The 72,089-nt window shown below is 25.1% G+C and overlaps 8 protein-coding genes across 10 annotated transcripts; 4 read left to right on the top strand and 4 right to left on the bottom strand.

Moving 5' to 3' along the window:
• Positions 1-18,399: 18,399 nt before the first annotated feature.
• On the bottom strand, positions 18,400-22,412 carry BCIN_17g00070 (hypothetical protein). Of its 3 annotated transcripts, XM_024698257.1 has the most exons (3): positions 20,510-22,412; positions 19,298-20,433; positions 18,400-19,075 (listed from the first exon to the last, which is right to left on the bottom strand). In XM_024698257.1, exons 1-2 carry the CDS (start codon positions 22,104-22,106, stop codon positions 20,375-20,377), a joined length of 1,656 nt encoding a protein of 551 aa, XP_024554075.1. In that variant the 5' UTR covers positions 22,107-22,412; the 3' UTR covers positions 18,400-19,075; positions 19,298-20,374. The 3 variants fall into 3 exon arrangements, with proteins under 3 accessions (XP_024554075.1, XP_024554073.1, XP_024554074.1); XM_024698258.1 differs by having other exon boundaries at positions 19,228-22,412; XM_024698256.1 differs by having other exon boundaries at positions 19,298-22,412.
• A 21,818-nt stretch (positions 22,413-44,230) lies between these two features.
• On the bottom strand, positions 44,231-45,549 carry BCIN_17g00065 (hypothetical protein). Its single transcript, XM_024698255.1, has one exon. It carries the CDS (start codon positions 45,353-45,355, stop codon positions 44,753-44,755), a length of 603 nt encoding a protein of 200 aa, XP_024554072.1. The 5' UTR covers positions 45,356-45,549; the 3' UTR covers positions 44,231-44,752.
• Positions 45,550-45,680: 131 nt separating this feature from the next.
• BCIN_17g00060 (hypothetical protein) lies at positions 45,681-47,849 on the top strand. Its single transcript, XM_024698254.1, has 2 exons — positions 45,681-46,813; positions 46,863-47,849. The coding sequence occupies exons 1-2, from the start codon at positions 45,911-45,913 to the stop codon at positions 47,634-47,636; spliced, it is 1,677 nt and encodes a 558-aa protein (XP_024554071.1). The 5' UTR covers positions 45,681-45,910; the 3' UTR covers positions 47,637-47,849.
• Positions 47,850-52,486: 4,637 nt separating this feature from the next.
• BCIN_17g00050 (hypothetical protein) lies at positions 52,487-55,098 on the bottom strand. Its single transcript, XM_024698253.1, has 2 exons — positions 54,695-55,098; positions 52,487-54,643 (listed from the first exon to the last, which is right to left on the bottom strand). Exons 1-2 carry the CDS (start codon positions 55,013-55,015, stop codon positions 52,700-52,702), a joined length of 2,265 nt encoding a protein of 754 aa, XP_024554070.1. The 5' UTR covers positions 55,016-55,098; the 3' UTR covers positions 52,487-52,699.
• Positions 55,099-56,641: 1,543 nt separating this feature from the next.
• BCIN_17g00040 (hypothetical protein) lies at positions 56,642-58,167 on the top strand. The gene is made up of 3 exons (XM_024698252.1): positions 56,642-57,252; positions 57,317-57,700; positions 57,750-58,167. Exons 1-3 carry the CDS (start codon positions 56,864-56,866, stop codon positions 57,913-57,915), a joined length of 939 nt encoding a protein of 312 aa, XP_024554069.1. The 5' UTR covers positions 56,642-56,863; the 3' UTR covers positions 57,916-58,167.
• Positions 58,168-61,207: 3,040 nt separating this feature from the next.
• Positions 61,208-63,002, top strand: BCIN_17g00030 (hypothetical protein). The gene is made up of 4 exons (XM_024698251.1): positions 61,208-61,602; positions 61,663-62,041; positions 62,106-62,223; positions 62,276-63,002. Exons 1-4 carry the CDS (start codon positions 61,429-61,431, stop codon positions 62,655-62,657), a joined length of 1,053 nt encoding a protein of 350 aa, XP_024554068.1. The 5' UTR covers positions 61,208-61,428; the 3' UTR covers positions 62,658-63,002.
• Positions 63,003-63,149: 147 nt separating this feature from the next.
• BCIN_17g00020 (hypothetical protein) lies at positions 63,150-64,611 on the bottom strand. Its single transcript, XM_001545308.2, has one exon. The coding sequence runs from the start codon at positions 64,429-64,431 to the stop codon at positions 63,349-63,351; it is 1,083 nt and encodes a 360-aa protein (XP_001545358.1). The 5' UTR covers positions 64,432-64,611; the 3' UTR covers positions 63,150-63,348.
• Positions 64,612-65,593: 982 nt separating this feature from the next.
• On the top strand, positions 65,594-67,443 carry BCIN_17g00010 (hypothetical protein). Its single transcript, XM_024698250.1, has 4 exons — positions 65,594-65,902; positions 65,955-66,162; positions 66,281-66,693; positions 66,766-67,443. Exons 1-4 carry the CDS (start codon positions 65,717-65,719, stop codon positions 67,240-67,242), a joined length of 1,284 nt encoding a protein of 427 aa, XP_024554067.1. The 5' UTR covers positions 65,594-65,716; the 3' UTR covers positions 67,243-67,443.
• Positions 67,444-72,089: the final 4,646 nt, after the last annotated feature.

Below are 72,089 nucleotides of genomic sequence, written 5' to 3'. Positions count from 1 at the left end.
ATTAGAGTAAGTGACTATATATAATAAATGAAGTGAATCACTATATTGTAGTGATAAGATAAGAAGAACAACTAGAATAGAATATTCAAACTTCGAGAGTTAATTTAAAAGATGGAAAATTCAATGTCTTTTTCAGATTTACAAAAGAGAAATTATACATACTAGAAACTAGTAGCGCGTGACTTCCAGGTCACGTGTTTCGCTCTTACAATATGAGATGATAGTATTAATATATATGAAATAATAATAGTAATATATATCATCAAATTAAAAGAATGAATTACAAAAGAACCTATAGATATTATAATAGATCAATAATTCTATTGATTTACTATTAAATATAATTAATAAAATAATATAAAAAGCAATAAAAAATACTAGATATAATTTTGTAATTATTGAAAAAATAAATATAATACATATAATTAAAAGTCTTCTATTGATTTAATTATTTTACAAAAAACTATTATTTAATAATATTAAGTGATATATAATAAAAACTAATACTCTATTTCTTTTTCATTTTTAAAACATAGGTAAATTTAAATTTAAATATAATAATATTATTATTATATTATATATAACTCTTTCTATTTGTTGATATTTCTATTATATATTTTTAAAATATAAAAGATAAATTTCTAAAATACAATTTAATATTTTATGATTGATAAAGAATATCTATTTATAAAAACTAAATCATAACAAATATATAAACAATTCGATTATTTATTAATATATCAATTCTATAAAATATCCAAATATTCAAAATATAATAAAAATCTACTTTAGTTCCTTATTATATTTATTATATTTGTTATAGAATTCTCGAATAGAATTGTTAATATCGTTATGAAATGTATTAATTTTTTAAAACAGTTCTAATAGATATAATTATCTTCGAAAATGTTTTTCAATAAAAATCAATAATTTGTTTGATCTGATTGATTGGTTCTATTATTGACTTGTAGGGGTTGTAAATTGCAAAATAGTATTCAAAAGTATTATTATATATTATCATAATTCTTGTATAATATATATTGAAATTATATGTGATAAATATAATAATATATTGAAATAGTTGGATATTCATAATCATATCATTAAATACTATTTAAAAATCTTTAATAAATCTTTTTTCGAATATAAAATTTAAATAAAATAATATTTTATTTTATAAATATATTATATTGATATTTAAGCTTTTTGAAACTCAATATTATTATTTTATACAAACCTTCATATAAATTCAAATAGTTAATAACTTTAATCTAATAATATTTAAAAATTATATTTATAAATATAATAGGAAATACTATATAACATAAACAATGTAATAAAGTAATCTATTAATAACATTTACTGAAAATTAAAATTTAAAAGCTCTATATATTATAATTTTTATATATCTTTAAAAAGTTAATAAATAAATAATTGTCTTATTTTAATTATTAAATATTTTATTTTCTCTATTATAACTATTATTATTATTAAAATAATCTAAATCATTAAAACCATTAAAATTGCTATTATTGAATAAAAGTAATCTAATTTATCTATACAAACTAATTTAACAATATTTAAATTCGAATAATTCCTTTATTAAAATTATTATAAAGAATTCAAATATCTCAATAACTATACTGATTTTAAATATTATAATAATTGTAAATATTATCAGCATTATAAATGCTTATTGATTATTAAATTAATTATGACTATATTTATTAGATTAGATTTAATTAAATTTTTTATAATTTATATTAATTAAAATATTAGTTTATTTTATACATGCAAAAAACTATAGTTTATTCCTTTGATATTCTTTAAATTAATAATATATATATTTAAAATAACCAATACAAAAAAGAACTTTCATAATTACATCTTCAATTTTTATTTTAATATTAATATATATATTATATTAATAAATCCATTTACAAAAACAAACTAATATTCTCTTTTATATGTAATTTAAATACTTTTTTTTTCAAGTAAGCAAAATTATTTTAAATCAGCTCTTATACATCAATATTCATAAATTTATTATTCTTATAATTATTTATTTTATATTAAAAAGAGATATCAATAATCGATTTCCCTATTATATATATACTCTCATTCTATAATTTCAATTACTTTAAAATTTAATAATAATTTAAGTAATATATAATAAAATCTAATATTATTCAGTGATATAATAAGAGCTTTAATCTTTTAATTCTGATAAAACTTATAGTATTCGGTTACTAATAGATTATAATACAACCCCCTCCCCTTTTTAAACTAAATCTTTCATTTTTATAATTTCCAAAAGCTCTATAGCTTTTTCAAATATTAGATTTATAATAGAAATAATTTTGATAAATTTTTTGGCTTTTTTGATTAAAAACTTTATTCGTTTCTAATCTTTTTAATCTTCTTTTTAATATTATATAGTATTTGATAATTAGTATCCCTCTATAATAATCTTTCTATTCTTTTTAAGTTTCTTTTTAACTTTTATTCGAAATTAAAATTCTTTTTTTAATAATTTTTAAAGTATTTCATTTGCTTAATATATTCTAGTTTTAATAATATAAAAAGATAACTATAAAAAGATAACTATAAAAAGATAACTATAGAAAGACAACTACAAAAAGAGCCTTTCTTTCTTTTATTAAATAAAATTTAAATGTTTTGAATAAGTTCTTTTTTTCTTTTCGATTTTTTAAATTTATTCTAATCTTTTAAATTTATGTCTTTATATATTGGCTTTTACTTTTACTATAGTTACAACTTTGAAAAGCTTTATAATAATCTTATAAAAGATAGCTTATTGAAATTCTAATTTAATTTTGAATATTGCTTTTGATATATAATATAGTAAAAGTATATTTATATACTTTAAATAATATAAATAATATATAAGAAATCTTTGAAATAATAATATTAACTGTAAAAGTTCTATTAATAAAATATAAATTTATTTTTCTAAAAATTAATAATATAACATATCTTATATAAGTTCATTCTTAAGTCTTTTTGAATAAGTTTTAATATATACCTTGAATTATATTATTAATATTACTACTATTATATATTATATTATTCAATGTTGTATTATAATTTATTACAAAAGCATTAAAGATTCCGACATTGAAAAATTATAAGCGATGTATAGAATGTCAGAGAGCGATTACCTGATTGAGTATATATAATAGATCTACAATTCCAGAAGCATTCGAAATACTTTACAATTTTATAGATTAGTAGTAAAATGAATCATCCCCGATACAGAATAAGAAAGAAGAATTAATACAATAATTCCTAATTTGTTATATTTCAAAATGAATTTTATATTGGTATAATTAGAATAACTATTTATAATAAGTAAATAATACTTCCATCTACTTTATAATATATAGCAAGATCAAACATATTTATAAGTTAATATATGTTAAAAGTATTTAATAATTATTTATTAATTAAAACTTCGAAATAAACTTGATATTTTTTTATTTATTATCAATTTATATATTTTATAAATTTTGAGATTGTTCTTTATATATATAAGGCTGAAGAAAAAACTATCCTATTAATGTATATAATAATTAATAAGATAATAAACTCTTTTAATCTGTTTTGACTAGTTTTTATTATTCTATTTTTATTATAGGTATTAGTATTCATTATTTACTTTATAGTTCCTTCTATGTTAATCAAAAAGCCTTTTTGTTTTGATATTGTATTTTATGATTATTTTTATTAATTAAATTGAAATAAGAAAAGTATTAGCAAAATTGTTTTAGATTATTAAAATCAATAATAATAGAAAATTATTTGAATTAGATTATAGAAGTAAGCAAATATAATAACATTGTTAATTTTTTTTATATGAATTATAATTAATTAAAATTAATAATTTGTATACACTAAGAATCTTTAATCTTTTTAGTAATTTAGAATTCTTTCCCTATTTAAAGATATTAAATCTCTTTAATATAATTAGAAAAATTTAGGGGGAGGATGGGGTATTCTTGGGGTAATGATGTGGACTTTATTAAAATTTAATAGAATTATTTGATAAAAAAATAATAAATCGATTAATTTGTAATACTACCAATTAATATTAATACGAAAAGGATATAAAATACCTACGAATCATATATATCCTATATATCTAATTGTATTCTATTTAAAGAGCTAGCTACATTTTGAAATCAGTAACTCTTATATAGACTCATTGAAAGAACTAGTCTCTTTTGTATTCGCTTAGAGCTTTAATATAATAACTATATTACAATAGTAATTGAATTGAAGTAATTTAATTCGTTCATATATAAATAGAAAACAAATAGAACACGAGAGGGGGAGGTCCCGATATATTTTAGTATTGAGAAGAAGTCGATAATATACTTTCGAATCTTGAGATGAAAGGAATAAAAGAGTAAAGTTTAAGCAATTAGATATGTACTTAGACTATATTAGAGGTGATCTAATTTATTAATAATTTAAAAAAGTATAAAATATTCTAAATACTTCTAAAATAGTAGATCTATCATATATATCTAATTGAAAATCGCTTTCTAATACTTACTCCCGTTTTATACAAATCTACTTAATATATATTAATTAAAAAGGAACTAGCAATTCTGTAAATATAAAATACTAAAAATTCAATAATTATAACTAAGTATTCATTAAAATTAAATTCAAAATATAACTATCTTCATTTAAATTCAAACAAATAAAAATCTTAAAATAAGGCACTTTTATATTCGAAATATAATATCAAAAATGATTCACTTTGTTTTCAATTTACAAAAGTATAAAGTTTTTCAAATACTTCCGAAATATTGGATATACAATATATACTCAATCAGGTGATCGCTCCCTGACAGGCTGAGTATGTTTCTTTAGGTAGTCAATCTGGCTTTTGGCGCTCACCGAAGCAGCAACCACCGATCTTTGCCCTGAATAGAATCAATAGAAATTTCAGAACAGTATATAATAACTCAGTTGATTATTGATTATTTTTGTAATCTTGAAGGCCCCTCATTGCACGGCACCAATGATGACGTTTCACTAGAGGGGGAACTTCATACAACCTAGGTTAGAGGGGAGGAGTTTTTGCTCAACAAACAGGTTCTCTGGTATCTCTTTTTTCGCAATTGGAAACTAGCATTTGCTGGTGGCAGGAAGAGCTGACAATGCCAGAATACAAGGCATGTTGCGGCATTAATATCACAAAACCAGCGCCATCTGTGAATACTAGCAGAGCTAAAATCAGCGCTCGAAAACTGGCGCTCGATTCGCGGCCTAGCTTCAGCTTTCTTTCAGAAATTTCTATCAAATTTGTGATATAGATAGAGATGTCGATACGAGTCATCGCCAAGGGACTAATATTGCTTGTCGTGCCTTACACCTTGACTTTTATGAACCAAGGTATAGAGTACTCATTCACGAAAGATTTGTTATCAGATTCTGTGATAGGTATGATACTCTATGCTGTTTTCGGCTATGCATTGTCGACGTTGGAGAGGCAAATAGCAAATCATGTGGAACCATAAATGCCCGCCTCGCATGAGCAAGGCTTATCTGTATATGTAAGGGTCTCTACATAACCTAGGAGTAGAGTTACCCCGATGTTTTGCAATTGATATTCCGCGGCTTCTCGTGCATAGGCGCCACAAGCCTTGATCTGAGGAAAAATTAAGCCAAATAAGTTCCACGAGAAAAGGGGAAGAGAGGATGGTATGGTTATTATTTCGTAAAGGGTGAGATGTGGTTGAAAGTTTGTCAGAAGAAGAGAGGAATATGAAAGAGGGGGAAGGGGAAGCCGGGAGGAATGAAACGCGATTGATATTTCATCAGGGAAAGAGTCCCCGGAAATAGAATCGAAACTTATACATTAGTAAAAGGAGCAGGTAGCAACTAGAGAAGAAATGAAGCTTAAGCTTCTCTAAGGGTTGAAGTTGGAGAAGGATAGAAGCTACTGGAGCGGCTGTAGTTTCACGGATATAGATGACAAAGACGGCAAAAAGAAAGAAGATGAGACAACAATTGAGTCAGGGCCACGAAATCGAATCAGATGACTTAGACAAGAAAGAAGAACTGAGAAGGTACAAGAAGTGTAAGCGGGTAACAAAGTCGGCACACCACAAGCAGGCTCTCTAAGTTATGAGATTACAATGGAGGAAAGAAATCTACTTGAAATGAAGGAGAAAATAGACAGCAAATTATGGCAGATTTTGAAGTGCGAGGAGTTGACTGTATGAAAATCATAAAGCTAAGCAAAGCGGAGAGTGCACAGTGTGGATATTTAGCTGATTCATTTCATGTGGAATTTCAAAGGCTTCAAGCACTTTTCCTTCGACCTTGGGACCTTGAATGTTGTGTTGTAGTGACCTAGCTCTAACACATCAGATTCAATCTAAATCGCGAGTTTACAAGTGCACATTCTTGCCCTTCTTGATTGCCTTGCCAGTCATGCTGCCGATAAGGATATCGTCTTCTGAATCTTCCATCACCTCGGGCGCCGTCTCACATTCGCCGACGTTGCCATCCAGTTTCACAAGCACACTACCAGAAGAGTCTTCTCCGCCATTATCTTTACTGCTATTGGATTGATCCAAATCAAAATTCATAGGTAGATTTCTAAGAAAGGATACCTTCGAGTCAATGGATTGCTAAATTCTACTGTACCTTGGATACCAATAATTTGATCGTTATGAAGTCATCGAGAAGGGGCTTGTTCGACTTCAACAGGATCAACATAATTTTCGCGGTCAATATTTACAAGTATTGGGACCCCTTCTTGAGGACAGCAAATAGTTCTTGCTTCGCTTTGGATTCACCGTGGCCTCAATGTCCTTGAAATAGTTCATCACTGGAAGCTGTGATTTCTTGGCATTTTACAAATAGGCCAATTCTTTTCAGATAATTATTGCTTTATAAAGAGCGGAAGGATAGCCAAAAGTCACACCGTCAAGGTACCCAATCAGCTCTGATTGGGTGGTAGGCTGAATGCAATTTGTGTATCTAAAGCCTTATTGGGGTATTTATCACTGTCAAAGTCGGCGAAACATAATGATAACTCTTGCCCAATTGCCGCCATCCGTACAAGTGACAACAATGACCGAAATAAACCCCACGATGGAAGCCTGGAATCTGATATTTGAAAGCCAAGCTGACATTGAAGTCGAAGAAGCGTTTGATCGTGGGATAAGCTTTCGCGACTTTGAAAGCTTCTTTTCTTACGAGTTCACTTACAGGACCGAATTTATGAATAACCCTGGAGTCTCTCGCCTAACTCATTGACGTGATATCATAGAATGGGAATATCTGTTCGGAGATTTCTCGTTTCGAACTGATAGAGCCATCCATTGAGTTGCAGTATCTCAGACTCTTGCACTCGCTTATTTATGAAAATTCAATCGTGTATTCAGAGCTCCTTCGATGAGTGAGTTCCTTCGACCTCTGCCTTTTCTTCTGCCTTATTTCTTGCCCTGCTATTTCTGGGAACTCTTCTCTAACCATGTTATGTGCCTAATTACATATAATATACACGAACAAGAACGAAAGACCTGTGTTTACTTCGAACCAAAGCATATTTGATCTGCCCATGTTCTGGCATTAGTGTAAACAATAGCTGTATAAGCTTCCTGGATGATCTTCTTTTCACTGGTATAGCTTTCAACTACGTGAAAGACGGCCAGGCCAAGTTCAAAAAATCAGAATCTTGAAGAAGTCTTAATTTGGCTTGTAACTTCACTGGGCTTCGGCAGGGATTCTGTTTTTGGAAGAATTTTGGTTTCCAAGAGGAGTGAAACATGGTTACTACATATAAAACTACAATAGATACTGTAGACCATAGCGATTGCGATATAGTTTGTGAGTTTGGAGCGCTTGTAGAGCTTTTGATGATGTGCTCTAACGCTTGCAATTGTCAATGTAAGAATTTAGGCGCCGGCTTATCGCACACTAAGCGAAAACACACCAAAAACCCTCATTTCTTCAATTTTGAATTATATATCATGTCAATTAATTTTTGAATTAGATTAATAAAATCTATTTACATAGTTGATAGTTATTGAGATATTTTTTGGAATAAAGTTATAGGGGTTTCAACCCGGAATTTCTAAAAAAAAGGTTAAAAAATTTATTTATATATATATATATATAAAATATTATACAATAAAATTTGAAAGATTTCGATAATTTAAAATTTAAAATCTTATAATTTTATTAAAATAGAATTTTGAAAAGAATTTTGATCTTATTAAGTAAAGTATTAAAAAATATAATTTATATAAAAAATGATTTTTTCATAGAGATTTTGTTACGAAATAAAATAGTTCATAATAAGCCGAGGGCCAAACTCTTACATTTTAAAGCTTATTATACGATCTTAAAACAGTTTATGAAATTAATTAGAGAGATTTATAATTAATGTTAACTAACTACTATCGATCGAAATGCTTTTTATATTACAATTTATTATTTATATTAATAGCATTATAAATTATAAATTATATAGGAGATATTAATTCAAAACTTAAAGACTAGTCATCGGGGGAAAAGAAATTCTCAGATTGTGGATTTATAGAAGATTTTATTTCTTATTTTTGAGATATATAAAATTTTGATTTTATTTCTTTAATCTTTATGAAGATTAGTTTTCAAAGCCTCGATTTTTATTGTACTTGAGGTTTAATTATAAATAATAATGATTTATCTATTATAAAGAAGTAAAAGATAAGAAAAGACTATATAAGAAAAGCCTTTATATATATTATTAAAAGTATAAATAGTTATATATAGAAAATAAAATAAGTTATTATAGTAGGAAAATAAAAGAAATGAATTAAAATAAAATATTCAAATTTTGAGAATCAATTTAGAAACTGAAAAATTCAATTTCTTTTTAGATTTATAGAAGAGAAATTATAAATAATTATTAGAAATTAATAATATATGATATTCAAGTTATACATTTCATTTATATTATATAAGACATTACAATTTTCCTTTAATGAATAACGACCTACTTATGTAACCTCATAGCTTACTAATTAAGAATATTGAGATTTTGATTTAATAGCTTATTAAATAGATTTATAATAAGATATCTATATTACTATATAATTCTAAAATTAGAATTCAAAGAATAATAAAAATAATATATTTGAAAAACATATAACAAGCTTTAACAAAATATATCTTTAACAATTAATTTATATATCTTCAAAAGATTATATATCGAATTGAAATTATTTTATAATAATTTAACCTTCTCATTAACCGGAAAAACCCTACCCTAATATTAATATATTACTTATAATCAATCAAAAAGATTTTTATAGATCTACAGATATAAAAATGACCTATCATTGAAAAAGAATATAATTACATAATACATAGAGTACATTATCACTTTGTTTACTTCTACGAATTCATTATGAATTAAGAATAAATTCAATTTATAGTAGAATTAACTAATTTTAATTTATCTTATATTTGAAATATTATAACTATGTATAATACTTCTTACTGAGAACTATAGTACTAATTAATTACTATTAGTCGAAAAGCCTTTTCATATTAAAAATCAATATTTATTATATTTTTAAGTATAAAAATCTCTATGATTTATAACTTTGACTCTTTTAAATTTTATTTTTATAAAGTTTTCATAATAATAAGTAACATAGTTTATTAATAGATCAGTCATATTAATGAATCGACTACTTTTATTTCGAATTGTTATTTTAAAGTTATATTATTTAATAACAATTAAATCAATTAATTAAAATTATTAAAAATCTAATAATCTAGAATTTAGTATATTATTTTAATAAGTTTTTATATTATAATTTATCTTTCCACATTTATTATAATATTAATTAAAAAATACTTCCCCATTAAAATTTCCTCCTTTTTAATACTTATTACATTAAATTTGAATATCAACCTCTTACTAAAATAATATATCAAAAACCTTTCATTCAATAAACACTTCTTCTTAATATAATTAAATTTTTTTCATATATCAATATTTATTTAATACTTTATTTATTATTCAAAATATACAATTCTTTATATTTAAAAATATATTTTTATAAACAAATCTCTTTATACCTTTAATTAAAATTAATATAATTTCGAATATAAATATAAAAAAGCTTAATTGATAACAAGTTATTCAAGATTTAATTAATATTAATTGAAAAAAAGCTTTTATTAAATTATAAAAGATTCAAAAGATTTATTAATCTAAATCGAAAAAGGAAAAAATAAATATATAAATTCGAATATCTAATTTCGAGAATATAGTTTTAGAATTAAATAGAATTAAACTTATTCTTCAAAATTCTGATTTCATATTCTAAAAAATGATTAATTCTTTATATATAATTTTAAAAACTACAAAGAATTTAATCTTTAAAATATAATTAATATATATCTTAATAAATCCATCAATTTGATTACTATATAAACATTTTAAATTATTAAAATAATCAACATCAAATAATTAAATTAAATAACTTAAATAAAATGATAAATATAAATATATATAATATCATTCTCTTTATAATATATTTGAAAAACTATTGATTTATAACTTTCATATTTATTCAATATTAATATTCGATATTTGCTTTTTTTCAATTCTTAATATATTTATCAAAATGTTTTAATTATTCTAAACTTATTTCATTATTTATTTATCTATTAAATATAAATTTAATAATCTATTTCATAAAAAAATCGATTTCAATATATCAATTAAAAAAATGGATTTGTTTTTAAACTGTTAAAAATAAAAGAATAATTTCGCTCTCTCTATTTCTATATATTATTACTATAATCCATTCTCAAACTATTTAATTATATAGATTTATTTTTATTATATTTCTCAATACTAATAATAATCATTATTATATATATAATTCCTATTATAAAATTTGTTTGATTGAAATTATAGAAATCTCTTTTCAAAATATTATACTTCATTTATATATTTGTAATTAATCAAAATTACTTTTCAATAAACTTAGAATCTTTATAAAAAGCTTTTTGAAAGTTATAAATATAATTAAAATACATTTTTAATTCAATTCAATATTTTACAAATCAATATATTCAAAACTTCTCAATATATTTCGCACTCTTCAATTCAAAAAGATAATTTACTATATCTTTTACATTCTTAAATTTAAATAAAAAACTTTTCAAATCTATATTAAGAATGTATTAAATAAATATCTCCTCTTCTAATTCAATCAAATTATAACTTTTTGATTGATTTTTAATTATATTAGATTTACTTCCAATTCTATTATTCAATATAATTCGAAATATACAATAAAACTAAACTGTCTTTCGAATTAATAATTTTTTACCTAATTCAATAACTTGAATAACTAAAATTATACATACTTCTTTAAAATGAATTTCCATAATTAATTATAAAGAAAATATATATTAAATATAAAATAATAATTCGAGATAAAAATAACTGATCTACTAATATAGCCAACTCACTAATAAACTACATTAACATTTTTTATATTTTAAAATTCTCAGAAATTTATATAAATGAATCAAAATATTGAAAACATTATAAGATTTTCATCTATTTTATCAATAAATTTAATTATTTTGATAAGAGCTTAACTTCCTATTTATATAACTTAGTTAATAAGAATTTAAAAAATAATTAATGGATTCGTAAAAGCAAACGAAGTGGAAAAGTACTAATATATTATATAATCATATATCTATATAGCAGACCATTTTTATATTTGTAGATTTATAAAACCCCTTTTAATTGATTATAAGTAATATATTAATGCTAGAATAGAATTGTTTTAATTGAAATCCCCTTTTAATTGATTATAAATAATGTACTAATACTAGAATAGAATTATTCCAATCAAATAGAATAATAGATTTCACGAAATTCAATATACAATCTTAAAAGAAAAGAAAATTCAATTGAAAAAGAAATAATTAAATTAAAACAATTGAAAGCTTTTTAATAATTTAATTAGTTTTAGAATAAACTCTATAATAATGATAAAATCAATAAATTGAATAGATTGAATTGTAAGAAGATATATTCAAAAGTATATTGATAAGTAAAGGATATAAATGCCTTAGATATAATTGCTTTGAATATTTTTTCAATATTAGAATCTAAATTAGAATCTAAATTAGAATCTGAATTAGAATCTGAATTAGAATCTGAATTAGAATCTAAATTAGAATCTGAATTAGAATGTAAAAATAAGAAAAAGAATTAGAATGTGAAAATAAGAAAGAGAATTAGAAAGAGAACAAGAGAGAGAATAAAAGAGAGAATAAAAAAGAGAATAAAAAAAGAGAATATATCTTAAAAATAAGAAAAGAAAGATAAAAAACTTCTATGATTCCATAGTCTGAAAAATTCCTTTTCCCCGACGGCTAGTTTATTAGAGAGAATAGAGCGAAAATTACTAATTCTGATTTTCTCTTTTCTTCTTGAGAATCTCTTTTATATATAGAAAAAGTATTATCTTTAAGAGACTTTTAAATTTTAGTTTAACAATGAGTTTATCTCTAATTAATCTATTAAAGATTTTCTTCTTCTAATTAATGAATGAAAATTATTCGAATAATAATATATAAAAGAATTAATCTCAATTTCTACTGATTCATATATAACTAATATATCTCATGAGGGAGCTTATAATATATAATTTGTATATTTCAAAAAGAGAAATATAAACTTTATACTCGATAAAATAAATATAACAATTGATTAGTTAAAAATAAATTTATTATGTTTTTTAAAACTTATTAAAATTAACTATAAAGGAAATAGTTTGAAATAGAAATGATATATATTAAGTACTTAAAAATAATAAATAAATCATAGTTTCAATAGTAATGAGTTAAAGAATTATATAATAATATTAAATTAAAGATAATATAGTTTATTATCGAATAAATTATATATAGTTTATTATCGAATAGATTATATTATCAAATTAATTTCTCAATTTATTTATAAAACTCGTTTATATATGATTATATGATTTCTTTATCTATTAATAAAAACTTAAGAAGCTGAATGTATAAAGTTTGACTATTAAAATATTATAAAAATCTATTCTTTTATTCAAATTAAAACTAATATAAGAGTTGTTAGCCGTCGGGGGAAAAGAATTTTTCAGACTGTAGACTCATAGTAGTTTTTCTTTTTCTTATTTTTTAGATATATAAAATCTTAATTTTATTTCTTTAATCTTTATAAAAGCCAGCCCTTAAACTCCTGATTCTTATTACGCTCGAGATTTAATTATAAATAATAATAATCTATTTTTAGAGTTTATTAATTTATTGATTAAAAATATTAAGATTTAAATTTAATAATTTTGTCAATTAGAATAATTTTATTCTAGTATCGATATATTATTTATAACTAATTAAAAGAGATTTAGAAATCTGTAAATTTAAAAATAATTTATTATGGAAATATAATATGATTATATAATATATAGAGTACATTTCTATTTGATTTGCTTTTAAGAATCTATAATAATATTAATAATATCAAAGATGTAATTAAAATTTAAAACTTCAAAACCTTAAAACCTCAAGACCTCAAGACCTTTCAAATCTCATAAATCTTTTTATAATTCTCTTTCTAATTCTCTTTCTAATTCTCTTGCTAATCCTCTTTCTAATTCTCTTTTTAATTCTCACTTATATAATCTGACAGCTTACTAATCAAGGATATTAAGATTCTGATTTGATAGCTAATTAGATTCATGATAAGATATCTATATTAATATATAACTTTACAATTAGAATTCAAAGAATAATAAAAATAATATATTTGAAAAGCATATAATAAACTTTAATAGAATATATTTTTAATAATTAATTTATATACATTAAAAAGATTATATATTGAATTGAAGTTTTATAACTATTTAAATTTCTTATTAATTAGAATAACTCTATTTTAGTATTGATATATCATTTATAATTAATCAGAAGGAGTTTTATAAATCTGTAAATATGAAATGATTTGTTATAGAGATATATGATTACATAATATATGAGTACATTTCTACTTGATTTGCTTTTACGAATCCATCATAAGAATACTTCTTTTATAATGAAAATTGTAATATTTTCAAGTTTTAATTGAATATAATAAAAATATTAGGGTAGAAACTCGATTTTAAAAAAAACACAAATTTTATTATTATTTGAATTTATTTTTCAAAAATGATAATTGATTATCAAAATAAGAATGTTTAAAAATAACTAATTTTGATATACTTTAAAATGATCTGTCTAATAATATAATCCGCTGAATAATAAACTACGTTGTATATTGAATAATTTTAAAGATCTCTATAATATTATATTATAAAAACAAAAAAAAGTAATTTTTTATTATTCTTTTATATTAATATGTATTAAGCTTTTATTGAAAATTGAAATAGAAAGTTTAAAGTAATATCAAATATAATAATAAATTATATTATGAGCCTACGAGCCCTCGAACCTCTTGGTTTTAAAAAAGTATAATTTAAATATAATTTAAATATAATTATTATTCTAAAGAGTTAAAAAGAAATTTTATTAAAAGTTTATAGATGAAGTTGGTTTATTAATATTAAATATATCAAATATATTTATTCTTTTGAAAGAAATTTTATTGAAAGATTATAGATGAAATTGATTCATTAATATTAAATGATAACAACAAAATAATTTTATATAAAAGAATTAATTATATTATTACATTATAAGAACTATAGTATTAGAATAATTTCAATAATAATAGGTTTATTCTAAGTATCATAAGCTTCATAAAATTAATTATATAAATTTTAAGAACATTTATATTATATAAACTTTAGTTCTTTACAAAAAATCATAGTTTTAAGATTAGTATTATAGTTTTTTTTTAGAAGCTTTTAGCTTATTCTATATAGCTATTATTTTTAAAAATTTGTTTTATTCAATTTACATTAGCTCAAATTAACTAATTCAAATAATTCTATTAAAAGTTTTCAATCTATACTATGATATTATAATATTAAGAATATTATATATAAGAATATATATTAATTATACAACTTGAATCGGGTTTTAAATAAAAAAAATTTACTTTTATATATATAGTACTATAATTCTTATATAGTTATTAAGTATAGATAATAGTCACTCATTAAAATTAAATTTAAAACAGTCGTTTTATTACTTTTGTTTTATAGCTTCAATAATATAAATTCTAATTCTCTTATATATATAATTAGATAATTGAATTAAGAATCAATTTAATTATATCAAAAATTAAATAGTTTATTCTTAGTATTTTTCATGTATAATAAAATATATAATTAAAACTCTCAAAAAAGAACTTTATAAAAACATTGAAATTTATTAATAAAATAAACAAAATTATAAACTTTTACATTTTTATATTTCAATAAAAGTAGTAAAATAATTATTTTAAATGTGATTTTAATTAGTAACTACTATCTATACTTCAATACTATGAATAGTAAGATTATTATTAGGATAAACCTCTAATAAGTAACATCTTTAATCTAATAAATCAATTGAGAGGTTGAATAATTTTAGTTTTCTAGATATTTATTAGAAATTTTGATTTTATATCTTATATTACTCTTTTTTATCCCTAAGATTATTTATCATGGATTTCCAGAAACGATTAATATTATTCAGGCTGAATAGTATAATTAATTTATAGAAGATATTGAAAAAAGTATTTAATTTCAAATAATTAAATATATAATATATACTGTTAGGAGATCTGAAAGAAGTCAGAGAAATAATATAAATATAAATTAATAAAAGGATTTTGAAAGAATGTAAAATATAAATAAATAATGATTTTCATATATCTATTAAATAAGTCATTGAGGAAAAAGAATTTTCAAACTATAAATTATAGAAGTTTCTTTTTTCTTTTTTCTTTTTAATTATTATAATAATTTTAAAACTCTATAAAATTATAAACTTCAAATTCTTTTTCTTTAACAACTAATTTTATTATAATACAAAATCTTATATATAAGTTTTAATCTAATTCTAATTCCAATATTTAATATTTAATATTTAATATAATATAATATAATAATAGAATAGTAATTTCTTATTTAGTATTCTATTTAGGTTTTTATTTAGGTCCTTATTTAGTTTATTTTTATAAGTTCTTAAATAGATTCTAATTTGATTCTAATATTGAAAAACGTCTAAGACAATTATACCTTAGGTATTAATCTCTCTGTTTATGAATACACCTTCAAATATACCTTTCTTCAATTCTTTCAATTCAATTAATTAATTTCACTACTATTATAAAGCTTATTTTAAAATTAATAATAGTGTTTGTAAAAGCTTTTTATTATTTTAATTTAATCACTTTTTTTCTAATTGAATTTTCTTTTTTTTAAGATTATATATTAAATTGAAATAGTTTTCTTGGGTTTTGTTTTTTACTTAATCGGAAAAATTAAGTTTTAATAATGTTTCTATATTCAACTAAAAAACTAAATTTTAATCAATGAAAAGTTTTATATATTATTTACAATCAATTAAAAGAATTTTATAAATTTGTAGTCATGAAAATGATTTATTATAGAGATATATAATTATATAATATATAGAGTATATGATCATTTAGTTTGCTTTTACGAATTTATATTAATTAAACATATAAGAAATATAATAAATTAAAAAAAATATAAAAGAGAACATAGGAAATAATATACTTTTCTATTAGATTTATAAAATTAAGAATTTCTAGAATATTATATTCCAGGCTTTATAATATATAATTTGAGATAAAGTAGCTTACGATTTTATAATAAAATAAAGTACTAAACTAAAAAGAGATTATATTAACCCCAACAAATCTTCTTGAATAAAATCAAAATTCAAAAATTGAATTGGTGAAGCACTCATGTTTTTGTAATATACAATTTGCTGATTTATATATAAATATTTATACACAAGTGATAGCAATCTGTCTGTTTGTATGTAATAGATTCCAGCTATAATTTATTAGATAAGATTGAACATTCAGGTACCTATCTCCTGTATTGTTCTTATTCAGCACTACCATCAACAGAATAATCAGACTATCTTTCTTCCTCTAAAAGATTAACTTTGAAACACGCAGGGAATTGATAAGTGACAAGTAAATTAAAGGCTCAATGGGCTGGCTTTCTAATAAGCCTGTGGAAGCTATATACCGCTGCACGCACACATGGTGATAGATTTTATGAGGTTCGAGAGAGCGGCAAGCAATACTTCGTTGAGATTTTGAGGGAGTTTGGAAGGTGGAACATTTCAATAACACGCCCTATGCGCCAATTTATCTTACCGCCTAGTTATTGCCTTTATGTAGTTATGCAATGCGTCACTGACTAAGTATCCTGCCATACTATCACACCCATTAGGCCTGATGGACCAACCAGCATCTCATTCCATCAGATTATTAGTGCTCAGTCGATATCGCGCTTATTATATATTATCCCCATGGTCATCGCGGTATAATTTTATCTTCACAGACTCTTTCGCGGCAAGCACAATTTCAGATAGACTGATTCGACTCTCAATGGGGCATGGCATGACAGCGGTCTTCGTGACAATATACTTTGCGGAGGATATCTCCATTTATCGTACAAGAATATGCATGTCATATTTCGTATCGCTGTGACGAATATCACGTGCCTAGTGACATCTCATCACACTCACCATAGTTTGAGACTAGCTTGATTTAAGCGATGCTTTATTATATAACAAATAAAAAGATCCCTCAAGGATCTATTTCCTCCTTGGCTTAATGTGACGTAGGTGAACGATTTCAATTCAATAGCCACTACATCACCTAATCGAATGTGAAAGAGACTAGCTCTTTTAATAGCCCCTTTGTACTCACTTAACTTCGATAGATCTTGTATACAATTTTGGTGATAAGCATATATAAATACAACTTTGTGACAGATCGCAACTATACAACTCACAGATTATGATTCTGATAGTTGATCACTTGATCATCTACATCGGCTCCACCTGGCTCTGTTAACTGCTACTGCTAAATAATTCTTGTGAATCTGAAGCATATTGTACCAATCCTTGAATACGGTCGGAATAGGTTTCAATCGTCGGTGAAGGCTTCACTTCTCGCCCGGAATCGTGTCTTTATGGCGGTTCGACTTCGAGAACTTGGACTGCTGCTGCTGATCATAGCGACTCTCTTTGACTAGCTTTTTTTTGCTCCCGTAAATCAACACATCTCTTAGGAACTTGATTTTCGATCCCGATCTCAACCTTCTCCTTCGCCCACTTCAATCCAATCACACGAAAGTAGGCTTCAAATACGACATAAAAAATTATGCATAGAGAAAGAAGCGATATAAACTGACTGTATTATATACAGATGTCCAAAACATTCACACTAACTACTTCAACTTCTCTCTATTCATTATCTCTTTCAATTCCCTTTTCATTTTTTCCACGCCCCAAAGAACTGCACACCACTTCTCATACTCATATCCACAGCCATTTTCATTTACCTGCATATTCCCTTTACTATATTTGTCTCCTTCAGCCTCATCCTTCGTACATCTCACTCCCGAATTTTCCCCTATAATACACTCCAGCATCCTTTCTATAGCGTTGACCCTTTCTTCCCCTCTATCAATCTCTCCTTCCAACCCATTCAAACACAATTCCCTAAACTCACTTTCGTCTCCGCCCAATCTATCATCGTTATCGCCTCCCAAAACCTTCTCTATGATAGCTTGTCTCATCTTCTGCATACGTGAATGTTTTCTCTTCTCATTTGCGACTGCTATCGTTGCTTTCTCGATAAGACTATCAAGATAGTTGAGAATAGAGACAACCATTGTTTTGATGATTTTGATGCTAGATAATTCTTCTTGGACGGGATTGCATAGCTTGAATGATGGTCGTCTTTCTTTGCTCTCACTGCCGTCCATAGAGAAGGTTTCAAAGTCTCTTTTGTGGGAGTTGTGAGATGCAGATCCGTTTACTGCAAGAAATAGATGGGATTAGTGTTTTTACTCTTATTACCATTAAATAAATACAGACTTAAAAGAGAAGGCTATATTTTCATATGAATAGCTGCCTGCTTACTAGAGCAAAACTTTCGAGAAGGGAATAGTAATTATCCACTAGACTTACTCAGAGTGAAGCAAAAGGCTCTCACAGCGAAAGGTCTTTCGATTGAAATAAAACAGGACAAACAACTTACAATGAGTATTGAGAGACGGTGAAGATACTAGCGTAAACTCTAAAAGAGATAGACCACTAGATGCGATCAAGTAGTCCCATTGCTCTTTCAAAACTATTACAAAGTCTTCTTCCTCTTCTGGATTTTGACCAACTGAATGTGCCAGCAAATTGATATCAGGTCCATAACATTTCTGGAGAATGCCAAGTTTTGAAAGTCGTATCTTCATCCATGAGGATATATGAGTTGATTGATGTGAATGTTGATCTTGTTGTTGAAGGGATGTTGATAGAGGATTTGATTGTTCGTTAGTTGATTCTTGGATGTGTTCTGATTTGTGATGTTTTCCAATTTCGTTCTGATTCAATTTGGAACTAATTCTCAGGATGGATGGATTAGTGATTAACATAACAGCATCACTGACAATATGATGCTCATTGACAACAGCGTTCTCGCCGTGATTCCCATCAAGAACAACATCATGTCCGTGGAGACGGTTCCTGTCAAGAACACCAGTATTATTACCGACGTTATGTTCGCCATCATCCCCATCACCACATTCCTTCACTCTCCTTATTACTCCGCCCCCCCCCTTCTCATCGTCTCTTCCCCCTTCCTGCGATGTCGATAACATCCTCTCGAATTTCTCCAACATTTCCCTTCTCCCCGACACTGAATCCAACAAGAGGATACTCAAAAAGCTCTCCGGGGACTTCAAAAATTGCTCGAACAGTTTGACTACAAATACACCACAGTCATATCCATTCTGTTGACATGTGACGAATCGATGCTGCCATTTAATAGATGATCTGGGTATCTCAAGATTGAATTCTGCTTTAGCCCTTTTGATAATCCATGTTTGCAATAGACTAACAGCTTTGCTGTGATCTGTTTGACCAAGGAGGGTGTCGATTGTGAGGATAGTCGGGTGGCCTTGACGAAGGTAATGAGAAGTAGTAGTCGCTGGAGTCGAAGTAGAATCAACATGTGATACATTTTTCAAGCCAACAATAACAGCAAGATACCAATGAACATTATCGAAATTGATAGGAATAATCGTGTAATCCCTATTGAACACTTCATTAGATTTGTCCCATGTCAAACAATAATTTCCACTTTCCAAGGCGGCAAGGAGTAGTGATGATTGCAAAGAAAATCTAGATGAATCATTAGATTGGGTTTTTAATATAGACATCGATGCATTGATCGTGTCGTCGTCCAACCATGATTTACCTCGAAGTCTTGATACATGACGTTCCTCAATCTCGATATGGTTGACGATTATCTTCTCGTTTTTAGTCCAAGGAAGGGATAGTGGTCTTGGTAAGGATGATGAAGACAATGTTGAGTTCCGCTCCTGTAGCGACGGTAATAATGTCTCGATTCTCTCCTCTCTCGTTGCCGCTGCCACCGGCGCCGAGTTGTGAGCCAGAGAGCTTTTTCGCTTGTTATCTCCATTCAATCCATCCACAACTATACCCTCTCTTTCTCTCTCTTTATTCAATACGTTTTCCAAATCCTCGTTCGAAGCCCGGGCCATTTTCCAGCCTGGTGATTTTTGAATGAAAGGATCGGCTAGCTTGAAAGATTCATCTTCGCTCATGATGTCGCTTCCTGCTCCTCCTCCAACCCACCCCTCATTATCTGAATCATAAATTGGCACGGGCGAAACATCTTGGCGAACAAGAGAAACGTTTCTCTTCTCATTGTGATCAAGAGTTTCATATTTATCAACATTAGAATGTTCTCTTCTCTTCACAATTTGTGAAGGAGCAGATGCTGCAATCTTATTTGCTGGGGTTGCAGTTGTGGTCAAGGATGTTGCGATTGGGTATCCAGGCGATGATGAATGTATATGGAAAGATAGATTGTGAGAAGCTTTCCGGGACAATTCTGGGGTCAGAGGACTAGAAGGATTTGCCTGATTTCTTAACTTCACTGCGGAGTTTGGCTTTGTAGTTGATGTTTTGGTTGATTTTGTAGCGATGAATGAAGTTGATGGTTCCACGACTTTGGGAATGCTGACTTTGCTCACTTCTCGTACTTGTTCATTCTCTTCACCTTTTTCACCTCTCACTCCATCTTCTTGGCTCCCCCCTTCCCCATTTTCTATCCATGGCTTCTTTAACGTTGCTCTCACCGGTGTCGACTCAATCGACGAGGAAGGCGATGACCAATATCCATCTTTCATAATCTCCGCCTTTCTTCTCTTCTTCCTTCCCCCACCATTCCTTCTCTTCTCTTCCAAAATTTCCCTCTTTGCGCACTCTGTGTCTTCCCTCGGAAACCAAGTCAAATCGTTTCTTGAACCTTTCTTACGATTCCCCTTCCTCACCAGCCTCGCTGCTCTTAATGCCTCTAATATAATAGGAAAAGTGTAACCTGTTTCCGATTGGACTGATTTGATGTTTCGTAAAGAATCTCGAGATTGTATCGTCCTTCGACCCAGCCAAAAGAACAATTCCCATATGCTGTCCAGCGAGAAAACTTGACGCAGATTTTCCGTCAGTGTTTTCTTATCCTTGTGTAGCTTGTGCCAATCATCGTGGTGAAGGACCTCCATAGTTTTGAATATAATATCGGATTCAAGTCTTGTAATGATCCAGTCCTCAAATAAAGGCCCATTCTCGATGTCGACCTCGGCCTTGGAACTCTCATTATTGTCGTCATCCTGAGCCTCCCAATCCCTATTGATGTAACTTTGGTATAGATCTTCCCAACTATCAATCAAATCTTGACTTGCTTCGGCAGTAATTTCGGATGTTGATTCAAAGATGCTTGTAAATTGCTCTAGTGACTTCTCTACTAGATTCTCGACTGCCTCCTTCATTGTATCGCTGAATGTTGAATCTTCTTTGTTCTGTTCGTTATCGTGGCGTTTGCGACACTCCCGTTTCTTCGTCGCGATCGTTGGTTTCCCTTGCCGTATTGCCACTGTGGTCTTTGTGATGCTGGTGGTAATCGTAGTTGTAAGCAGTCATGTTGATTACAATGGGCATTGATTCTTGACAAATGTGATACAAGAAGCAATGGATGAGAGTGAGAGTGGGAAGAGAAAAGGGTTGACACAGTGAGGGAGGGAAGGGACGATAAGGATAAGATGATGCTAAACTATTGTTAAGGTAGCAAGCAGCACATGAATAGAAAATGGTTCGAGAAATTATGCGCGCATTGACCATTGATTCGAAAGTCCTGTGGTCCCCTTCAACAGTTCACCCGGCAACTGAACCATGAGAGATGGATCTTGATGTCTAATAAACTTTACTTATTTCCACAGATTCAATTACATCATTAAATCTACCGAAAAGAGATTTACTACTAAACTGGTCTTTAAATACATTGGACCATTCAGTTGACAAGGCAGGTGAACTCTTCTATAGCTTTACTTACCCCTTATCGATAGAAATTGCTCGGGAAATACTCTCGTAATCTCGTAATCTGAATCACCATCCACATTACGAGAGTATCACTTACGAGAGTATCACTTACGAGAGTATCACTTACCTGAGTATCACTTACCTGACCTCGAAATTCTCGAGCCACATGACTGCGCGTGTAATCAGCCTTGCTAATGTTTCGCGTCATTCTTGGGAATTTCAGCCTCGCCATCACCTCTGTAATTCATTATTAATATTAATCGAGTGATGAGACTTTGAAGTTACAATGAAGCATCATATACCAATTGATTAATCCAGTCTCAAAACCTTGATTTACATCATCAGCAACCAGATTACAGCACAACCTGAGTATAGTACCTAGGATCCAACTATCATTATTGATTCGGTAGAGGACATTCAGTTTCATATATTTCTTAGAAAGAGATGAGAAAAAAGTAAATATATAAGATTGAGGGGAAGTGAAAGGCTCTATCGTAGTAGAATCCGTAATATACGAAGTAAACGCTTTATTAATATAATAAAATCCTTGATATTTTTATAAAATATTGAAAAAAGCGTTTTTAAAGTATTAATAAAATAAATCTAATTTTTGTATACAATAAAAGAATTTTACTTTTCAAGAATTTAATAATTTTTTTAATTTTAGTTTAAGATAAATACTTTTAAAAGAAAGATATATGTTACGATGAATTAGTAACAGGCTATAGAATCATTAATGTACAGGCTATAATAATATTATGAATCTTAATAATTTAGCTATAATATATTAAAGAATAATAAATATTTAAGGAAAACCTTAAATATATATATAATATTAATTATAGGATATCTCAAAAATATAGAATATAGTTTTTAGAACAATAAATCCTAGGAAATATTGAATATAATTTTGTAAACTTTTTATAAAGTTATATTAATAATATTTTAGAAAATTAGTTTTAAAATAAAAAATAAATTAAAATATGGGAAAATATGGGAATTGATATTATATGATAGGTTGTTTTATTAATTCTATTAATTATTATTAATAAAATCAATAGGATTCTATTACTTTTATTATTCTTGGTGAATAAGATTGATGGGATAATAGAATATAAAGATCTATATAAAAAAATGGGTTTTCTTATATATAGAGCTTTGTACTCAAGATAACAATCATTAATTTTATTATTATAATTACGAAAATTATAATTAGTTATAATTTTATTGAATTCTTATTTGAAATTTAATTTAAATTATTTTGAAAGATTTCTAAATATTTTTATATAATTTTAAAAATAGTTCCCATAATATTTTAAATATTATTTCTATTTTAAATATTGATTTAATAATTAATTACTAATATAATATTCAGAGATATTATTATAGATTAATTTATTAAAAATATCAATGATATCGAAATAATTAATATTTTAAAGAAGATTATTATTAATAAAACCCTTAAAATTATTTTATTAAATAAATATCAAGATAATTAATAAAAGCTTAATACTTTTCTTTTACAATTTGAGATTTATTTTCGATTTAATAAGGATAAATTTATTATTAAGGAAATCAAAAATATATAAGCTATATTATATTTTCGAGGTGAAATAATTAAATAAATTCAATTATATTTATATAATTATTTTGAATATAATGATAAGGATTATATACAATCTATTTGAATAATTTTCAATAATTTTGAAAGATTTGAAATAGAGATTTATAAAATCTTTGAAAATTTCAATAAATTAAAGATAATGGAAAATAAGATTTTCAATTTTAAATAAATAGAATTAATATTGAAATATATTATAGAATTTCGAAAATATATTAAAATAATTAAATGGGATGAAATCGCTATTATAAGTTATTATTATAAAAAACTGAAATCAAAAATTAAATTAAAATTAAAAAAATCTATTAAAAATATAAATTTGAATAATTTAATTTAGAACTTTATCAAATTAAATAATTGTTTTTATAGATATCAATAAAATCAAAGATTATACAAATCTTAAGAAAATCAAAAGCAAAAATATTACTATAAAAATGAAAATAAATTATATCACAATTTATAAAAATATAAAGATTTTATGGAATTAGATATTATATATTATATAAATAGGAATAATGATTTAGAAAAGAAATAAAGATAAGAAAACAATTTATATTTTGAATATAGAAAAATAGAATATTAAATAATAAATTATTGAAATAAAAAGATAAAAGGAAAAAGGGGTAATTTCAAATTTAAATTTAATAAAAATTATAAAAAATCTAATTAAATTTAAAAATATTAAGATTTTTATTATTAAAAAATTCTAATAATTATTAAAGAAATCATTATAAAATTAAAAAAATATAAATATAATAGATATATAAAAATAAAAGTATTATAGAATTCTAATATTTTTTATAATAGAAGAAAGTTATTAGGATAAGATAGAAGTAGATTATATTAGAATAAGCTGAATAACTTATTATAATGAATTTTATAGAATCTATTAATCAAATAAAAAAGTAATCAAATGGTTTCTCAAAAATAGAAAGATAAGGAACTATCAAAATAATATAATATATAAAGATTTAATTTTTAATATAATTTTATAAGAAATTTATAAAATTATTCAACAATTAAATATTATAGAATGGATAGAACAAATGTATTATAAGATTTAAATAAATAAATATATATAATTAATTATAATAGATTCAGGGGTTATAGGAAATTTTATTATATTAAAAACTATAAAGTATTTAAAAATATTATTTCAAACGAAATAATATTTCTATTGATTATAATTAGTTGATAGATAATTAATAAGGTTTAATAAAAAGATTTCATAAAAAACAATTCTAATATAAATGGGTATAATCTAATATATAAAGATTATATAATTTGATATTATATTATTAGGCCAATAATAAATCATTTTAGAAATATTATAATTAAAAGTATATAATTTGAAAATAAATTGGATACAAGAAATTATAATATTTGATTAATATAAAAGTGATTATAAGAATATATTAAAAATATTTATAAAATATAATATATATTAAAAAGAATTAAATATAAATAATATTAGTAATATAAAATATTCAATCTAAAATTCTTTATTAAAAGCAAAGATTAATATATTTTTTTATAAATATAAAAACTAATAATATAATATAAAATTGTAATTAAAATAAAAAAAAGGTTTATAATATTAGAATAGTATAAAAAATATAAATATATTTTTAAAGAATTAAAGATTTATAAAGCTTTATTAGAATATAAATTATAAGATTATAAAATAATATTAAAGAAAAGCAAAATATTTATATATACTCCAATTTATTCAATATCAGCCAATAAACTAAAAAGGCTTAAAGAATATATTGATAATAATTTAGTTAAGAGATAAATTAGGGAATTTGTATTCCAAATGACTAATTCAATTATATAAATATTCAAAAAAAATGAATTTGATAAATTAATTATAGATTATAAAAAGCTTAATATATTTATTAAAAAGAATTGATATTCATTTTTATTAATTATAAAATTAAAAAATCGATTAAACGAAATTATAATATTTATTAAAATAGATTTATATAATAATTACTATTTAATCAAAATAAAAGAAAACAAAGAATAAAAAATCACTTTCAAAATAAAATACAGACTATATAAATATCAAATTATACTATTTGGATTAATTAATATATTAATTACTTTTATAAAACTTATAAATAATATATTATTATAATATTTAAATATTTATTATATATATTATTTAAATAATATCCTAATATATTCAAACAATAAAATTCAATATATTAAGGATATTAATAATATCTTCGAAAGTTTATTTAAAATATATTTATTATATAAATTAAATAAATATGAATTTTATATTATTAAAATAGAATTTTTGAAATTTATTATATTAAATTAAAGACTTAAAATAAATAAAAACAAGATTAAAATAATATTTGAATGGAAATAGTTGATTATAATTAAAAAAGTATAATTCTTTTTAAGATTTATTAATTTTTATAAAAGATTTATTAAAGATTATTTAGGAATTATTATATTCTTAATTATATTAATTAAAAAAAATCAAAAATGTTTTGAATAAATTATTAAAGTATAAGAATTATTTGATATACTTAAATAAATAATAATAGAAAAATTAATATTATTAATTTTCGATTTAGAAAAAGAAATTATAATAAAAATGGATTCCTTAAATTTCATTATAAAAATAGTTCTGAATTAATTGGGTCAAAATAAAAAATATTAATTAATTGTATTTTATTTCTAAAAATTATTACTAACTAAATTGAATTATAAAATATATAATAAAAAATTATTAATGATAATTGATATATTTAAAAAATAATAAGTATATTTAAAAAGATTGAAATATATAATATAGATATATATAAATTATAAGAATTTGATTTATTTTATTATAATAAAGTAATTAAATAAATAATAAATTAGATAATTAGAGATTATAGTTAATTATAATTTCAGAATTTCATATGTTAAAGGATTAGAAAATATTAGAATTAATACTTTTAATTGAAAATCAAAATATCAAAAAAACAAAATATATAAATTATATATTATATTCAAAAAAAATAACAAATCATTAATTTATAATATATTATAGTTTACAATAATATATTTATTAAAAGATAATCACTTCAAAAAACAAGTTCAATTTTATTATAATAAAAATACTATTGTTATATATATATACAAAATAATAAAATTAAAATTTATTATAGAAAATAATATTATATATTTTTATAAGAAAATATATATTTTAAATCAAATAATCAAGGAATTTATAATAGAATAATATAAATTACTAATATATAAATATTAAGGAATTATAAAAACATTTATAAAAATATAGAAAATCAATTATTTCCCATAAATAAAAACAATAATTAAAAAAGTTATTGAAAATTATAATATTTACATATAAAACAAATTATTACAATATACTCTATATAATCAATTTCAAATCTTAGACATATTTTTTCAACTATAAAAATTTATTATATAAAACTTTATAATCAAATTATTATTTTCAAAAGATTCTATTACAAAAATAAAATATAATATGATACTTAATATAATAAATAGACTAATGAAATTTATATATATAATATTATTTAAAGAAATATAGAATATTGAGTAATTAATATATATATTTTTAAAAGTTATAATAAATATATATAAAGTATTAGATAAAATAATCTTGAATCGAAATAAACTTTTTATTTCAAAATTCTGAACTACCTTACTAATATTTATGAATATTAAAAAAAAGCTATTAATATTTTTTTATTTACAAATAGATAATCAAATAAAGAGAATCAATTAAATAATAAAAGTATATTTTAAATATTATATAAATTATTAATAGAATAATTGGGTAGAGTTAGTATCTATAATATAGTTTGTATATAATATATTGAAAATAGAAATTACAAAAATCATTTTAATATAAATTAATTTTGAATTTAATTTATAAATATATAAAATTTTAATATTATAAAAGGTTAATGCCAAATCAGTAATAATATAAGTTGAATAATTGAAAGATCTCTAAAAACAATTGATTCTTAATTTAAAATTCATATCTTCCAAAATAACAATATATTATAATATAAAATATAATATGAAATCTATATTTAAAAAAAAAGATAAAGTTTATTTGTTATAATGAAATATTGAAATCAAAAGACCAAATAATAAATTTGATTATAAAAAATTAGAATTATTTAAGATTAATAAGATAATAAAAATAATTAATTTTCAATTGAAATTATCAAATATAATAAATATTTATTTAATATTTTATATATTCTTATTCAAATTAGTATTATCAGGAATATCAAATATATTATTTATAAAAATTGAATCAATCAATCCAAATGTTATATACAATATTGAAACAATATTAAATTATAAATATATTAGAAATAAAATCAAGTATTTAATCAAATAATTAAATTATTTATATTTAAAAAATATATAAGAATTCAGAAAAGATTTTAGCTATCCTGAAAAATTATAAATATTCTATTTAAAATATTTATACCTACCAATAAAATTTTAATCTCAATATTAAACAATAAAAGCAATAAAGAATCAAAAACGAAAGAATTATTATTAGTAGTAATGGAGGAATTAAAAGTTTATTCCTTTTCTTTTTCAATATATTCATTTTCCAATCACTACTCCTTAATTTCAAATTTCTTAAAAGTTTTAATTATATAAAGATTATATTGAAATATTTTTCCAACCTTTTTTTACAAAATTCACTATTAATAACAAAATTAAAAAATCTTAACCATAACCTTTTTCTTCTTATAATAAAAACGATTTTCCTCAAAATTGATATAAAATTAGTTATTAGTAGAATGGCTGTATATATTACAACAATCATTACTTATATTCTTTATATATTTATTATAATATATAATATTTAAAAGAACTCAATATTTGAAATTCTTTTTCAAATATCGATTATATTTATAAAATATAATAATATCTTTTTCTTTAAAATAAAAATAAATATTTTAATAATTAATAATAAATTTGAAAATATAAATAATGAATATTGCAAATATTATAAATGAAATAATTAAATAAAAAGACATACTAATATAAACATTTGGGATAAGTACTAAATTAAAAAAGGGATAGTATTACAATAAATTAATAATAAACTATAGAATCATTAATATATAAACTATAATAATATTATAAATCTCAATAATTCAATTATAATATATTGAGGGATAATAAATATTTAAAAAAAGTCTTAAATATATATATAATATTAATTATAGAATATTTTAAAAATATAAAATACAATTTCTAAAACAATAAATCTTAGAAAATATCAAATATAATTTTATAAACTTTTTACAAAATTATATTAATAATATCTCAAAAGATTAATCCTAAAATAAAAAATAAACTAAAATATGGGAAAATATGGGAACCAATATTATATAATGGGTTATTCTATTAATTCTATCGATTATTATTAATAGAATTAATAAGATTCCATTACTTTTATCATTTTTAATAAATAAGATCGATAAGATAACAAAATACAAAGATCTATATAAGGGAATAGGTTTCCTTATATATAAAGCTTTATACTCAAAACAACAATCATTAATTTTATTATTATAGTTATAAAAATTACAATTAATTACAACCTTATTGAATTCCTATTTGAAATCTAATCTAAACCATTTCAAAAGATCTCTAAACATTTCTACGTGACTCTAGAGGTAGCTCCTGTAACAATATATTTATATTAATATATAAAATGTATAAAGTAAAACTATGTAGTATTTGTATTTATATAATAGATTCTATATAATATCATATAGTAATAAAGCTTTTAATTGAAAAATAAATTGAAAAAGATATAAGTGATTTATTTTTTATTTATTTTTTCTTTTAAGCTTTCGACTAAAGCTTTTTATTCATTTTATAGTTTTTATATTTATTTCTTTTCTTTTAGTTTTTATACTTGTTTTTATTTTCGTTTCTTTTTTCTATAATTCTAATATTCAAGGATTTTTAGGACTCTTATTCTCTTTTTTTCTATTAAAATTCAATATTGAATGAATCTTAACAAATACTAATTCTATTTATTACTAATAAAATGATTATTTATTAAAAATAAATAAAATATCTCATTATTATAATACATATAATGAAAATTTGCATAGAGATTCAAATTGAATTTCTTTTTATTAATATTATTTATTTTGTTATTATAGGAGTTTATAGGTGTAAACTTGAATATATTTATATACTCATAGTAAATTATAAATAAGATAGAGTAGATAATAGAAGTGATGAATTTAGATTAGATAATAAATATAAGAAATCGTATTGAATATTTAAAAATAATATAAATAGTAGAAGCTATAGATATTAATATATATTCGAAAAAGAGAAATAAACTATTAAATAGTAACTTAATATAAATCTAGATTTGTTTTAGATAAGACCTATAGGGCAAATATAGTAAGGTTGTAAAAGCTGTTTCATTACTATATAGAGAGACTACGCTACTTATAGGTATCCGTTGCGTATTCGTTACATAAGCTACTCTATCGTAGCGTTGCGTACTATAAGACCAAGTGGTTCTCATTGTTTTCAAATATATATAAGAGTAATAACCCCGAATGTCATCATTTCATATATCAACATCTCAATTAGTATATAACAAAATGAAATATTATCATTTCATTATTATTATTATTAAACTTATAGGTTAGTAAATATTAAATTTAATATAATTTCAAAAGAATCGATGAAATAAAATCAAAAAATGTAGGATTGTTAATTAGACTTTAAGGAATTTATAGATATAATTTCTCGAAAGATTATAATGGAAATTGGAATTGTTAATTATTTTCTTAAAAATTGAATTATAGGGAATAATTATTAAAATCTATTTATTGTAATAAAAAAGATCTAGTTTTTAATATATTATACATAAATTCAAATTTTCATTGGAATATTTTGAAAATTATATAAATCAATTTTTTGAATTTTTTTAAATATTATTGTTTCTTTTTAGTTTATTTTATAAATTCCTAAAAGAATATATATTAGATTGAAAAATTGTTTAATATTATAAATTATTAATTGAGATTATTTTAATTAAAATCCTAACATTTGAGATATCAATATATAGAATAATGATATTTGGGGTTTTTACTGTACATATAAATATAGGTTTAATTAATTTATAAAAGATGTTTAGTATACTAGTAATCATTAAAAAGAACTATATAATTAAGTGTAAACTAATATAATGAATATAAATTGAAAATAATTTAATAAATGAATTTATTATAATACTAATCTATAATATTATTATAATTGTCACGTGTATGGTTGCACACAGAAGTTGTAAGCTTTACCACTGCGCCATGCACGTAATCTGACCCAAAAGGCACAGTATCAGGGATCGATGTCCTGATAGCTTACTACTATATATATATTCGTAACAATAATTAATTACATTTGCTTTATTAAATCTATCTCTTGAGATATTATACTAAAAATCCTATATCATTCCTAATATATGGAATTTAAAACATAATTTATAACTGAAAACAAATTAGTCAAGAAAGTGTATAAGATTTATATAAGAATATCAAAATACAAAGCTTAATTAGATTAATAAATCAATCAATGAATTAGAATTAAAAGATTTATAAAATGAAAACGAAAATCATTATATAATTTTTATATTAATAAGCTATTACGTATTAGAAAACTATTGATTTAAGAATGAATTGAATTGAAAAAGTTCAAAAGTTCTTTTATTTAAAATCAAAAACATGAAAGATATAATATATTATATTTTCGAATCAAAAATTATAGAGAATCTTAAAAAGCTTTCTATATATTAATCTATAAAATATCAAATCAAATTTAAAAAAGTATTTTAATTAAAATAACGATTTTTGAAAAGCTTTCTCTAAAGGTTCTAAATTGATTAAAAAATGATTTTGATCGATTATAAATTATTGAGCTTAATATTGTGTTTAGTATTATTTTTAATAATATAATATTAATATCTTTTAGTTTTTACAAATGAAATATCAATAAATATATATATATATATGTATTCAAATAAAAATAAAAATATTTTCATTAGAAATTCGAATTATAATTTAATAATGAAAGACTGAAAAATATATAAATAAAGTAGATAGAACTATAAGAATTATTAAAATAAAAGTTAACCATTTAGTTATTATTCTAAAAGAATAAATTATTATATTGATATAATTAATTTTAATAATAAATGAATAAGAGAATATAGATTTTAAATATAATTTGTAATAACATAGTTTATCAGCATGTGGCCCACTTCGAAAATCACCTAAATTAAGCTTTTTAAAATATTTATATTTTAATAACTAATCAATATTTCTTGAAAAAAAAAGTGTAATTAATAATATTAAAAATTCAAATATTCAAAAATCTAGTTTTTATCTTTATATTCTTATTCTATCAAAAAAAGAAGTGAAATTGTTACGATCTTCGTTACAAAAAAATCATTTTTATAATAACTATTATATAAAATTAGATTTTTAAGAATTGATTAGAAATTCTTATTATTTATATATATAATTATAATATTTTTTTAAAAAAAATCAAATTATAGTAATAAATAAAAAAAGTATATAATTATGTATAAATGAATTTTGTATATATTTTGAAATGAGTTATATGATGATATAGGCTATATGCTGATAAACTATGTTATATTTATTTTTGATTATAAAAATAGTTTATAATAAGATATTTATATTTAATGTAAATTGAGCTTATAATTATTATTTTATTTATTATATATAATAGTAGTTAATAATAATATAATTCAAAATATAAAAATAATTAAGTAAAATATTATATAATAGGTTATATATTAGATAATAAATGTAAATAGTCTTTAAGCTTTAATTTTTGATTATAGGAATAGTGAATTAGTAATAATATTAGGATCTACTATTGAGCTCCGAATTAGTATAATAGCCTCTTTATCTTTATAACGAGGGGATCAATACGTATTAGGTATACGTAATACTAACAGACTGTTTTCGTTATAATTAGTCTAATCACCTCTTATATATTATATATTATCTACTCTTTTATATGCCTATAGTCACTAATAATAAACTCAAATAGAGTATATTCAATTCTCAACTTATAATAATAATAATAATAATATAATAGTCTATAAATTTCACTAGCCTCTCGCTTCTAGATTATATAAAAGAATCGAAGACATAATTCAGTTAAAAACCTAGTACAAATCTAATAAATCTCTTTCTGATCCTCTTTCTAATTCCCTTCTATTAAATCTAAAATCTAAAATTACTTATCTCTTTTATCGTATTCTTAAATCTCCGAACTAAACAAAAACATTTCTTCAATTCTTTATAAGCTTTAAAACTTCAATTCAACTTTTCAATTTAATTCTTAAATTAGTTAATTCTTGAATTAAATATTATTTATTAATATAAAAATTATACTATTAGAAAACTATTAATTTATAAAATCCTATAATCTCTTTCAATTTCATTTTATAAATTATTTACTTTTGATTATTTTCATTTACTCTTTATTTGTTTTTTTTTAGTGGTATGCGAACACTAGCGTATCAGAATACCCCAGACATTTATAAATAGCTTTTATATAGTATAATAAGAACTTCATTTTTTTTTTATTTTCTTTATATTAATTAATAATAAATCCTTAATTTGCATTTGTTCTATATATATATTTATATTAGGATATTATTATATTTTTAGGATTGAATTTTATTATATTAAATAAATTTATTAATAATATTCAATATATTCGATATATATATTTTTTGTTTAATTAAATATATAATAAATTTTAATCAAATTTTATTTATTCTTTTTATAATAAACAATTTAAAAGAGATTATTTAGATAATTTAATTGCTTTATTTTATTTATAATATTAATTATAAATTTACTAAAAAGATTTCATTAAATATATTTGATATAATCAATTAAATATTAATTAAATATTCAATATAATAAAATAATATAATTCAATTTTGAAATAGATATTTAAAATCCTTGAATAATTTTATTATTATTTTATTTGAATAGAATTCCAAATTATCTTTTCTAATTGTATTTCAATAATTTAGAATAATAATAAATATAATTGAAATTATAATTCTAAATTCATTTCAAAAAATAAGATTTCTTTATAAATCGGGTTTTTCTTACCCAAACTAATCGAATTCCATTCATTTAATTTAGTTAGGTTTTATCCATTCAATTTAGTTAGATTTCATTTATTCAAATCAATTGGATTTCATTAATCTATATAGTTTAATTTTATATAATAAAACTATTAAAAAGATCTCTTATATATATTCAATTTCTAATATCTTTTTATTATGAAATATATAAGGAATATTGAATAATTATAAAAAGAAATTTGGAATTCTATTTTTATTATTATTTCCTTTTTTATTTTCTTTTAATCTAATAAATAAAATGCAAATAATAATAATAGAGATACTCAATATAAAATTATAAATAAAAAGAAATAATTAAGAATAAGATATATATAATAATTTATTTAAATAATTCAATAAAGGAAATGAATATATAATATAGATTATCAATAATAAATAATATTCTAAAAATATTAATTATTTTGATTTCAAATTTTCAAAAGAATTTAATAATAGAGATTATATTATTATTAAAAAAAATATAATATAATATATATTTATTTATAAATCAAATTATAAAATATATAGTAAAAAATTGGGTATTTATAATATATATAAATTTGTATATATATTTTAGAAATAAGATTTTATTTTGATTTATTAAGGAATTAAATTATTTAATTAAATGTAATCTAATATATATATTAAATAATATAAAATAATAATATAAGCTATTTATTATATATTTCAAGAATTCAATATTAAAAGTTTTGAAAAAGCTTTAATAAGAAAAGTATATAATTAATAATACTTATAAAAACAAAAGTATTTAATTCTTTATAATTATAATTATATATTATACTAAAGTAATAGAAATAAATAAGAATACTCAATATAATAATTTTATTTATAATAATCTCGATTTCTATTTATAACTTTATATTAATTGTTTTATAAATATTCAAATAATAATCTAATTTATAAAAGTTTTAATTTCAAAATAAAAAGTTTTTTATAATAAAATCAGATTATAATTTTATTTTAATTTCTTAAAATATAGAAATAATTATTGATAAAGTAATTTTTATAATAATTATTATAATAATAAGCATTTATTTTTTTATTCTTTTATTTCCTTTTATTTGTTTATTTTATTAAAGGATTTGAAATTTATTTATTAGAATTATATTAATAAAAGAAAGTTCGTGGAATTCAAATCAATTCTTTTAGTTATTCAATTGAAACCCAAATTATAATTTATAAACGGTTTCTAATTATCAAAAGGCTCTAGTATAAAGAAAAAAAGCAAGTATTCCTATTCAAATAATTCTTATAAAGAAAATGGATAATCGGCTTATAGATACTTTTTCAAATATAATAATACAAATTATATTGATAATAACTTCTTAAATATATTTGAAAAATATAAATCTATTTATAATAAGAAATTAAAAGAATAAGATTATATTATAATAAAAGAAATTATTCAAAAAGGATTATTCTTTTAAAAAGATAATAAAGGCGATAATATTGAAAGCGAATCAAATAAAGATGGGTATTTCGTTTTAGATAATATTTAAAGAGATAGAGAATATAAAAATATAATATAATATTTATAATTAAAAATAAACTTTTTAAATATATTTATTCAGATTCTTATATAAAGAATTTGTAATAAATATAAGATAGTGATTTCAATATTACAAAAATAAAAGTTATTGAAAGTTGGTATATATTAAAAATCAATAATAATGAAAACCTAATATACTAAAAGATTTGTTATATACATTTCAGAATTGATATTGATATTTCAAATAAAGATATATAATACCCTAAAGTTTCTTATAGAAATTCAAATAAAGGAATAGGAATCGAATTTGAATTCAACATTTCAATTATATTATATATTATTAGTACTATAATATTAATTAATAATAAAAAATATAATCTCAAATGTCAATTTATTTATACAACAATAATAATATATAAATCAATTAATAATCAAGATTTTAAAATCTATATTGATAATGGATATTTGTATTTATTAATTAATATAGAATGGATTTTCAATTACCTCGATATATAAATCGAAGAGGGTTTGTATATTAATATCAAAAATATCAATAATTGCTTTTGTTTAGATCAATTAATAAAATTTGATATATTTCTATTGGAATTGTTTAATAATAAATATATTTTAGATAAAATCAATATCGAAATTTGAATAAAAAAAGGATTTAATAATTCAAATAATTTTATTATTTTATTAAAGAAGAAATTTTTAATATTATATAAAATTTATATAAATCCAAATAGAAAAATACTTACTTATATTTTTATAAAAATCTAATAATATTATTATATATTCAAATTAAAAACAGATTTATAATTCAAAAGATTATATTCATAATAAAAATAAAAATATCTTCAAAATTTATAATTTCTATTTTTATTAAATACTATCCTCTTTTTAAAAATAAGAATTATCTTTTTGAAGATATAATTTTAAATATTTATAATATTATTATTAATTATAATAATTTTATATTATTTTATAATAATTTTATATTATTTATAAAGATTTCAAGTTTATTAATAATTATTTAAACAAAAATATATATAAATATTATTAAGAATTATAAAAAGAATAAAGAATACCTAATCAAAAACAATTTATAAAAAATAATTTTTAATAATTTGAAATACAATTTTGAAAATAAAAAATATAATTTATAAATATTATTATTATTAAAATATAAATATATTATATTATTATTTGAAGAATATAAAACCTTGAATTCTAAAATTATATCCTTTTCAAAACCCATAATATTCACTAAAGATTCAATATCGTTTTTAAACAAAATTTTTAAAATAATATTTATAAGTATATTAAAACTAATAAATATAATAGAAATAATAATATATAATAATATATATATATATTTTAAAGATTATAAACTTATTAAATATCTTAAAGAATTAATTAAAAACTTTAAAAATATATAAGTCGATAATAAATCAATCAATTTATTATATAAAAAAGAAATGCTAATTATTTTAATTAATAAATAAAAGAATATTAAAATAATAATACACAAATATTTAATTAATAAAAAAGATAAAGAGATTATTAATAATATATTTGATAAATTATATAAAATAGATTATAAAATCTATACTTTTTGAATATATAAAATCTATACTTTTTGAATATATAAAATCTATACTTTAATATATAATTAAAGATAAATATAAGAATTGTATAATTATTAATTTATAATCAATTAATAAAACTTTAATTTCAAATATTTATTTGATATTATTATAATTGAATATAATCAAAATCTTAAGGGATATATCTTTTATTATTGTTATTAATATATAAATCTTTTTTTATTAGTTTATAGTTAGAAAAGAGAATAAAGAAAAATTTATTATAATAAATTATTAAGAATAAGAATATTTTAGAATAATATTTATAAGATTTAAAAATTCTTTAATATATATATAAAGAGTTTTTAATAAGAAATTGTTTTTGTATAAATAATTTATTTATATCTTTATTAATAATATTATTATTTTTTCTAAAATAATAAAAGATTATTTATAATATTTCTATAATATTCTTATTTTATTTAAAATTATAAATTTTATTTTGATATTTAAGAAATCTTTTTTAATATATTTTTTAGTAATTTTATTCGAATATAAAATAAACAATTTTGAATTTTTCATAATAATTAAAACAATAATAATTATAAAAAATTTGGTTTTTTTATTTAATCTTTAAAATCTCAAATACTTTTTTAAAATAATTAAATATTTCAAACAATTTGTTTTCTATTATATAAAAATAATTTAATCCTTTTAAAATTATAAAATCAAACTATTAATTTAGAATCGAAAATAAAAAATTATAAATAAAAAGAAAAAGGGATTTTATAAATATACATATTAAGATTTTATATTAATCAAAATGAAAACATTTCAATTAATTAAAAACTACTTTTTTTTAAAAAAGATTTTTAATTTATATAAATCCTTTTTATTATTTATTTATCAAAATTAATAAATCTTTAAAATAAAATTTCGAATTTATAATATTCTATTCGAAAAAAATTACATTCCTTTTAATAACTTTTCAAAAATAATATAAATAATTATTCAATCTATTCTATTATTTAATAAATTACTTAAAATAATTAAAAAATATTATTATTCAATAGAATTTGAAATAATATATCTAATTTATATATATAAACGATTAAAGATTATATTATAATCATTTAATTTAATAATTATTATTTTTATCAATTATATAACAATATAAAAAATTTATAAAAATAATTTATTCAAAATTTTAAGTATTACAAAAATGAATTAAAGATTAATTATAATATTTCAATATTTATAATAATATAATCTCGAAATTTATTATATTCTAAATCAAATCAATATTATTCTCAATATTTTATTTTATTTATTAATTATATTTATAAAAGATATAATAAAGAATAATAAATTAAATAATATTTGAATAATAATAAAAATTTATATAATTAATAATATTAAAACGAAATTTATTAAAGGATATTATAAAGATATTCATTTTCGAAAAACCCTATACTTATTAAAAACTTTATTAAATAATTCGATTTTAAATTAATTAATTAAAAATGAAATTCTATTTTATTTTAATAAGAATCTTTTATAATATTGTTTTATTAATAAATAAGAGAGATTAATAATATTTAATAATATTATCAAAAACATTTTCGAAATAATATATAATAAAAATCATTATTTAGATTTCGAATAAATCAAATTCAAATTATAGAAATTTTATATTTCTAAATTTATAAAGTGTTTTATAAATTATATAAAGTTCTATTTAAATTATAAAATCAATTTTATATTTCAATAGAAATTTAATAAATAATTATAATCTATTCAAATATTTTTTAAATTATATTATATAATTATTATAAACTTTATAATTGATTTATTAAAAATAAAAATAATATTATTATAATTAATAAAGGATTATAAGTTTTTCAATTTTATAATTATTATAATTTACGAATTTTTAAAAGAATTATTTTTGATTTCGAATTATATTACTTATATAATAATAAATTAAATCAATATTATTTATATTATATTTATATTATATAATTAAAAAATATCATAAAATACTATTTCAAATAGAAATCTAAAATTTATATTAGAATTTTGAAAAGAAATATTTTAAAAATTATAAACCAAATTATTTATATTAATAATTTAGTATTTATAAATGGATGATTAATTTGAAATAAAAAATTAATATATGAAAATCGTTATTAAATATTATATATATTATTATTTAAAAAAGAATTAGATTTTTTTATTTATTTTATTAATGGTTATAATAAATAATATTTTTTATATAATTATTGGTATTTTATTAAATAAATTGATATTAAAATTCTATTTAAATAATGAAATCTTGAGTTTTTTAAATAAAAAAAATAATAAATACTTTTTTAAGATTATTTGGAAATTATATTAACGAAATACTGAAATAATTATTGATTTTATAATTAATATAATAAAGAAAAATTATGATTGGAAATATTATTTATTAATAATGAATATCGATAATAATATGTATTTTAAATTATATAAAGAATATTAAATATTAAATAAATCAAATTATAAAATTTCAAAATAATATTTAAAATCTTTTAAGATTTTGAAATATATAAAAAAGCTGGTATATAAGATTGATTTTCTATTTTATTAAAAAATCTATTAAATTATATTTGTTACATATTTGTATTCCAATTCTATTAATAAAAATCTTTTTAATCAATTTAAATCTAATTATATTGAATTTATCAAAATAAATAATAATGATAAGCTTTGATAATTATATAAATTAAAAAGGTTTATAAATAAAAGAATAATTAAATATAATAATGAGGATAGTATTGAATATTTAATAAAATATAAAAAATAAAGAAATATTTGAAATAAATAATTTCTCATTGAATTATTTAATAATACTAAAAAACTTATAAAAAATTATAAAAAAAAATTGAAAATTATATTAATTCCTTTTAAATATAATAAAGATTATTTTTCTGAAGAATAAAATTCTATTATTAATAAATCGTTATAAATGATTTATAATTATTTTATTTAATTTTGAAATTATAAAATTTATATTTTACCATTATTTTCAAAAATAGCTTTTATTATTTATTTTCAATAATATAATTGATATTAAAATTCAATATTAAATTTTTTATTATTATTATTGCTTTTATTCAAAACTTCAATCTTATTAATTATATTAACTTTTATTAATTATAATCTTAAATTAAATATAATAACTTTTTTAAATCATTTAAATACTTTTTTTATATTTAATTCTTTTTTTGATTTATCTTTTCTCTTTTCTTTTTTTTATTATTTTCATTTTAAAAAGAATAACAAAAATATAAATATTTTTTTAAATAAATTTCAAAATAATTATAATCTTTTAAATTAATATAAAACAAATCGAAAATATAATATAATAAAAAATCAAAATAAGTTTTTTGAATAAAGTATTATTATATTAATATAAATTCTTTCCAATATAAATTTAATAAAATAAATTTTTTTTTTTTTCCAATTTCATTTTCAATATTTTTTAATCTTATAATAATAAATTCAAGAATAGAAATTGAATTTCAAATTAAAATCTTTAAAAGAATTAATAGCTAATGATTATTTGAGAATTTTGAAGAATGGAATTCGAAATTATTATGGTGTAATTCCAAAACTCAATTCGAAATTGGGATTCCTAATGTTGGTGTATAAGTAATTGTTCTTATAAATTCTGTAGATTTTAATTTTAATATTATAATAATAATTAAGAGATTATTTTTAAAAGTATTAAAAATAAAAATAATAAACTCTTTTAATTCTAAAATATTATTATATTTTAATAAATTTATAAAAGAGTTTTTTATTTGTAATATATTGATTTCAATCTGAAATATAATTAATAAAAATTTCGATATTGTAATTCTAATAATCGAAACTTTAAAAGTAGTTATTATAATAATAATTAATATATCAAAGATATTAAAGTATAGAATTTTATATAAAAGAATTAAGAAAAACAGGATATTTGATTAAATAGATATTGATATTTATATTAATATATATGGTTCTATTTTATTTAATTTAATAAATTGTATGGTAAAGATTAAAAAAGTAGAATAAAAAAAGTATAAATATTTAAGAAAAATAAAAGGATTAATAAATAAAGTAATTAGGAATAATGAAATAAATTTTTTAATTAAAAAATATAAGGAAATTATATCATTAAAATTATCTAATTAATTTAATAATAAAGAATAAAAAGCGATTTCCGAATTAGAAATAGTATTAATATTTGTTTTTAAATCAATAAAAATCTATATTGTAATCGAAAATCTATTATTTAAAGAACTAAGTAAAATATTAAAAATAAGGAATAGTAATAATAAGAATATATTTTTATTTATCGATTATATTGTTGAGAAATTAATTATAGAAATTGAGAATATAAGAAAAGCTAAAAGCGAATTCATTTATAAGGGTTAAATAAATAGATTTCAATTTAATATGAATTATATTATAATTATTATATAAATATTTAAAGTAAATATTAGGACAGTTGGTATTGTTAATAAGCTTTTGAAAAATATAATTAAAGTAATAATGGTTTTTAAGTATATATGAGCAATTGTAGATTTATATATTATTAATAAAGTTATCTATAAATTCGAAAATCAAATTATATTTAGAAATTGGAGAAATCAAGATTTTTCTTTTTTGATAGATTTAATAATATATATTTCTATTTTATAATTAATAGTATTTTAAATTCTTTATATTTTATTTTTATATTTATTATATTTTTTATTAATAAGGATAAAAAAATGTTTTAAATTTATTAATAAAATATATTGAAGGATTTTTATCTTTTTTAAATAACAATTATTGAAAAACAAAATCTAGGGATATAATATTTCATATAAGAGATATAGCAATTTAAGATGAAAATCCTAATAGTTATTAAGGAAGAGTTTGAATTGTTTATTAAAATATATAAAAATTATTTAATTAATTTAATTAAAGAATCGAAGTTTGGAATTATAAATTTAGGATTCGATTTGATATTCTTGGTAATTATTATTTTATAGTGTATTGTTTTTTTTTGATTTGGTAATGGATATTATAATTGTATCAATTAATAAATAATTTAAATGAATAAAAAAGTTATAGGAATATCAATACTAAATAATTATTAAAGTTAAAAAGAATATTAAAAAATGGAATAATGTATAAAGTGTATAAATTGAGAAAGCTAATAAATTGTTATTAATAAAGTAATAGATTATATATTAGTATATATAATGAGAGAGATTTCTTAGAAATATAAGTAAATCAAAGGATTCTATAAATATTATAGAATTTCTAAAAACTAAATTAAATATATAAAATAAAGAACTTTATAATGATTCATTTATAAATTAATCCAGCTTTTCGATTCCGATTTAATATAGTATATCAATTCTATTTTTTCTTTTATTAATCGAAATAATACAACCTATTCAATTAATTCAATTAATATAATTTATTTAATTTATTCAGATTTCGAATTTTATTTATATATAATTGATATCAATATATATTAATTAATGGGGATTCAATAATCAGTAATTCTATATAAATATATTTAACATTTCGGATATAAGATATAATAAATTCAATCAAAATTATAATATAAATTTTATACAGATATAGTTCCTATTTCAATCTTAAGTATTTAGAAATCCGATATAAATGTTCGGATATTATTTTGTATTTCCAATTTTATATTATTAATAAAATTATAATAACTATTAAAACAATATAAATTTCAAAAATAGTAATATGAGTTTTGGGAATAATAAAAGATTCAATAATAATCGAATACAATTTCAATAATTTCAAATGTATTTTCAATAACAAATGTAATTTTAATAAAATCTTCAGTTATTTTAAAATAATATTAATAAATAAGATCAATTTGTTATTATAATATAAATATAATTTTTTGAGTATAATTATAATAAGGATTAATTATTAAATTTATTAAAATATCATAATTTGTGGAGTGATAATTAATAAAAAAATTAAATAATAATTAATAAAGAAGAATGGTTGTTTTATATTTATTTAATTTTAATTTTAATTATATAAATATTCCTATAAGAATATAAGAAATAATCTTTGAAAAAGGTATTTGATATACGAATACTAATATATTAAAGTATTTTAGATATTTATAAATAGTTTTTATATAATATAATAAGAACTTCGTTTTTCTTTCACATTTCCTTTATACCATTTAGGTTCTAGTATTTTAATGTTTCTATATTAACTATTTGTGTTCTTCTAAGCTAATTAGTTTCTAGTTAAAAATTATATTTTAAATCCTATATATTAGGATTCAAAATTATAATATAAAAAATAATAACTAAATTTCTTCTTTTTAAGACTTTTTATTTTTTATTTTCTAAACTTTTTTTTAATCTTTTCAAAATCAACTTATAATAAAATCTATATAAATCTATATAAATCAATTAATTTAAAGAATAATTGAAATGGAATTTCAAATAAATATAATTCAATTAAACTTTTATTTATACATCTTTTTAGATTTTTGAAAAACTCGAAATTGAAAAATAAAGACATAATAATTAATTAAAAAGTTTTTTTATTAGATTATTATTCCTCTTTTGAAATAGGTTATTATTAGTATTGATTATTAAAAAGATCCTAGGAATAATAGTTAAAACGAGTGATAATTAATTAATGACTTTTTAACTAGGTTACTATTTTCTTATTGAAATGAGTCATCACTGATAGTGACCACTAAAAAAGTCCGTGAAATAATATTAAGGTGCGATCGGCTGGTAGCAGTGCTCGGTGACTGGAATAACAAATAGCATCTATATTACTTACTAGTGCTACCACCTGTCCACCATAACTTGCCTCATAAGCATTGTATATCTCCTCATGTCTCCTCGTTCATCCTCACTTCTCTTTATCCCTCCACACCCAAATTCTCCCTAAACATTACATTATGCTCCTTGACATTCGTCCAGGATTGATGTTTGGCATCTGATATCAGAAAATCGCAAGGTAGTTGCACATCAATTCGTTGCATATCATCGTCTCCCAAAATCTCTAGGTTGTATATGTATGCATTAATAATCTCCAATTGCTTAACTGCAAGTTCAACCATTTTTCATATTCCGCATCGTTGTAGACCTCAAAACCATCCTGTGTGTTCGTCTGCAGGAAGGAAGTTCACGCAATCGTAATTTCGTTATACCTCGCGGAGCATTTGGATGTTTTGCGACCTTGCGATTTGGTCGTAGGTTGTGCGAGATGGATAGGATTGGATCTCGTTTTGGGTTTTCGCGTCGGAGATTCGGATTGGATATAGTCTTATTGGCAGGTAGAGGTAGAGGTGCAGGTATGAGCGAGGCGACACGATCTGTTTTTATGAGTTGCGATGGATCGCTTTGAGGAGAAGATAAAGTGGATGATCTTATGTCGTTTTGAGGAGAGGATGAAGATATATTTGGCGATCGTGTTTCAGTTGTAGAAGGAGTCGGTGACATCCATGGAGATTCGAGGCCTGCGCGATGATAAAGTTCAGCTCGAGTTCGCCATTTTGGTAGTGGTGGTTGAGTGTCAGAATTCAATAGATCATGCAAACGAGAAGATATTTGCGAACAAAAGATCCTCTGCCAAGTCGCTTTGTATTCAAGAGTCTCGGGGCGTCCTTCGGGAGAGGGCGGCGCTGTTCTTGGGGATAAATTGGTTGATATCATTACTGTAATAGTAAATATCGCTGTGGTGAAGCATTGTGTCAATGTGGTCGTTGAGTGTTGTGTTCGCCGAGTGCCATGCAGTGTAGATGGATAGGAATTAAGGGATATAAGGTATCGTATAGTTTGCGAAATCAAGACGTTTATTCAGATAACCTTTTCGTAGGTATGTTATTAGATTGCTGGTATCAAAGTTCACTGACTGCCCTGGCCTCAATTGATTAGATTCTGAACCTGAGGCATAAATTACGATATCACATGACATCGCGCTGAGGGGTAATCTGTACTTCGAGCTTCGAACAAACAATGAACAATAAACAATAAGTTTGGAAAGTATCTTGCTTTTATCTGCTTGAGCTTTGGAAAATCCAATTAAGCTCTCAACCACACTCTACACTTATCGAGATCATTATTAGATCGCTTCTTCCTAAGCAAATCTATAAGTTTATCTCATTACCACCGCACTTGTGACTCAACATCACGACCTCGCGAAACAAACGAAACACAAAACTCTACTTACGACAGCTACAGCTACAACTGCAGCTGAGTTTTGAAATAATGTTCCAAGCACGGGATGTCCCTGAGTTACGGTCGCAATCTACCACTGCACCAAATACTCCCGAACCTGAACCTGAAATGATGGTTGATACCATAGAGGTGAATGGGGATTTTGCTCGATTGATTCCTCAAAATCGTTTGGCTCAGGAAGCTTTCAATGAGGTTGTTTTGAATATGAAAGATGTGAATGCAGATTTTAGTTCTCATGCAGCCAAATTCATTCATGTAGATGGTCTCAGGTCAAAGGAACTAGTCAGCTTCAGCGAGTCAGATTCTTCCAATACAGGCACCAACACAGGTGTATCCCTCTGGACTGGATTTTATCGTCTGAACCTGAATCTGCTGCCTGGTAAACCTCTCCTCGGATGGATCATCGGCACTGGGAGAGATATTCGACCCGCTGACTTTATCATTTGCAAACAAGGTGCGCATCATGTTCATGGTAGACATGCTCGTCTTACGTATCATGAGGTATCTGGTGCTTTACTTATCCAATCTGACAAACGTCTCATTATTATTGATGGGAAAGACAATATCGTGAATGACAAGAAAGCATTGTTGGATAAGAAGACCGGTATTACAATTGGTGATCTCTCGTATGTCTTTGAATACACCAATCTGAACAAACGTATCTACTTTGACCAACTGAACCGTCTTCGACAACAACTCCACAACGCATCAAATTTGCCTTCATTTCTTGACCCAACACCAAGTGCTAAGGACTTCGTGTTAAACGACTATCTGATCAAAGACGCTTTTGCTCAAGGTTCTACTTGTTCCGTCCACATAGCAATACATCGCACTTTTGGAAAATATCTGGTAGCGAAGAAAGTTCATCGAAACAATAGGAACCAGCAACGTATAAAAGCAGAGGTGGAGATATTGAAATCTTTCGAACCTCATGTGAGTCATTCTCATTAGGTTGTAATCACTGGAGGCTGAAATTTCCTAGCCCCGGATTTGTCAACTGCAAGAAGTCATTTATCCTGGAAAAGATCAAAGTGTTAATCACGTCGAAGTTGTGGATGAGGTTTACATGATGTTCTCCTCAGTTGCCGAGGAAAATCTTGGGAACATTATTAAATCAGGTACAACTTTACCGGATCAGGTTCGAATTACCATTTTCCAGCAATGCATCTCCGGTGTGGTTTTCATTCATCAACAAGGAGTCATGCATCGCGATCTCAAGCCAGCAAATATTGGGTTACTCTCGATAGACCCACCAAAAGCTATCCTCCTGGACTTCGGCGTCGCGACGCGTGAGTCGGAGTCGAACGATCATTATGCGGGAACTATCCCATATCTAGCACCGGAAATAATCGCTCTCAAGAATGGTACTGCACGCCGATTTTACAACAAGTCAGCAGATATCTGGAGTCTAGGTGTAACGGCTTTTCAATTGATATATGGAGAATTGAGGATCTGGACACAAATTAACAAAAAGGTATACGAACAATTACATTCAAGACTAACCAGCACACCCGGCGATGACAAAAAAATAGGGAATTTTAAACAGCTAGCGGCTAAAATGATGAAATGGGAATCTGGGGACCGGATTACGGCTAGTCAGGCATTGAAAGACCAACTATTTTTGACAGGAGAAGGAGAGAGGACTGATAAGGCGTCAATTGATATGGCAAGGAAACGTCGACAGGGAGAAGGTGAGCGAGTAGTGGATGGGGACAGGGAAGAGACTGGTAACGCGAAACACATTAGGTTCACTTAGCAATCCCTGTGTTAGATGCAGATGGACTGATTGGGTTTTCATTGATTGATTTTCGGTTTTCGGTTTTCGATTTCGATTTCTCGAATTGTTTAGTCATAATATCTTTTAGTTTGATACGGGAAATTTTTTAGAATGAATGGATTGGTATTCTTATAGATAAGATAAATGAGGAATTTTCAATTTGTTTTCTATTTAAGTATAATAGTGAAATCAGGATTAGGATTAAAAGTTATATCTTTTATATAAGCGTTCAACTATTATAAATGTATATACTATAATATAGATTATAAAATAAATCTAATATTATATATTATTATAAATATCGGTTATGGGTTTTTTTTATATAAGAAAATAATATATAGTTTGTATATTGTAAATATCATTTATAAATTAATCTCAAATCTTATCAAATATATATACATAAAGTTTAATAATATTATAATAAGATTAAAATAATTTAGGAATTATAGTATAATCGATTCCTTTAGAATTAATCTATCTAATAGAAATGAATATTAGATTTTATATATTGATTTGTTTATAATATTAGTATATATAAAAGCCTATATATTTATATAAGCATTTGAACAATCAATATAAGATCCCGATTAAATTATAAAAGCAATCAGAGAAATATATTAAAGAATATCTATTTCAATATAATTATATCAATATATGATTATTTAGTAATAGTTCAGCTTTTCAGTTCATTATTCCCGTTTTGAATGAATATAAATATCAAAGTTGCTAATTTAAAATCTATAAATAAGATATTATTAGATAATATTATAATAAGATTCATAATTAGAAGAGAATAGTAAATGAGGAGATATTTTAATTAGTTAAACTATAATATTGATTTAGAATAAAAAGAAGGAAATTTAGATTATTAATAAAGTCAAAAGATAAAAGTAAAAGTATTAAATAAATTGAATTATGATATATAATATAGAAAAAGAAATTAATGATTTAAGTGATAATAATGATAAGAATGAGAGTGATTAGAATGATATTGAAAATCAAATTGTTTAAGATATCAAAAAATAGACAAGCGAAATATAAAAGTAATAATTATAGATATTAAATGAAATATTTATCATTAAAATAGATTTATAATTATAACATATTAAATAAAATAAGGTATTGAATTAATCCAAATATAATTTCATTGAAATATTTTATTATAATTGTATATTTGATATAAAGCAGTTATAATTAAAACAATTATTATATATATAAAATAATATTTTGAAGCATTTTTTAAATATATTAGAAGTGATAGATTACAAAAATGTATTAAAGTAATAAATATATTATAAAAATGAAATTGCAAATCAATGTTTATTTGAATTATTATAAAATGCTAAAACTATTAAGTATAATTGGATTTTTGTATATTTTATTCTTTATATAATATATAAGATATTATTAGAGAATTATATTATCGTAGGTCGAAAGTATATGAGGGGTAAGCATATATATATAAGTATAAGAAAGTAGACTTGAATAAATGATTAAAGGATTATATAAGTAGTGTGATATGTGATTTTGATTGAAAAATTATATGAGATTAATTTTCTTATTTTACAATTTGAGGGATTAGATTTCTTTTTATAATTATTCGTTTAGAATCAACTTTCTTTATTCAAAATCTCTTTTTTAATCTAATTATTTTTTAAATAAAAAATCTATTATTCCTTTTATTATTTCAAAATAACGATTAGATAATTAACTATTATCTTATCGATTTTATTTAATCGATTTATATAACTTTCAATCTTTCATTATTAAATTATAGTTCGAATTTATAATGAAATTACTTTACTCTAATTTAAATTAAAAGATATCAATATTATATTATATTATATTATTTTTAGAATAGTATTAACCTCATTAAAAACCTTTTTAAATAAATAAAAAGAATACTAATTTTATATTCTTATAATATTTAATAATTATTATAATTTTGAATTATATCAATAAATCTAAACAATTGAATTCTATTTGATAGTTTAATCAATCTATTAATTAATTAATTATTAATCGAGATTTAATTTAGATCTAAAAGTCCTTTATTTATAAGATCTTTTATATAATAATATTTTATATTTATATACTTGCTTTTATTATAATATATAATATTTTTAGATATAGCTTTTGCTATTGTATTATCTATTTATACTAGGAATTTTTTTAATTATATTAATTTAATTCGATTAATATTCTTTTTAAATATATAGCCTTTTTAATAACTAAATTTATAACAATTAATTTAGATTCGGCTGTATTTTGAATTATTATTAATTATAATTTAGTTTTTCAATTAATTGGATTATTTTTATACATAAATATATATCTATTAATAGATTTTGTAAAGCTTTTATTATTAGTATAATTAGAATTGCAAAAGCCTTTTATAAAACTATTATAATCTTTTTTATAAATTGTTTTAAAGCTTTTCATTAGAATTTTCTTTTTTTTTAATATTCATTGTATTGAATTTGAATATCAATCTTTTATTAAGATAATATATTAAAAACTTTTTATTTAATAAGTATTTCTTTTTGATATAATTGAATTTTTCTTATATATTAATATTTGTTAAATATTTTATTTGCTTTTCAAAATATATAAATCTTTATATATAATCTTAAAGGTTATAAAGAATTCAGTCTTTATAATTTAATCTTTATAATATAATTGATATATACCTTAATAAATCTATCAATTTGATTATTATATAAATATTTCAATTAATTCTAAATCCGTTTTATTATTTATTTATTTATTAAATATAAGTTTTATAATTTATTTTATAGAAAAATCGATTTCGATATATTAATTAAAAAGATGGATCTTTTTTTGAATTATGAAAAATAAGGGAATAGTTTTATTCTTTTTATTTCTATATATTATTATTATTATAGTTTACTTTCGATTATTTAATTATATTACTTTACTTTTGTTATTTCATTTAGTATTAATTATTATTATTTCGAAGTATATTATATCTATTATAGAATTTATTTTATTGAAATTATAGAAATTGTTATTCAAAATACTATATTTCATTTATATATTTATAATTAATCAAAACCATTCTTCAATAAATTTATAGTCTTTATAAAAAGCTTTTTGAAAATTATAAATATAATTAAAATACATCTTTAATTCGATTCGATATTTTACAAATCAATATATTTAAAACTTTTCAATATATTTCGCATCCCTTAATTCAAAAATATAATTCGTTATATTTTCTATCCCCTTATATTTAAATAGAAAACCTTCCAAATCCATATCAAAAATATATTCAATAATAATCTCTTCTTCTAATTCTATAAATTTATATTAATTCGCTCGAGTTTCGGAATATAGAATTGAATTATTTATTTTATAAATAAGAATTGTATAAGGGATATTATATAATTGAGAAGTCTTTTAAAGATTTAGTTTTTTATTATTTTCAATAGCTTTAATAATTAAAAGCAAGCATGCTTTTTTATTAATAAATTGCATAATAAATGATTAATAAATCACGTATTGAAATTAAAGGTGTAAATTGAGGTGAAAGTGATCTGCTCGATGATATGATCCGCTCGATGATAAATCACGTTATACATTCTACTAATATAGTGATATGTACAACTTGCTGTCTACTTCTAACAAAACTAATTACTAAAAATATATTCTATTAGTATAAAAGAGTAGAAAATAATAATGATTGTATAAGAAAAGTATTATAGGAGCTGCCTCTAGGGTCAAGTGGGAGTGTTTAGAGATTTCTTGAAGTAGTTTAGACTAGACTTCAAATAGGAATTTAATAAGATTATAATTGATTGTAATTTTTGAAATTATAATAATGAAATTAATAATTGTTTTTAAATGTAAAGTTTCATATTATAATAAAATCCATTCTTTATATAAATCTTTATTTTATTTAAATAATTGAAATAATCGATTGCTTTTAAAGTATTATTGTTTTTGAGCTATTTATTATAAAATATTAGCTTTATAATTACTAATACTTTAATTTATTATTTTATTTTAAAATTAATCCTTTAAAAGATTATTAATTTTAACAAAACCATTCTTACTTATTATATTATATCTTTTCTAGGATATATTGTTTTAAAAATTATATTCTATAATTTAAAATATCCTATAACTAATATTTATATATATATCTAAAGCTTTTTTAAGTATTTAATATTTTTTAATATATTGTAATTGAATTATTAAGATCTATAATATCATTATAGTTTATATATTGGTGATTCTATAGTCTGTTATTAATTCGTTGTAATATTGAGTTAGTACTAGTGACGACGATGAAAAAAGTCCTAGGAATAATAGTTAGAGTAATAGGAAGATTGGACTAGGATTAGAATGAATTTTTTTTTTAGTAGATACGTTTTTATTATTAATCTAAACTCTATATAGGGTAATCCAATCGATTTTACAAATAAAAAAGATTCGAACTTATATCTTACCTGTTAAAACACACCTCGCCTAAGTGATAATCAAGAAAGAATCGATGTCGCATAGTAAACATTGAAACCCAGAAAAGACTTTGAGATACTTCAATTGAATGATCCCATTGCTGGCTTGTGTTTATACAGTTCCTCGACTTTCTTTAGTTACAATTATAGCGTAGGCCAATTCAGTCCTTAATACAGCACCCGTCAAATAGTAGAGTAAATATCAAAAATGTTGTACAACACTTCTATCACCTAGTATTATATATATCTAGCACCACATACAAATCAACATCTAATAGATAATATTATAAATAAGCTCGCTCACTATACTAAAGAGATATATAATAAAATACAATCACAAAAGAATATTAGAAGGGTTAGATTAAAGTCAGAACGAAAATACGTTTTAACAGATGTATTTTTACTAATAATTTGACTTTCATATGAAGTAATCCAATCAATCTTATAAACAAAAAAAGTCCGAGCTTATGTTTTACCCATTAAAATATGCCTCGCATAAGGGGTAGGAGTCATCAGTTTAGATATCATATTTTCAGTGATTGACATTCACCTAACAAGTTGTTAGTTAATAATCAATGCCACTAAACCCGCAACAGTTGAATTGGAGTAGATTGCCTCTTTGTCAATGAGTTCTACAGGCTGTTCGCACTTGACAATGAATGCATTGATTGCGTCGAGTAGGGAAAGAACTTGAAGGCTATCAACCCCAATTTCAAAGAGATCAGTATCATCCTTGAGATCCTCAACTTCAAGATTCTCAGCAAGTATGTTGTAGATTATCTGGCGTAGTCGCCCAGCAAGCATGTCTTTTGTATGATCGTTCGCTGTTTTCCCGAAGCTCTTGGATTGTAAGACCTCGGCGTTGGTCATGTTCTGAACGCCAAAGACAGTACCGATGCTTCGCTCTGACAAAAGGACTTCCTCACCCGGAGCCTTTGTTTCTTTTGAAACAGAGTAAGCAATTGAGGAGCCCGTACAGATAAACTGATTGGTTTCTGCCCCTAGTGCAGATACGAACCGTTCAAGAGCTGCAGAAATCTTCTGCTCGACGATAGCTTCAATTGCCAAAGCCATCTTATCAGATAACACTGCGCTATTATTTGCTTCGCTCGACTTCTCATGAGCATTTTCAGGGAAGATTGATGACTCGACCACAGGTTTTTTCGAGCTCTGGGTTGATCGAGCTAGCCGTTCGTAAAGAGACTTCCACTCCGTCTCATAAAGTTTGAATACCGCATGACGCTGTACGGTATCCTTACTTGCACGTGGGAGAGGCTTTGCAGGGTCTGTAAGCATCACGAATCCCTTCATGATGCGGCCATGGGCTGGGCAGTTGCGGTTAGCTTGAACAATGCTAGGCCACACTTGATCGAGGAAAGCCTGCTCTTCCGTAGAATTCTGGGGGTATTCGCGTGGCTCAAGGAGAAGGGACGCTTGAAATTGGCCTTGGCCTCCAATAACTGCTGACAAGACAAGCGGATTTGCCTGAATGGTACTTTCCATGGTGGAAGGATTCAGTTTTTCTGCCGTTGTGAAAGAGATTATATCGTCTGCTCGTGCTCTAAAGCGCCATAATCCAGGTTTCAGAGGATGGGGCTCAAATAAATCGCCCAAAGAATGTTCTTCCTTATGTGGGAACGTTGAAAATACCCCTTGGTGTAGTTCATACTCCTTTTCTCTTATAATAGTCAAGTTTCCTAACCCGTCACGATCATCTTTGAATGTATAACCGAGAAGTGGGCTTAGAGAGATGTATTCCCAGTCCCGAGGGTCGTCAAGCAACTGGTGGGGAAGCAGAGCTGTTTCGCAAGACCCCATCAAAGTGGTAAGTGTGATTCTCTGGCAAAGAACGTCTCCGATCTCTTCTGGTATCATTCCACCTCCGTATACAATGAATTTCAGATTCTGGAGCATTTTTACACAATATTTATCATTGTTATAGCAATCTATGACAAGTGAGGGTGCCATTATTGCTCCATAGGAATCGGAATATTGAAATATTTGGCTAGCCAGGTCGGCTGTGAGCGGCAATGGGGGAGGCAGTACACAGATAACTCCGGCAAATAAAGCGATTCCCACAGTCCAATTGAGACTTGCGGCATGAAATACTGGCAGAGCGAAGAACACTCTTTTCCCTTGAACATAACTCAGAAATGTGGGTTTGTGACCAAGTGATGGTATCAGAAGCTGGGAGTCCATGCCACCGTAAGAACCATAAGTGATTGGCACGGGCTTTGGAATTCCAGTCGACCCAGACGTATGGAGAATGCAGAAAGGCTCATCTCTGATTTCTTCAAACGGTTTTTCAAATGGAATGACATCGACACGCTGCTCGTCCAGAAAATAGTCTAAGTTTGGGGTTGTAATCTTTTCCATCGGCCAACCTTGTAAAATACGGCGAGCAATGGGTAATGATTCGTTCGATTGAAGCAGGGCAGAGCAACCAGTTCGTTGAACTAACGATATATGTGCCTCGAGACTGTTTCGGTGGGAGGTAAAGAAAGCCTTGAAATCTTTTTGTCAGCTAATGGCTCGAAAACGGAGTAGGTCACTCACAATATGACCCGCCTTTGGAGCAGCCATTACCAAAATCATGTATCGCGGATCGAGGGGCCCCAAATAACAGAAAACCCGAGATTTTTCAGTCCCAAGCGTTTGTCTCAGCCAGTGAGCGCAGCGATTTACGGCATTTGCAACTGTTTTGTAATTGATATCTCGAAAACCATCTCGCATATTTTCAGTCCTCGCAATTGAATATAGGACACGTTCTGGATCCTCTGCTGCGATCTCGTCCAGAAGTGCAGGTGGTAGACGCCTTCCATATTGGGGCAAAGATGTTCGCCATTCTGACTGAGAACTCTGAACTTCTTTCGACATCTTGAACAAAGTGACTGATGAGTTACGATTTTGGACTTAATGCTCAATTGAGTATTTATATATGATATTGAAACTACCCTTACGATCCTGTAGAGCCAACTTATCCTGATGTTCCTGGATCAAAGCACCCCTTGAAATACACATTACAGAAATCATGATGTAGACACTACCATTAGTGATATCTCTACCGCGTTTCACACACATTATTAGTTTGCCGAGGCTGCAAAGCTAGGGTAAACAGAATTCTTCCACGCAGCCCTATGCTGAGGATGCCGACTTCTTGGCCGACAATCTAAGTCGCAGGAGATAATATTTTCTTACTCGACTTGGATTCTACCGCTTTGCCCACCCTCTCAGTGATATTGAATGAGAATTGTGCAGATACGAGGATTTTCTGATTGACATGGGAGCATCTAGGTATCCTAGTCATAACATGAATCTCGAGTCATCTCTCTCGGGGTTGTAATCTGCTGGATTAGCCAACTTCTGCTTCAGGATACGAGGTGAGATTGGGCAAGTGGGAGTGGAACGAGGAGGTGTTCGATAAAATCATTCTTGCTCACCGAGCTGTTTAATCTGTGAGATGGTGTAGGACTCACATAGGGGCCCAACTATAGAGGGGTAGGTTGTCGGTTGCAATCTGATCGGACTTGCTGTATTCGTCAGGGTTATCTCATGCAAGAGCCTGTAGGCTGTTAGGCCCATCCTAAAATAGGCATCTCCAATTCCTATTTACGGTAACTTATCAAACTTTTGAGATAAGTGCTCAATATAAACTTGGCAATGAGTAGCATTAATGCTGGCCGTCTGATACTTTGACAATGTGACCCATTGCAGGTTTTATTTACCCAATAGATTAACTATCAAGGGTCTGAAATTACACGTTTTGTGCAAATAATCTTATCTATCAATTGTTCATTCAATTGTGAAGAAATGAATCAATTGCGGATGTGTATGTAATATACACATTCTTCATTTTTGTTATTATATTAAGTCATTGCATATAAGTTATAAATTTATGTAGGTATCATCAAATCTAAGTTAAATGCAAGCATTTGAAGATAATTAACACACAAATCATTCGATAGAATTTATCGATTATTCGTCGGGTTAATTATCTGCCTCGGGAGTACCCGTTGTGCAGTCTCGGCAGTCTAGGCATTTTGGTTTATAATTTGCTTGAATATGAAGCTTTGTGGGGGTGGAGATAACGGATCTAGCTGAAAGATTCCCGGTAATGTTCAGTTCTTCTAGCGGCTAACTAGTTCTGAACCAGGGAAAGCGAATGGTCCGGGTAAGATTTTAGTGATATTTCTCACCGAAATCAATAAGCGGATAATATTTGATAATGTTAATTATACTGTAAGCTTTGATTGGTATGACAATGTCATAAGAATAATTTGTTTTCTAATCAATCGCTTGAAGAACCAACTATTGATGAGCTGATTATTCCCTACCTCGTTATTTGTGCTTCAGTATGCCTCTTCAGGAGCGAGGTCAATGGGTGGGGCTAAGTCCGTAAGCCGATATGCACCCTCTTGATAACGTTGTATTGTTTTTATAACCCAGGGTATATTATACACACTCGTAATCGGTTGGAAGGCCTTTGCCGCATGGAATCTCATCGAATTCTACTTTCTTGACACATGTGAAATTCCGGAGAATATTTACCCATTAAATATAGAGAGGGGAATTGGACGATTGCTTGTCCAATACGACACGACGTATTTTTCTTATTTGAACCGAAGTTGGCCCTTTCATCTTTTCACCATAGCACTGATATTGAAAGCATCATAGAAACAACAACTTTCATCAATTTTTCTTCCAAAGACATTTTTCTAATCTACCATGCCTACTGCAATTTTCCGTTCCAAGCCAGACGCCCCTGTTGCGTATGAGCTCTTTCAAGGAGATGCAGCTAGCAGTCTTCTTGTAGTCTGCCTTAATGGTCTTGGGCTTGCCCAAACCAGCTGGAGACCAACTATTGAGCTCATTCAGCAGTCAAATATCTCCCCAAAGCCATGGATACTTACTTACGATCGCTATGGCCAAGGCGCTTCTCCAAAGGATCCGCGCGAAAGCTTGCCGAACAAAGATCCTGGCTATGCGCACACTTTGGATGATGTTACCGACGATCTTCAAGAATTGATTCAAACTGTTTCACCTGATCGTTCATCACGTATCGTCTTTGTGAACAACAGCATAGGCGCACACGTCGCGCGAAGATACGCTGACAGGTAACAGACAATAAATCCATATCCCCCCACCTGCGATGCGACTAACCATTATCGTCTGATATAGATATCCAAAAATTGTCGAAGGGATCTTGTTCCTTGACTCGAACCCTGGGAATACTGACTACGCCATGATATGGCCTAATCCGAAGGACCCATCTTTTGATCTGGAAAGAATGACTCCTCCTGGCACTTCGCTTGAAGTATACGAGGCCGCCTACACCAAGATGACATCAATATTTGCCCCAACTTCAAAAAACGGCGAAGGTTTTGACCGCCGAGACATTAAGACCATTCTACCGAACCCGTCAGAGCCCAAGCTCAAAGGATCAAAGACTTCAGACAAAGGTCCTTGGATAACTGTTGTGGGTCATGAGCTCGAACAATTCTCAAAGGAGGAGTGGGCAATGTTAAAGGTTCCTTTGGGCATGGCTGCTATGTATACTCAACCGTAAGTGAACGCTCATTTCTCAATCAGAAATTTGGCTAATATGAAACAGAATGTGGGAAAAGTACAATGAAGACCTTTGTAAACTCACTGATCAGGACAGGGCCAAGGGGCCAATCATCGCACCAGGGTGTGGACACTTTGTTCATAAAGACAACCCGCCGTTTGTCGCTGAGCAGCTAGAAGATCTCATCTTGAAAGTGGAAAGTTCCAAATGATTATGTAAAAGGGTTTGAGAGTTTCCCTGTTGATATTAAAGAATGAACAGTTTTTCTTGGTAGCTTTCGCGATGATTATCAATAATATGAATTCTATAAAGAGGGTCAAAATAAATCTTGCCTGTTTTCCTGTTTATAGAGAACTTTTTCAGAAGAAAACTTATAAATCTATATTTGATATACTTGAAGAATTAGTACCTACTCGATACTTTATATTAGAGATATATAGACTAATGATATACTTTCTATTTAATGTTTCTATAGACTCTTCAAATAATCGACGATTTTCAAATGGAGATCTTATTATTTAATGTATACGAAAAAATATAACTTAATAGTTATATAACATTGTTATTAAGTATTTATAGTTTCTCTTCTTATGAATTTGTAAAAGCAAATCAAGTAGAAATGTACTTTATATATGTCAGGGAGCGATCACCTGATTGGGTATATATAGTAGATCCACTATTTCGGAAGCATTCGAAACACTTCACACTTTTATAGGTTAATAGTAAAGTGGATCATCTCTGACAAGGTATTATGTAATCATATATCTCTATACTAAGACATTTTTATATTTGTAGATTTATAAAACCCCTTTTGATTAGTTATAAGTAATATACTAATGTTAGAATAAGATTGTTTCGATTAATAAGGAGGTTAAATTATAGATTAGTTATAAATAATACATTGATATTAAAATAGGATTATTCTGATTAATAAAAAGGCTCATATAATATTTTAATAATATAATAAGTCTGTATTGTTGATATATAATCTTCTTTTGAAATCTTATAATCGTTATATTTATTTATTTATTTTATAATTGTAAGCTTTATAGATTTATAGAAGCTAACGAAGTAGAAATGTACTTATATATTATGTAATTATATATCTTTATAGTAGATAATTTTTACATTTATAGATTTATAAAATGCTTTTTGATTAGTTATAAGTAATATACTAATACTAGGACAGAATTGTTTTAATTAATGAGGAAGTTAAATTATTATAAAACTTCAATTCAGTATATAACTTTTTGAAAAAATATAAATTAGTTATTAAAGATATATTCTATTGGAGTTTATTATACGCTTTTCAAATATATTATTTTTATTACTTTCTAAACTCTGATCATAAAGTTATATATCAAATGACGTGAATTACTATATTACGATAGTGAGGTGAGCGAGACGATAAGAGTTGATTATTCAATTCTTCAGGAGTCAATTTGAAAGGTAGAAAATTCGATGATATTTTTAGGACTATAGAAGTGAAGCTATAAATACTAAATGTTGGTAACACGTGACCTTGAGGTCACGTGCTTTTACTCTCACAATATAAATAGTATTCATATTACAGGAGCTGCCTCTAGAATCATATGAAAGTATTTTGAAATCTTTCGAAATAGTTTAAACTAGATTTCAAATAAGAAGTCAATAAGATTATAACTAATCATAATTTTTTAACTATAATAACTAGTCATCGGGGAAAAAGAATTTTTCAGATTATAGATTCATAATAGCTTTTTTTTTTTTTTTTTTAATTTTTGAAATATATAAAATTTTAATTTTAATTTTTTAATCTTTATAAAGACCAGCTCTTATATAATCTAGTAGTTTACTAATCAAGAATACTAAGATTTTAATCTCATAGCTTCATCAATCAAACAACTCTGTTTCAGTATTAATTTATTATTTATAATTAATTAGAAGAGGTTTTATAAATCTATAAATATGAAAATGACTCATTATAAAGATATATAATTAAATAATATATATATAGAGTACATTTCCACTTCGTTTACTACTACGAATATATAAAATTAATTATTGTTTTTAAATACAAAGCTCTATATTATAATAAAATCCATTCCTTATCTAAATTCCTATATTGAAATCAATTAATAAGTCGATTGGTATTTAATTATATAATACTTGTTCTATAATTCCTATTATTCTAACTTATTCTTCTACTTTAAAACTAATTCTTTAGAATATTATTAATTCTAATAAGGCTCTTTTTATTTATTATATTCTATCTTTCCTAGAATCTATTATCCTAGAAACTATATTCTATGATTTAGGGTATTCTATAACTAATATTATATATATACCTAAGGCTCCCTTAGGTGCATAGTATCCCGCAGCATACTGTAGCTGAATCACTGAGGTCTATAATATCATTATAGCCTATAAGTTAGTGATTCTACAGCCTGTTACTAATCCTTTGTAACAATTCAGGCTCTAGCCTCCGATTATAGGAGTAGTGGATCAGTAGTAACATCATGATCCACTACTGAGCTCCGTTGTGGTGCACTAGTCTCCTTGCCTCGGTAAAGAGGAGATCAACACGTGCTAGGTGCATGTGATACTGGCAGGCTATTTCCGTTACACATTCTCTTAACTTGATCTCTATATTATATAGAATTACCTCAAATGTATCCGCGCACCTCGCTATCGCTATAAATTAATTTATCTCTATTCACTATATATAGCTACTAGATTAACTATAGTATATATGAAGACTTTTCTCGTTTAACTTCTACTATCTTCTACTCTTTTATATTATTATATTAATAAGTTTGTAGAAAAACGATTCTAAAATTAATTCTATCGAAGTCATTTTTGTTTGCTATATTATTGTTTTTCCTAGAATCATTATTTTAGGATTTATACTCATAATCTTAGGTTTCCTACAACTATCATAGCCTATATGCGCGTGATTTTTCAGCCTGTTACTAATCTGTTGTAACACTTATTAGGTCTAGCATTTTATTAGAGAACTCTTATTTGTATTTGGATTTTCCATGGTTCCTTATTAGGTTTAATCTCAATTGTCGTGTCGCTATTTCAATCGCCCCAAATAGCAACACCCTGTCCATGCCGTACTGTTCATGCCGTAGTATTTTCTTAATATATAAATCCCTACTTGTGGTCGTATCAACGTTGCTTCAACCGACCCCACTTGAACCTTCATTCTATCTGTGCCTCTCCCTGCTTCTGCATTCCTCGCCTCATCTGTGCCCCTCACAAGCATATATTCTTATCAAATCTGCATCTCTCACCACTTTCAGCCATTATCTCCGTTTATGCATGTGATGCAGTGTGCATGAAGCGCCCGATACAGTCTGCTTACTCTTTGTCTTTTGTGAGATGGTGGTAACAATATGGAAGACTGCGTATTTCGGCCCGTATCAAAAATATCACAGCGAGTACTGTTCAGCAATATATCAATCGCGATTTTAACGATCACAAAAATGGTAGTGAGTTGCAATCATTGTAACCTAAATGTGACCCTGAAATTTCTCTAGTTTTGAGTCCTTTCTACTATTCCTTGTCTGGTCTTGAGACCTTAGCAACGGAACTCCACGGAAAGCCTTTATATTTGACATATGGTTTCCGGATCTTGATATCCTGCTATATTAAAATCAACTGAAGTCATACTTAGCAGTAAATAAATTTATTTCATTCCCAATATCAGTTCTTCTTTGTTTTGTTTTAATCTACCATCATGAGCGCAAATTTTCAGTCTTCTTCAAACGGAGATATCAACATTGGCTGGAAACTAGAAGTAGGTACGACAGTGACATTTTTGAGTGCCGCTATCGTGGTCGCGCTTAGATGTTTCACACGACTAAAGTACTCAGAGAGAGGATGGGATGATTACCTGATGGTGTTTGCATTGGTAAATTTTCTCCATCTAGACATTCGTTTTATGCTCGCAAAATTTTCACACTCATAACAGCTTCAAGCTCTTATTGCCACTGTTATCGACTTTGTAGCCGTACATTATGGCTTGGGCCGACATACATCCTACGTCAAATACAACGAGGCGGTGCACCAGCAATACTACAATCTTCTTGCGCAAGTATTCTGTGTACAGGCATTGAGCTTCGCCAAGATGGCCATTGTTGTGTCGTACTTGCGAGTAATTCATGGCACCGGGATCCGCATACATCAAATCTTACTATGGACTCTAGGGATCTTGGTCTTTATCGTCAACACTATGGTTATCATCACTTTTTACACTGCATGCACTCCAATCGAGAAATCATGGAACCCTTTGATTAAGGGTACATGCTGGACCATAGATAAAAAACTTGGATTTTTTCTTCTCCAAGGAGGTGAGTCTTCTGAAAGCTAGAAGCCATAAGTGCACGTGACATATACCTATCTGACTATTTATAGCTTTCTCTGCGTTCTCGGATTTTTTCTTGGCATTTTACCCATTTTTCTTCTTGCACAAGCTACAACTCAAAAAGCGAACCAAAGCACTCGTTCTATGTTTGATGGGTCTGGGCACAGTGTATGTGTACGTCTGCAATACCTTGCAGGTTAGCTAATTGACTTCTTGACAGGACTGGAATTTTTGCCATTATACGAACCGTCCAAATTGGCGCACAGCTCCACCCCCCTCCAAATCAAAAACCGGATACTTTCAGTACCGTCCTTGGTCTTACTTGGTCTGGCATGGAGAGAAACATCGCGATTCTTCTCGGGAGTGTGCCTGCGTTGAATGCGCTCGTAGCACCAGCTACTAGACTTATGAGCCAGACTCTAGTTTCATCGAGCTTGAAATTCAGATCGGCGAGATCTCAATCGTACCAGCTATCGGATGTTCCTCAGTCCGGTAAGCTAACCAGCAATATTAGTGAACGGCAAAAGTCTGAAATTGAGAGCACTCGATCGACGGGTACGCGAAACTTCAATACAAGTGAAGAACGGATATTTCCCATGTAGGGCAAAGAGATTTAGTGATAAATTAAAGTGCCAAAGAAGTCCATGCAGTACTTAGATTATCGGCCTAGCTTTTGTGAGTTTTTCTGAAATCTCATCGGAAGTGTACTAGATACTCCGACATAAGAGGGTAAGATGAGCGCAGTTTGTATCAATGTACGATGATTATAATCATAGATTGAAAGAGAGTTTTCCTACACTTTTTATAGGATAAACAGCTTGGTTCTTTAAGGGTTCTTTTAATTCTATTATCCTCTCGCTTCCACAAGAAAGCTTTTTGTCCAACAATTGCTTTTGATTGGCATTTTTTCTCATAAAATAAGCAATGATTTTGTGTACGTATTTTCAAGAGGAACCTTTTGCTAGTAGACGTGCAGGGACATGTGAATATTTTCATTTCAAATCTATGGTTTCTTAGAGCAGTTGACCCTTGATCAGGCAAATACACGGCGAAAAAAAAGACGCAATTTTTTTTTTACATTTCCCGTTCTTTCTTGAAATGGATGGTTTTAAAAAGACAACCCTACATTTCTACTCGATGAATACATTAGCTACATGATTTGGTGGTGTCCACCATTCAACTGAAGTGATACATCAGAAAAAAAGCTAAGAATGGGACTGAGAGCAAAATTTTATAATGGTCTAGTTCTGAGTTGAAGAAAATTTGTCCGAGTAATCAACCGCAAACACAGCTTCACTTTTGCAAAACACGCACCAAATACTCAGCTGATAGTCCGGACAACATCGCCATTCCAGCATACTGGGGATTTCCCACTTTAAACCACCAGGCGCAAGACTCAGGGTCTCCTAGGCGCACGCGGCTGAGCATGGTTGCCAACGTCGCTGCAGTCCCCGCAACAGCCAAAGTGCTGTAACTAAAACCAAAGCCACCTAACGTGCCAGCCGTGGCTAATAACAGAACCTGAGTGAATGCGAGTCGACATAGCAGCGGCATTGTGCCAAAGCGCTCCTCCGGTATTGTAGCATCAGGGTTGACATACAGCAAGACCAGATTCTTGACACCAGCCGCTATGTCTTCAGTGGCATCTTGATGCGAATACACGATCTCGTACAGCAGCGTCCAGACCACGTTGGCTGCGTAAAAAACAGCGATAGGCCAGTCGATTTGCACCTCTAGCAGGGCCTCAAAAACGGGAGACAATCCGGACCTTTCTGTAGGCTCTCGTCCTAACGCAGCCATCAATGCATCAAGAAGGGGTGAAAAGTGCAATGGGTCCGCACCCATTGAAGCGGCCCCTATATAGACACCCCAGGCCATGGGGAATCCTAGCACAGCCTGAGGATAGTAGGTGACACGCTTGGTGAGCGGGTAGCAGAACCAGCCTACCACTGGCGGGACAGCATAGATGAAACAGAGTGGAGGAAGCAACGCCAGTGTGGCGAGAGAAGCAAGGGTCTGCGCAGCTGTGAAGAGGTTGGCTTGTGAGATCGAAATGGCTCCGCGTGCCAGCGGTCTGTTACGGCACCTTGAGACCTTTCGGTCGAAGTCAATGTCGACGGTGTCGTTCCATGTGCACGTTGCGCCTCGCATAATAACATTTCCCCAGATTAAGATCAAGTTGACAAGAAGGAGGTCTTGAAGAGAGGAGCGCTGCTGTATAGCAGCCCAGAGGGTTCCGTAAGCATGAGGATACCAGAAGTACCAGTAGCCATTAGGACGATCCAGACGCATAAGCTGTAGGTATGGAATATATGCATCACCAAGATGAGAGTACCATTGAGCTTTGGAGGGGGCAGGACATGAAATTTCAGCCATTTTGTTTCTTGAAGAACTGTAAATGAAAACCCGCGCTCAATATGATAAAATTATATGAGTCTCGCACACCTTTTTGCCACTTGCTTATGACCAGTAGCTTTTATTTATACCCCATTCGTCAGCTCTGGGTATCAGCATCAAAGTGGTAATATCTTTGAGAATTAGTTTCCTGAATAGTACTTGATGGATACTAGGTGACTAAACAGTAGACGGGTATCAATCGCTTCGCTCTGAATACGTCCAGATTCTCAATCTGTCCTTCAATAATTTCAATATGGTAAAAGCCGAGGCGAGGACTCATCACATGCAGTTGTGGGTACTAGAGTTTCGTCTAAAAGGAGGATCCTTTGCCGCCGCACATCTATTACCACCAAAAGAGGAAGGTTTCATATATTTAGCGTCCAGATACGATACTACTAAAAACGTGTAGTTGCAGTATGCATTAACTACAGATTTTAGAACTGTGCTATCACCCTGCATGAAAGAATATTTTTGTCGACTGCAGCTGGAAGTAATTCCGATTTATGTTATTAATTACGATTCGTTACTTCGATACGGAGCAATCTCACCGTTCTACAAGGATGCAGATGTAAGATTAAAATGTAATAATAATACGGATGAATGAGCCAAAGTTACAATGATCCCGTACATATGCACTTGCATGCTCTTCTCCAGTTCAACAATCATGATTTAATCTAAGAGAGTAGCAATCGGGTAAGCAAGCAAGACGGAATAATCTTCAATGTGGCAACACTCTTGGAAAAGATTGCATACACCCTGAATTTATTAGAGATGGCATATTCGTAAAATTCTACGTGCCATGCTTTTAGCGTACCTAACGGTGAGCGATCGAGAGTCGGGAGTTCAAGATTCTGATTTTTTTTACATGGTTATGGAAAATGAAATGACATCCGATCTTTATGATTGACGGAGGATATGCGCAATACAACTGCATATGCACATGAGTATTGATATCTAGGTTCGTATATAGCGGATAAACAAATCAATATCCGGTCTAGATCATTGACAAAGAGAGGCTGTGCAAAGAAGTGCAATACAGGAAGGACCAATTATCGGATCTCATTGCGTAAGCAAGTGATCTCTACATGTGCAGAGATTTGCCAGATGACATTACTTTGAACATATCTGCAGTCTGCGGCTTGGTTTGATTGAAGCTTGCAACCTCTGCCTGCAGTATAAAAGCTCTTGCTTGATTATTCGTAATTCTGCACTCTCTGCAAATAATTTCTCTCCGTTATAGGCACTTGTCCCCTGCAACCACAATATGAATGCGCTTTCAAAACGAGCGGCCCAGAATGTAGGAGCCTACATCGGTCACCTTCCTGTATCACTCACCGAGGTGGTAGATGATAGCAACTGGATTGATCTCTCCTTTGCCGAGAACTATACAATCCGGAAAGAAGCACTTGAGATCTTTCGTGATGCAGTCGCAACTCAAGTAGGGGAATCAGTAAGCAAGTTCTAAGAAACATATTGTGTGGATTTTACTTATGCTTCATTAGGATCTTAACTGGCCGCATGGGTTCTGGGGCGAAGCCCGTCTTCTTACAGCTCTATCTTCGCTCTTCAACGCGTATTTTGCCCCATTCGAGCCTGTGGAAAACCATCATGTTGTATTGACAGCAGGAGCGGCTGGCTCACTTGATGGCTTAGCATGGAGTCTTTGTGACGCGGGAGAGGGTGTACTTGTTCCTTGCCCTTACCATGCAGGTAAGAATTCATCTTTGCCTCCATTGGATAGCAGGTTATGCCTTTTCTATTATTATTCAATGGAGTGGCAAAGGATTCAATTATCTGCGGTAGAGATATATGCTAACTGTGAAACCAGGCGCTTACGAGGTCTTTCTCAGCATTCACACCGGTATCATCCCAATCCCAGTTAATGTCGGCGCTCTCGACGACGTTTTCGGTGAGGGCATGATTCCAACACTAGAAAAGGGGCTCCGGAATGCAACTGTGCCCGTCAAGGCAATGGTGCTGACAAATCCACACAACCCGCTGGGCCGATGCTACAGCAAACAGAACCTCATTGATCTGATGAAATTTTGTCAACGTCACGATCTGCACCTCATTTCAGACGAAGTTTTCGCGTTGAGCGAGCATGAATGCAACGATCTTCGTCAGCCCAGGAAGTTTACTTCGGCTTTGGCCATCGACGCTCGTGCACACGGATGTGATGCCAGCAAGATTCATGTAATTTGGAGCATGAGCAAAGATCTTGGTGCCACTGGAGCGCGTTTAGTAAGTTCCGTTTCAACTATTAAACTCTTTTGTGGGCCCTTCTCCATCAAATGATACTCATCATGTATCTAGGGATGCGTTGTAACGCGTAGCAAAGATGTGCGTGACTCCATTGCTCTCATTGCGCACACCAGCGTCTCGAATCTCACTATCCTGTTCGCCCGGGCTCTCTTGACGTCCCCGCAGCTCCATGAGATAATTCAACTTAACTCATCACGGCTAACAGCCGCGTATGGGCGAATCAAGGCTTTTTTTGAAGAAAACTCCATTAAATATCTCCCTTGCGAAATGACAACATTTGTATTGGCAAGGCTTGCGCCTTACAGCCAGAAAAGAGACGACGACAAAGCAGCGGTTGCCTTCTATCAAAAGGCGGGTATTCTCCTTTTCTCGGCCTCTGACTATCACATGCCTCCAGAATTTCAAGGGTATATGCGTGTTTCCTTTGCTGTTGAGCCAGAGAGACTTGATATTGCCATAGATCGATTGAAGATAGCTTATCAGATATACATTACACACGGTTCATCTATTTTAGAATCAACAACATAAGATGAATTAAATCTTATAATAATAACAATTTTATATATAATGATACTAGATGTCGGGGAAAAAGGAATTTTCAGACTATTAATTCATAGAAGCTTTTTTTCTTATTTTTGAGATATATAAAACCTACCTCTTATACGAGATGTGTTTTACCTAGTAAAATAAGTACAGCGATATTTTTTATATGGGAAAATAACTCTAACATTTTATATCCATTTTACCTTCTTTATAAAAATATCTTTATAAAAATACATTTTCATTCTAGCCTTTATTTAATCTATTACAATATTTATACAATTATATTTGATTATATATACTTTTAATATATCGAATACTCTTGTTTATAATATTGATTATTAAGTATTAATTTGTATATAATGTTAAATATATATTATTTTAAATGCTTATAGTATTATATAATACCTTTAAAAGGAATCCTATTATTTAATAAATGATATATTGAAAACTGAATTAACCTATATTTATATCTTTATTTTAAAAACAGTATAGAAATTGTATAAATAAAAGTTTATAAATAAAATAATTCTATTAAAGTATTTCAAAACTTTTTTTAAATTCTAATATTTATTATATAATATTGATTCTTTTTTAATAATTCATTTTTTATAAATGTGTTGGTATATGGTTATTTATAATGAAAAAGTAAATAAATATTAGGTAATTCTATTATAGTAGGAATATTTATTATAGAATTTCTTTATTATTAAAAAATATTGGATTTATTTTTGGATTATGGAAAAGGGTGAGTCTTATAATGAAAATAATAATAAGGTTTTATTAATATTATTAAAAAAGGATTCATTCGGTAAGATTAAATAGAATATATTGAATATTCAAAAGAATCTTTTTATAGTAATTGGTATTATTTAGGATATTAAGGAATTTTATTTTGAAAGGGTATTGTGGTTGTATAATATTATTAAGTTCTTTTTTTATTTAATTAATTTAAAAGATGAGAAGATTTGGGTTTCGTATAAATTATTATTGAAAAAGTATTTGAAAGGGAATTATTTTGAAATGAATAATTCTCTTATTATTTATATTTTCAATATTGTTAAAGTTATAATGTGAAAGGTTTAATAATTGTATTTCGATATATTTTTTAATTGTAAGATAATTTAGTAATAAGTCAATATTCTTAAGAAATTTTATTTAAAAATAAATGATAAAGTAAATAGATTTTGATATTATAAAGATTCTTTTATTTTAATTAAATATTTTCTAATTGAAAAATAACTTTTGGTATATTATTATTGAATAGTATATTTAGAGGATAGCTTTTTTATTGTTATATAATTCAATTAAAAATTGTTATATAATATTATTGAATTTATTTTTATATAAATTTGAATAATAAATATTAAAGACTTTAAAAAATTCAAATTAGCTTTGAAATATATTATTCAACAATTATATCTAATTCTAATTTATCATTCAATTAAAAATATATTATTCAAATTATTTATTTTGAATTTTTATATTATAAAAAGTTACATAATTTATGAATAAGGATTATAAAAAGAATTAGAATTTTTTTTTTAATTTTTATATAAATGATACAATTAATTCTTTTTGATTTTATTTATTTTTAAAAATAAAAGAATAAAAATCAAATTCCTATTCTTTTTATAATATTTTATAATTTTTTTTTTAATAATTAATTAAAATCTCTTTTGATTATATTTTTCAATAATATTTATATTTATTTAAAATAAATAAGATTTTCATTATTAAATATCAAATTTAATAATTCTTGAATTAATAAATTGTAGAATATTGTAGGGTAGAATTATTTATAAAATAGATTTCGAATTTAATATTATTGGAATTTCAATAACGTAGTTTATCAGCATGTGGCCCATATCAGCATGTGGCCCACTTCGAAAATCACCTAAATCAAGCTTTCTAAAATACTCATATTTTAATAACTAATCAATATTTCTTGAAAACAAAAGCGTATTTGATAATATTAAAAATTCAAATATTCAAAAATCTAGTTTTTACTTTTATATTTTTATTATATCAGAAAAAGAAGTGAAATTGTTACGATTTTCGTTACAAAAAAATCATTTTTATAATAACTATTATATAAAATTAGATTTTTAAAAATTGATTAGAAATTCTTATTATTTATATAAATAATTATAATATTTTTTTGAAAAAATAAAATTATATTAATAAATAAAGAAAGTGCATGGTTATGTATAGACGAATTTTATATGTATTTTGAAATGGGCCACATAATGATATAGGCTACATACTGATAAACTACGTTAAGTTTATCTTTTATTATATAATGAATTGTTATTCGATATGTAAAATTTGTTTATAATAATGTTATAGTAAATAGAGAATAACTTAGATTTTAAGGATTTTGGGGATTCTTGATTTTCTTACTTTTATAACTCAGAATTTTTGAAAGAAATAGAATTTTAGTTTTTTCAATATATCAAAACGAATTCTAACTACTATACATCTGATATTAACATTTTGTTTAGTATTAATTCAAATTTAGGATTTTTAAAGTCTTTTATATATATATATATATAATTATATTTTTTATGATTTTTAAAAGAATCCTAATTTAATAATTATTTTTTTATTTTGTTAATATTCTTTTTTATTAAATTCTAACTATTATTCCTAGGATTTTTTTGGTAGTCAGTACCGGTGGTGACCCATTTCGACAGGAGGATAATGACCCAGCGAAAATCACTCCAATTGATCACCACCCTTCCTAGCTTCAATTTGAAGCTTTTTAAAAATTTGAAAAAAGAAATCAATAAAGAATCAATTGAATTATATTTGTTTGAAATTAGAATTGAAAAATTCTTGAAATTGGAGCTTCTGTATTGAATTGAAATAACCCTAATTCTGATGAGATTGAAAAAAAGCTATGGTAATTTTTGAGGACAGGGGGGGGGGGGGGGGGGGTGGTGATTAGGTGAAAAGAGGTGGGGTAATTGAATTACCTGATTAAATTTCTTAGAATTATAATTGAAAAGAAAAGAATAATAATAATATTGTTTATATTTTTTATAAATAATGTTTTTCTAAATAATAATATAATATAATATTGATATCTTTTAATTTATATATATATATTCAAATAAGAATAAAATAATTTTCATTATAAATTCGAATTATAAATTAATAATGAAAGATTGAAAGCTATATAGATCGATTAGATAAGATCGATAAGATCAATAAAATAATAGTTAATCACATAATCGTCATTTCGAAAGAATGAAAGGAATAATAGATTCTTTATTTAAAGAATGACCGGATTAGAAAAGGGATTTTAAATAAAGAAAGCTGATTCTAAGCAAATAAGCATAAAAAGGGATCTAATCCCTCAAATTGTAAAAATAAGAAAGTTAATCTCATATAATTTTTCAATCAAAATCACGTGTCACACTGCTTATATAATCCTTTAGTCATTCACCCGAGCATGTGTTACGGGAGCTGCCTCTAGGGTCACGTGGAAGTGTCTAGAGATCTCTCAAGGTGGTTTAAACTAGATTTCAAATAGGAATTTAATAAGGTTGTAACTAATTGCAATTCTTGTAACTATAGTAATAAAATTAATAATTGTTTTTGAATATAAAGTTTTATATTGTAATAAAATCTATTTTTTATATAGATCTTTATATTGAAGTTGATTAATAAATCGATTGGCTTTTAATTATATAATATTTATTTTATGATTTCTATTGTTCTAGTTTGTTCTTTTGTTTTAGAACTAATTTCTTAGAATATTATTAATTTTAATAAAGCCTTTCTTATTTATTATATTCTATTTTTTTTAGAATTTATTATTTTAGGAATTATATTTTATAATTTGAAGTATTCTATAACTAATATTATATATATATCTAAAACTTTCCTTGGATATTTAATATCTTTTAATATATTGTAATTGAATTATTAAGATCCATAATATCATTATAATCTATATATTAGTGATTTTATAATCTATTATTAATTTATTATAATATTATTTCCTTTTTAATTTAATATTTATCCCAAGTGTTTTTATTAGTATATTTTCCTTTTTATTTATTTAAATGATTATAATGTTTTCTTTTTCAATATACTTTTTATATAAATAGCTTTTATTTATAATATTTTTAATTTGATTTGCTATATCAAATGTTTTAATATTGAAAAAGATTCTTGTAATTTGTATATCAAATTCAATCGCTCTTATATTATTAACAATAATTTATTATAATATTGTATCAAATACATTCATTATAAAAAAGGTTATTGTTATTTTAAATTATAAATTTTTGAAATAATAATAGAAATTGTTGTATTTAAAGGAAAAAAAGATTTTCATTTAATTATAAAAGATTAATATCTGGATTCTTTGATTATATAAGTAATAAGAATTTCTTTATAAATATAAAAAGGAGATAATTTATTGAAATCTTTATATATTAAAAGAGTTTGATTTAATTAAAAAGAATAAAAGATTAAAAAAAGAAAAATTTTAAAAAAAACTATATAAAGAAAAAAATAGTAATTATTATTATTATATTTATTCCTAATAATTTTTCTTTCGATTTCTTTGATTTCTTATTATCTTTATTATTTAATATAGAGTTTGAGATTTTATTAATAATTATAGATATTTTAAATAGAATACTTATAGTTTTTTAGGGTAATTAAGATCTTTTTTGAATTTCTATATGTTTTTTGAATATAAATAATCTAATTATTTGATTAAATATTTGATTTTGTTTTTGATATATTTATAATTCATAGGGTTAGGGTTAGGGTTAGGGTTAGGGTTAGGGTTAGGGTTAGGGTTAGGGTTAGGGTTA

The sequence above is a fragment of the Botrytis cinerea genome, chromosome 17 (genome assembly GCF_000143535.2).
Source record: "Botrytis cinerea B05.10 chromosome 17, complete sequence".
In the NCBI taxonomy this organism is placed as follows: domain Eukaryota; kingdom Fungi; phylum Ascomycota; class Leotiomycetes; order Helotiales; family Sclerotiniaceae; genus Botrytis; species Botrytis cinerea.
This window is presented reverse-complemented; position numbering and strand designations above follow the sequence as displayed.

Bases quoted from the DNA above. Each gene is read 5' to 3' on its own strand.
- BCIN_17g00060 (XM_024698254.1), top strand. From the start codon at position 45,911: ATGTTCCAAGCACGGGATGTCCCTGAGTTACGGTCGCAATCTACCACT. The intron at 46,814-46,862 runs GTGAGTCATTCT...GAAATTTCCTAG, and splicing joins TGAAATCTTTCGAACCTCAT to CCCCGGATTTGTCAACTGCA.
- BCIN_17g00020 (XM_001545308.2), bottom strand. From the start codon at position 64,431: ATGGCTGAAATTTCATGTCCTGCCCCCTCCAAAGCTCAATGGTACTCT.
- BCIN_17g00050 (XM_024698253.1), bottom strand. From the start codon at position 55,015: ATGTCGAAAGAAGTTCAGAGTTCTCAGTCAGAATGGCGAACATCTTTG. The intron at 54,644-54,694 runs GTGAGTGACCTA...AAAGATTTCAAG, and splicing joins CTCCAAAGGCGGGTCATATT to GCTTTCTTTACCTCCCACCG.
- BCIN_17g00010 (XM_024698250.1), top strand. From the start codon at position 65,717: ATGAATGCGCTTTCAAAACGAGCGGCCCAGAATGTAGGAGCCTACATC. The intron at 65,903-65,954 runs GTAAGCAAGTTC...ATGCTTCATTAG, and splicing joins CAACTCAAGTAGGGGAATCA to GATCTTAACTGGCCGCATGG. The intron at 66,163-66,280 runs GTAAGAATTCAT...CTGTGAAACCAG, and splicing joins TCCTTGCCCTTACCATGCAG to GCGCTTACGAGGTCTTTCTC.
- BCIN_17g00040 (XM_024698252.1), top strand. From the start codon at position 56,864: ATGCCTACTGCAATTTTCCGTTCCAAGCCAGACGCCCCTGTTGCGTAT. The intron at 57,253-57,316 runs GTAACAGACAAT...CGTCTGATATAG, and splicing joins GCGCGAAGATACGCTGACAG to ATATCCAAAAATTGTCGAAG. The intron at 57,701-57,749 runs GTAAGTGAACGC...AATATGAAACAG, and splicing joins GCTGCTATGTATACTCAACC to AATGTGGGAAAAGTACAATG.
- BCIN_17g00070 (XM_024698256.1), bottom strand. From the start codon at position 22,106: ATGAAGGAGGCAGTCGAGAATCTAGTAGAGAAGTCACTAGAGCAATTT. The intron at 19,076-19,297 runs GTAAGTTGTTTG...TATTTCTTGCAG, and splicing joins ACCGTCTCTCAATACTCATT to TAAACGGATCTGCATCTCAC.
- BCIN_17g00030 (XM_024698251.1), top strand. From the start codon at position 61,429: ATGAGCGCAAATTTTCAGTCTTCTTCAAACGGAGATATCAACATTGGC. The intron at 61,603-61,662 runs GTAAATTTTCTC...CACTCATAACAG, and splicing joins ACCTGATGGTGTTTGCATTG to CTTCAAGCTCTTATTGCCAC. The intron at 62,042-62,105 runs GTGAGTCTTCTG...GACTATTTATAG, and splicing joins ATTTTTTCTTCTCCAAGGAG to CTTTCTCTGCGTTCTCGGAT.
- BCIN_17g00065 (XM_024698255.1), bottom strand. From the start codon at position 45,355: ATGATATCAACCAATTTATCCCCAAGAACAGCGCCGCCCTCTCCCGAA.